The sequence below is a fragment of the Sinohyriopsis cumingii genome, chromosome 13 (genome assembly GCF_028554795.1).
Source record: "Sinohyriopsis cumingii isolate HCF-2022 chromosome 13, ASM2855479v2, whole genome shotgun sequence".
NCBI classification, from domain to species: domain Eukaryota; kingdom Metazoa; phylum Mollusca; class Bivalvia; order Unionida; family Unionidae; genus Sinohyriopsis; species Sinohyriopsis cumingii.
Genome location: NC_142973.1, coordinates 55,394,171 through 55,462,114, shown reverse-complemented (window position 1 = coordinate 55,462,114; position 67,944 = coordinate 55,394,171). Strand labels below are relative to the sequence as shown.

At 35.0% G+C, this 67,944-nt stretch overlaps 2 protein-coding genes across 8 annotated transcripts; one reads left to right on the top strand and one right to left on the bottom strand.

Annotated features, from left to right (window-relative positions):
* Positions 1-14,486: 14,486 nt before the first annotated feature.
* Positions 14,487-26,679, bottom strand: LOC149785602 (uncharacterized). The gene is made up of 3 exons (XM_089979410.1): positions 25,931-26,679; positions 23,806-24,087; positions 14,487-16,986 (listed from the first exon to the last, which is right to left on the bottom strand). Exons 1-3 carry the CDS (start codon positions 26,445-26,447, stop codon positions 16,313-16,315), a joined length of 1,473 nt encoding a protein of 490 aa, XP_089835536.1. The 5' UTR covers positions 26,448-26,679; the 3' UTR covers positions 14,487-16,312.
* Positions 26,502-56,948, top strand: LOC149785601 (uncharacterized). Of its 7 annotated transcripts, none has more exons than XM_089979418.1 (5): positions 26,502-26,631; positions 36,323-36,536; positions 44,900-45,130; positions 51,064-51,213; positions 56,213-56,948. In XM_089979418.1, exons 2-5 carry the CDS (start codon positions 36,353-36,355, stop codon positions 56,236-56,238), a joined length of 591 nt encoding a protein of 196 aa, XP_089835544.1. In that variant the 5' UTR covers positions 26,502-26,631; positions 36,323-36,352; the 3' UTR covers positions 56,239-56,948. The 7 variants fall into 7 exon arrangements, with proteins under 7 accessions (XP_089835544.1, XP_089835543.1, XP_089835538.1 ...); XM_089979417.1 differs by adding an exon at positions 44,809-44,850 and having other exon boundaries at positions 44,942-45,130; positions 51,064-56,948; XM_089979412.1 differs by having other exon boundaries at positions 51,064-56,948.
* Positions 56,949-67,944: the final 10,996 nt, after the last annotated feature.

Genomic DNA, 67,944 nt, shown 5'->3' with positions numbered 1-67,944 from the left:
ACAAAAAGGAAATGTGATTTCTACCTGTGCATGCTCAGTACAAAAAGGAAATGTGATTTCTACCTGTGCATGTGATTTCTACCTGTGCATGCTCAGTACAAAAAGGAAATGTGATTTCAAACTGCATGCTCAGTACAAAAAGGATATGTGATTCCTACCTGTGCATGCTCAGTACAAAAAGGAAATATGATTTCTACCTGTGCATGCTCAGCACAAAAAGGAAATGATTTCTACCTGTGCATGCTCAGTACAAAAAGGAAATGTGATTTCTACCTGTGCATAGTTACTGAGTTCAACAGCATGGATAGGTTTAAGTCAAGTAAGATGGATAAAACCAAAAAGAAAAGCTTTTTGAACTGGACAATGAGCATTAACCTGCAGTGAAATAATCAGTTTTAAAGCAGAAGTATCAAACAATGTATCAAGACAGTACTGTCTTGGACTGTCAAGAAAGTGAAACATTTTTGTACATTGTTCATTGCAGAATCTGACATTTCTTGTGCTTACTGTGGATGGTTTGACTAAGTGACATGGAGTCTAAGGTACACGTGGATTTTTTTCAGTGTTCATTGAGATATTTTATAGTGCTAATTTGCACCTTACAGATTACAGATTACAGACTGGAGTGTGCAAGAATTTGCTAGTCACAAGCAGTACATACTTTAGAGTCCTTAATATTACAAATTTCTACTCAAATCACATAGGGCTTGATCTCGTGTTTATAAAGTTAGGAACAACAGGAAAGCAATTTCAATAGCAGTTATACATTACCTACCAATATTGCTGACAATTTGGGACTCTGTCCCTTAAAGAGTTCCATGTCCAAGCTACAGATCATTCAAGTTTCCTTCCTTCTATTAGAATTGAGAAAAGCACCTGGTTCCAGGCTTATGCCTGTCTTAGTCCACATCCTGTTTACTTCCTCTTTTATCTTGGATGAGTATAGAAGATCAGAATTTTACAATTTCATCGAGGTTGTTGATTTTTTCAACATGTGTTTGGTAAGCCACTTACGAATTTTATTTGTTGTAGTTCTCCATAGTCCCATCTACGTTCTAGTGCTACTGTTAAATTAATTTATTATTTCATGTGGGGTTTAATATGCTTAGTTTAGCACCCTGATGGGTAAAGGCAGTGCTAATTGTACTATATACCCATTCTTAGTACAGAGGGCATAAAGGATAGCCTAGTGAGAATACTCCTTTTGCTTAGCTTGCATAATTTGCATATTTTGTTTTTTGTGGACTTGTATGATAGCTGGAAAAAGCTACAATATATGTATTGTACTGCTTTAATAGTACATATAATAAACTGTCAGGGAGTGAGTATTGCTACCCATTTTCAGTTCTGGAATTTTATTTCTTATCCCGATGGAAAAAGATTACGTTAATCATATAAGTACTATTTTTGGAAGTACATACATAAGTTGTCACTTAGGATATATATTGCTATAATTTTTGAATTTCTGTAAAAAAAATTCCCTTCCATTTGAGAAGAAGACTGCATTACAATATTTGTATAAACACCTGCTTTGGCTGTAGTTATATGTATAAATTTTTTGCAGAGGATGTATTGTCTAAAGTTGCATAATTTTATTCCTTTTTAATCCAGTTAGAAAAAGATAACATTACAATATATGTGTAAGTACTTTTAGGATTATATATAATTGTTGCATAAGGTAATGAATGCCCCCATTTGTAGATCTGGAATATTTATTTCATTTTTTCATTAGCTGAGAAGAGATATAACAATATTTGTGTCTGTTCTTCATCTGTTAGTACATATTCTAATTAGAATATTTTAATATTTTCATTTCAGGGAGTAAATGCAGTACATATTTTTCTATTAGGGAAGTGCTGAGCATTTCGTGGCAGGAATGTTCTAAGTAATATTGGTTCAAGGAGTGTATAGGAGGATCTTTCACTCCTTCATCCGGGGTGTATGTCACGTTTGCTAAGCCCAGGTTTTAAGACATGTATAATTGCCATGGCCATGTGTTTGATGTTTAAACATTGCCGCAGGCTAGAGTTAATCTCTTACGCAAGGTTATCATGACCAGCCAGAAGACCTGAATCTTAAATCTGCACAGGTGTTAGATCACACGACTTCTCACCTATGTGTTAAAGTTTAGTCCTAAGATCAGATGGAAGCCTGCAAGGGGTGGGGGGTGAATGAGGTGTGTTCTCATCTGTCCCCATGTTGACAGCGAGAGGGACATTGTCCTCTAAGTTCAATTGGATCGGTTCACAACGATTTCCAATTAGAATTGAGATAGAGGGTGTGATAACAGATTAAAAATACAACTTTCAGAACTCTGAGAAAAATTTAGTCTCACCTAGGAAGATTGCTGAGCAATATAGGGTTACTTTGAGGAAGCCACTTGTAATTTCGCAGTAAAACTTAGATTCTAAGGAAAGACTAAGCTTCGAAAATGCCAGTAAGTTATTTTCTTGATTTTTGCAGGATATTATGGCATTGTAATTTGTATATTTGGAGTATGTATACTTAATTACTAAGATCATTTAGTATGTGTAATTACCTTTGTAGCGTTTCATTTATGTGCATATTTTGAGAAATGGGCTTGGGTATTATGTAGATTGTTAGCTTGTGGTCAGAATTAATTTTGTAATTCACTAAGTGGTTACTTCATAATAAACCAAGGCATTTATTAATGAGTTATGTTAGAATTTACACAGGCCTGAATTGTGAATTTGGAAGCATGGATATTTGAATACTTGAGTACTTTGCGCAAGTTGTAAGGTAAAGAAATGCATCTGATTGTTGTGATATTGTTTAGTGTAACGGGATTAGGAATATGTACTGATGTGATGCAATTTATTGATGTATGTACGAGATATAATTAATACCGTACTTTTATTACGACATTGTTTTACCATATAAGAATGTATGAGTATTTCAATGTGAATGAATGCGTGACCAAAGAAATTTAATAGCTGTTATCTAATGATAGGCTGGGTGTAGTATTTGAAGAGTGGGCTAACGAAAAATATTGTACTGTCCTTGTGTTTTCACAGGAAGCTTTTTAAGGGACAGAACTTCCGGTTCAGTTGAATCCTGAGTCTCCATGAGGTGGAGACAGAAGTGAGATTAGCAGATCAGTCGGAGTCAACCAAAGTCTAGTTGGTGGAGAGAAGGTGTATAGAAAGTGGAGGAGGAGGAAAAGGAGTCAAGGAGGAGAAAGTGAAGGAGGAGTATAGAACGAGTATAAGAGAAGTCTAGGAGGAGAAGGAATTTGGAGAAAGTCAGGAGGAATAGAAGGAATTGGGAAGAATAGGAGAGAAGAATACACAGATGATTAGAAAATAAGGACAGGTGGAAATCTATCTCACTACTAATCAAGTGATACAATAGGCTATTACAAGGTTGAGCTGAAGGAGAGTACTTGGGAGATTTGAATCATTTGACTAATGAATTGTTATTAAATTGTTATTTGTTGAATTTCACTTTTTTGTATATTCAACCATATAACTGTCGGCATTGCTGACTGGGGACTCGGAGCTTTACATGTATGTTTCACTAATTTAAATTCCAACCAAAATCGAGCCTGGGTGGGACTTCTATAATAATTTAAATAAAATATTGGGAGCATCCCACCCAACCATAACATCCCTCACTGCGTATATGGGATCTGTCTATTGTTAAGTTGATGGATATAACGCATTGAAGAGTGACAGAACTTGATCAGGGTAGGTTTTCTTAAGATCCCAGGAGCATTTGGGATCTGTCACAAGTCTAGAGATGTAATGTTTCTTAAAAGTTTCAGACTCGGTAAAAGACTCTTTGACCCAGGAGGGTATGGGATCTTTCTTCCTTAATGAAGAGTATGTACTCCTTAATATCAGGAGGGTACAAGGTCTTTCACATTCGTAGAGAAGAGTTCTTATCCATACCAGGAGTGTATCGGATCCTACAGAAATCAGAAAAAGACCATTTGAGGAGACTAAGGGATCTTTTTCTTCATTCTTCCATCTCACGAGAATTTGTCATCAACAAATCCTCCAGGCTGCTACAATTCCTCGATCCCAGGAGGGTATGGGATTTCTCACTCTCTTTAGTAGAAAAGAAAAGAATGAAATAGATCCAGGATAGCTGCCTGATGCAGTCAGTGCCGGATAGGGTTCAATCCAAACTTACTACCAAGAGAAGAAAAAGAAAACCTTGTTGATTGGGATTGTATCTATATCCCTCATTTTTTCTACGTTCCTTTTCTATCACTTTTGGATGTGGGGTCATTCATTCCAGAAAAGAGAATTTTTCTTCCCCTTCAGAATGCCTAGTTCTTGTCCTCAAAATGTCATTCCCAGTGAGGATTTGACATAGAAGAAAAACTGGATTCTCTCCAGTGAGAGAAACTAATGATGACAGAATGGTGCCCAAACCTTCAGCTGCTCCAGCATTCCTGGGGTGGGGTGGGGGTGGGGGATGTCAGGAAATTTTCACCGAAGTTGTCCATGTGAAAACGAGTTCGCCAGACAGTGCAAGGGGTAAAATATAAGATTATATAACAATTGAAAATAAAAATGTGTAGAAAAAAAATCTAAATGGGGCCAGCATTTCGTTGTAAAGATCACTTTTATTGACTGCATGATAATTGTTTACAATGGCTACTGGAGACTATTCAAGCTTCATCAGGGTCAGCTATATACTCACATTTACACTCATTTATGGCATATTATTCTTGGATACTTCTCTTTTATTTCCACAAAGTTCCTCAACTCTAGGCCTAGCTGAGCAAATGTCAACAATTAGGACTGTCACAGAATTAGGCAAAGAAATAACTTGGTTTTGTCTTAAAACAATTCGACTATTTCTCGTTGTACATGTGTACAACGTTATCTAGGGTGAATGTGTTTTTCCAGGTAAGCGACTGTATTTACATGTACCTAGCCACAGATTACTTGTGACAGGTATCATGACTAACATGATATGCACGGGTATTCTACCCTGACTTGTACTCACTCTCCTATGGATTTAAGTAAGACCAATTTCTAAAAACCAGACTGGTCGTTTTTGGATCACGTCAAGGAGTATACACTCTCCATTGTTCTCCAGCCATAGGGGTAAGTGTTAAATTTACATTTTTATTTGATATGCGAAGCTTATTCGGTTTGTAATGTCTTATCGCGTAATAATGTGCTTATTACAACGCAGATTTAAAGTATTATCATATATCTAGAGATTATACAGAAACTATTATGTCCAATTTGGTTTTATTGTAGCTGATTTTGACTTGTGTTCGTAGCTGACTGTGTTTGTAGCTGACTGTTATGGTGGCTGACTGTTATGGTAGCTGACTGTGTTTGTAGCTGTGATTGTCTATGAAATGTGATTGTGAATATGACTAGAGCAGTCTGAAGCTGTCCAAAGCCGTCTAAAGTTGCTTGGAGCTATCTGGAGTTTCAAGAACAATTAATGCTACATGCTGTCGTTACGTATGTATGTCTGTGCCATGGACGTAGACGTAGCAAAATTGAGAAAGTGCTGTATGCTGTGTGTACGTGCAATGTATGACTGTACTCGTAGTGGATTCATAAAGGGTGCGAGCGGTCGATAAGAGTGTGGACCAACCCAAGGAATTGTGCGACTGTACAAGAGGTCTAGCAGCATACGATTGGATCAATTGTTGTTCCATTGCATTTTGTTGTTGTTGTTTATATTCATAAGATTATCATGAATCTTAGTTGTGATAAGATTATCATGAATCTTAGTTGTGGTAAGATTATTGTGAATCTTAGTTGTGTCAAGATTATTTTGAATCTTGTGAAAAGATTATTTTGAATCTTAATAGAATTTTTGTTCGAGATTATGTGAATCTCTTATTGTGTAAAAATACTGTTTGAGGTGTATGTGCAGTTCATGAGGGTTCTTGGATCTGTACTTCATTTTGATTTAATATTTGTTTTGTTTATTTTCAATGTGTGAATGTTGTGTAGAGTGATTTGAGTAAATCGTATGTTGAGAGCGTGAGAGAATCATTGTATTTTTTTATCATATATTTATCATTATTAATTCATTCATAAATTTCCATCTTTCTCACTTTGTGTTTGTCTTGTTCATTTAGTCCAAATACCCACTCATTTGCAATTCTGCGACAAGGACTGTCTGCAATGAGACATACCACATAAAAGCTCTTATTTATTTGCATACATTTGTATAAAAGACTAATACTTTTCCAAACAATTTGCATTTTACATTTGCAAGTTTCAATTCCATAAATTTAGAATAGTGTATTGCTTAGTGGAAGGATTTTACTAATGGTTAAAAGTCGTTCTATGGGCCAAAGAAACCTGAACAGTATAGATATTTTGTTGTTTTCAAGCCAAATGCCATCGTTGTGACAGGCATCAGTGTGTGCTTCTGGTTTCTAAACACTTCTAAAACCTGTTGTGTTCTTCAGATTTGGAAGAGAACACTCATTTGTGCATGCAAAAATCTCCATTATCTGTCAGCTTTGCATTTGATAGGGAATTCTGTCAAAATGGCAGTATGTTGTATTGTTGGGCCCTACATGCTGAATAGGTGCTGAAGATGGATGGAAAAAATGTCCATTCAGTGTAAGGACTGTCAAAATTTCTTTGGGAGGTGATATGTTTACCATCAGAATCACAGATGTGCTACCATTTTAATGCAATTAAATTTTGATACATTAATTATAGACCTTGCGAATTTGTCATACTAGGATATATCTGACATGTCCAATGTGACTGACCTTTTTTCTGACTCTACTGGATTGACCATATTAATTTCATCAGGGCCTGGGATTGTCGAACCAGTATATTATTTTAATCCTTTTACCTCAAGATAATTTTTTTCTCCAAATAAAATAAATTGGATAATTATATTAGTCTGTTTCTTTCTTTTCATCAGAAAAAGCTGTATTCAGTCTCATTAAGGGCTGGACATTTTTTATCTTCAAAATATTCCAAAGCACCCCACTACACACAGAAAAATAAACAGTTGGTTTCTAAAACGACCAATTAATAGTTTTAAATGAAACACATACACAGGTACTGACCTCATCTTGTATGTAAAAACTGCACTGCAACAGATGTGAGAATATTTTTTGCTTGTGCAGACATTATAATGACATGTACCTGGGAACTAGTTCCCCTGAGTCACCAAAGTAATAGAATTGAGCATTTAGTTTCATAGGTGTAAGGATACAATTTTTTTGTCGACCTATGAAGAACGCATTAACTTGGGGCCAGAGAAAATTAATTAGATTTATGGCGACAGGTTGTGTCGTGAGAGGAAGTAGTGATTCTTAATTAAGCCTTCGGTTACTTAGCCGTTAGAAGACTAGAAAGGGGACGTTTAACTTTGATTTTATATCAGAACTGTCAGATTTGAATTTTCCAGATCTGTTGTTTGGAATTCTACAAGTCGGGCTGACCGCAATTTTGGCGCCTAGTTATAAAAGGCGGTAAAAATATTTAACCCTGATTGGTTACTCTAAATAAGGGGTGAGTTTCCCACATGAAATTCCTTGGGCTTATAAAAGCTTCATCGAAAGAAATCTAGTCAGTCTGCAATTTTCTTGCAAGACTGAAAATTTAAGGGACTTGGAAACTGAATTTGGATGAAATTCTCTCATAAAATATTGGTCAAAGGGACCGGATGTCTGAAAAGTCAACAGACACAATGCTGGCGGTAGAAGTGAACAAAGCCTGAAGCACATGGTATTTGCATCAATATCATTGATACCAATATTATGATTTGCTTGAATTGTTTATATTTTCATGAATTTAGTTGTTTAAATCCGTAGATCATTTCTCTTGAAACGAGTGTTACTGTTTGAGTTAATCTATCTGAATCTGTACAATGATTTTCTTTATATAAGTTTGACGAATTGTTGGAATTTGTCGTCTTGATTGTTATAGGAATCTCAGAATTTCATGCATTACTTTAGACTTTGATCGTTCACTCGATTATATGATGAACTAATTCTATCATTTAAAATAGATAGACTATTTATATAAATATATTTGTGTTTGAAATTCAGTGAAAGATTTATTCTAAAAAGATATGTATCTTTCTAATGTAATGTATTATCCCAGTTGTTTATGTAATTTATTAAATTTTTGTTTTTCCATGAATGGGGGCTCGTGTCATTCTGTTCTGTATATCTGCTCAGATCTCTATTTATTCCATCTATAATTTCACAGTTTATTTTAATATATATTCAATCCGGGCAAAAACAATACTGAGAGCTATCACCATCAAGATAACAATAGCTAAATAAAGCAGACATCTTGTAAGAAGGTACAACATCATAATACCACACCACCAGTAGCATACCACTAAGATAGGTAACAAAGGGTCCCCAACAAACAGTTAAGTCACTGGAAAGAACGTCTGAAATGAGCAATGCAATAATGTATGCTGATAACTAGCACTGTACTAAATAAATTAAATGTACAGCATAAATGGAATTCCGAGCTTTTGTTGCAAAAAAAACATTTTGATTGCTAGTGCTTAAATGACCATTCCAAAGTCATCTCAATAGGTACATATTAGTATTACAAAGTTAACAAACGCTTTAATGCTTTACTGGCTTCTAAGAAATTGAAGACAAGCCCCATTCCACTCCCTTAGATCCCTGACTGAATGTAACATTGTATCTGAGACTTACATACCTACATGTTCCTCTCACCAAATATGCATAATAAATTTGGTCAGCAATCCTCTCAAGACAGGCGCTCTGATGCATTATTTATCATGGTAGATACAATTATACAGACACCTGGATGTTTTTCTACCACCTTATGTAAGGCTACTGACAAGAATGATCAGACACATTTGCACATTATATATTTTTATTTGTTCTGATTCAGGCAATGGCCAGATTTTGTAAATATACCATTTTTCCTCTGGCCTTTCATTCAGTGTTACAAACTCACACAAAATATTGCACTCTTGCCTGAACCAGTATCCTTCAATCGAACACCCCCCATCCCCAGATTTTTGTCATACCCTAAAGCATTTTTCTTTCCTCTCTATCGCTCATCCTCCCACCCCCAATTTTAACATTTAACAATTTTTCCATGAATGTTTGTTCATTTCAAAGATGATAAATCTGGTTGAAAAAGATGCATCAGAAATTGGAAAAATAAAGGCTACATGTAGTTTTAACGATGTGGAATAAGTCCTTCTTTTGGCCATGAGAAGGGTTGCTTAGACCCTGTAAGTATATGGGGAATTGGGGTTGTTGAAAAAAGGAGAGTACCCAATTGATGTTGGAGTGAGAAAAAAATGAAGATAGTGCAAATGAAATTTCCAGGGTGAATTTTTTTACGTATACATTTAATCTTTTCAGGTATGTACATGTATATTTGATTGTAGAATGATAATGGGATTAACAAGAATCAGAGATCAGTGGAAAGTCTCCCGAATGCTACAAATGCATGTTTTTCGAGCTGATACATATGTTCATCAAGCACTGCTGAGCAGTGCAACCCCCATGGTGTTGGTAAAAACAAAGTATTGAATGGTTTTCTAATGTGGAAACTAAACATAATAAACCATACGGAAACTACTGTTCTGTATACTTATTACTTTGTTCATGACTGAGAACAGTGTAGTCAGATGTAGCTGAATTACTAGAGAAGACCCGTATATGCTGACGCATAAAAAATACACAGATCAGGCATGAGCAGGCACACCCACCACTCTCATGTCCTGGAAAAACTTCCTGTGGACTCCCATTGGATCAGGGTCTATTTTGGTCGCATTTACATGCTACATGTAGTTAGGATGAGATGTACTGCATTTCCAGAACTCAAAATCCACCTATTTGTTGAAACATCGCTGAATTAGTGAGGTTTCTAATTCTCTTAGCTCTATAACTGAATGAATGCCCATTCTTATTCATTTATTGAGGTCTCCAATTGAATCTGAGAGATCTACAATTATAGAAGTGAACAACTATTGAGGGTAATCATCTAGTTGGAGAGTCTCGAATTGATTTATTTATAGAACTGTCTAACTGATAAATCTGTGTACACAGCTCTCCAAAAATGTGAGCTATATATTTAACTGAATATATGCAGAAACTGCAGGACCTTAGTGTATACTTCAGAATGGCACTTAGCTGCCATTTCCTTGGAATACATCTGAATAATATAAAATACTGAATTTAGTGCCACAAAAGGCAAGAAACCAACTTGTGCAGTATGAATAAACATAAAATGTGTGTTTATATCAAGTGCTTGTAGAGATTTGTCAATAATAATGAAGTAATCTTGTATCTGATTGGCTAAGCTTGTTACCAATCTGGAGTATGTTAAGATTTTGATAATTTGCGACTATAGGTTTAAACCACGAAGATCTTGCACAAGATGGGCAATGAACAAGATCACACATAATCGAGTCAATCTTGGGTCCTGTTGTTTCAGTTCTTTGGCACTAATGAATCTGGTATGAAGAAAACATAGCAAATACTTGAAATAGGCAGTTTTGAGATCCATACGCAGTAATAATTTGATCTTACATCTGATTGGCTGAACCTGTCTACACTTTAGCTACTCTCTTGCTTATCCGATTGAAAAATATGCATTATAAATTGGAAAAATAAAGGCTACATATAGTTTAATAATGTGGAATAGGTCCTTCTTTTGGCCATGAGAAGGGTTGCTTAGACCATGTAAGTATATGAGGAATTGGGGTTGTTGAAAAAAAAAGAATACCCAATTGACTTTGAAGTGAAAAAACATGAAGATAGAGCAAATAAAGATAGAACAGTACCTGGAGGTTCAAATATACCAGCATTGACAACAAACAGTACCTGAAGGTTCAAATATACCAGCACTGACAACAAACAGTACCTGGAAGTTCAAATATACCAGCATTGACAACAAACAGGAGGTTTCAACATAACACTACTGACAAAAACTACCCTTTAAAAATAAAAAATCACTTCAACATTTATTCATGAGTTTCAGAATGTGTGAAAATAAGAAATGGAAGGAACTCTAGTTGAAATTATTGGCATACAAAATATGGTTAAAAATATTTCAAACAACTGAAAATAGGATTCTGACCTGATGGAAAATCAAAGTCATGTATTTCATTCATGACTGACTTTGACTTGTATAGTATGAGTAAACGTGGGTAAAAAAAACTATGCAATACTGTGTGGAGAAAGAAATGTTAAGATTTTGATAGCCTAAAACTTCCACCACCCACAAAAAAAGCAAATAGAAAAACAAAACAAAGGCAAAAAAATGGTCAAGGTAAATCACACTGTAATCAAGGGCCTTATAATAACAATATTGTAATGAAGGACTTTATAGCAAGGATTGTAATGAAAGACCTTATAGCAAAGATTGTAATGAAGGACCTTATAGCAAGTCTTGTAATGAAGGACCTTATAGCAATGATTGTAATGAAGGACCCTATAGTAAGTGTTGTAACGAAGGACCTTATAGCAAGTGTTGTAATGAAGGACCTTATAGCAAGGATTGTAATGAAGGACCTTATAGCAAGGATTGTAATGAAGGACCTTATAGCAAGTGTTGTAATGAAGGACCTTATAGCAAGTGTTGTAATGAAGGACCTTATAGCAAGGATTGTAATGAAGGAACTTATAACAAGTGTTGTAATGAAGGACCTTATAGCCTTAGAATTGTAATGAAGGACCTTATAGCAAGTGTTGTAATGAAGGACCTTATAGCCTTAGAATTGTAATGAAGGACCTTATAGCAAGGATTGTAATAAAGGACCTTATAGCAACTGTTGTAATGAAGGACCTTATAGCAAGGATTGTAATGAAGGACCTTATAGCAAGGATTGTAATGAAGGACCTTATAGCAAGGATTGTAATGAAGGACCTTATAGCAAGGATTGTAATGAAGGACCTTATAGCAAGGATTGTAATGAAGGACCTTATTGCAAGTGTTGTAGTGAAGGACCTTATAGCAAGGATTGTAATGAAGGACCTTACTGCAAGGATTGTAATGAAGGACCTTACTGCAAGTATTGTAGTGAAGGACCTTATTGCAAGTATTGTAGTGAAGGACCTTATAGCAAGTGTTATAATGAAGGACCTTATAGCAAGGATTGTAATAAAAGACATTATTGCAATAACTGTAATGAGGACCTTATAGCAAAGATTGTAATGAAGGAACTTATAACAAGTGTTGTAATGAAGGAACTTATAACAAGGATTGTAATAAAGGACCTTATAGCAAGTGTTGTAATGAAGGACCTTATAGCAAGGATTGTACTGAAGGACCTTATAGCAAGGATTGTAATGAAGGACCTTATTGCAAGTGTTGTAGTGAAGGACCTTATAGCAAGGATTGTAATGAAGGACCTTATAGCAAGTGTTGTAATGAAGGACCTTATAGCAAGTGTTGTAATGAAGGACCTTATAGCAAGTGTTGTAATGAAGGACCTTATAGCAAGGATTGTAATAAAAGACATTATTGCAATAACTGTAATGAGGACCTTATAGCAAAGATTGTAATGAAGGAACTTATAACAAGTGTTGTAATGAAGGAACTTATAACAAGGATTGTAATAAAGGACCTTATAGCAAGTGTTGTAATGAAGGACCTTATAGCAAGGATTGTACTGAAGGACCTTATAGCAAGGATTGTAATGAAGGACCTTATTGCAAGTGTTGTAGTGAAGGACCTTATAGCAAGGATTGTAATGAAGGACCTTATAGCAAGTGTTGCAATGAAGGACCTTATAGCAAGGATTGTAATGAAGGACCTTATAGCAAGGATTGTAATGAAGGACCTTAGAGCAAGGATTGTAATGAAGGACCTTAGAGCAAAGATTGTAATGAAGGACTTTATAGCAAAAGGATTGTAATGAAGGACCTTATAGTAAGTGTTGTAATAAAGGACCTTATAGCAAGTGTTGTAATAAAGGACCTTATAGCAAAAATTGTAATAAAGGACTTTATAGCAAGGATTGTAATGATGGACCTTATAGCAAGTGTTGTAATGAAGGACCTTGAAGCAAGTGTTGTAATGAAGGACCTTATAGGAAAAATTTTAATAAAGGACGTTATAGCAAGGATTGTAATGAAGGACCTTATAGCAAGTGTTGTAATGAATGACCTTATAGCAAGGATTGTAATGAAGGACCTTATAGCAAGGATTGTAATGAAGGACCTTGAAGCAAGTGTTGTAATGAAGGACCTTATAGCAAGTGTTGTAATGAAAGGCCTTATAGCAAGGATTGTAATAAAGGACCTTATAGCAAGTGTTGTAATGAAGGACCTATTAACAAGGATTGTAATAAAGGACCTTATAGCAAGGATTGCAATGAAGGACCTTATAGCAAGTGTTGTAATGAAGGACCTTATAGCAAGTGTTGTAATGAAGGACCTTATAGCAAGGATTGTAATGAAGGCCCTTACAGCAAGTGTTGTAATGAAGGACCTTATAGCAAGGATTGTAATGAAGCACCTTTTGGCAAGTGTTGTAATGAATCACCTTATAGCAAGTGTTGTAATGAAGGACCTTTTGGCAAGTGTTGTAATGAATCACCTTATAGCAAGTGTTGTAATGAAGGACCTTATAGCAAGGATTGTAATGAAGGACCTTATAGCAAGTGTTGTAATAAAGGACCTTATAGCAAAAATTGTAATAAAGGACCTTATAGCAAGGATTGTAATGATGGACCTTATAGCAAGTGTTGTAATGAAGGACCTTGAAGCAAGTGTTGTAATGAAGGACCTTATAGGAAAAATTGTAATAAAGGATGTTATAGCAAGGATTGTAATGAAGGACCTTATAGCAAGTGTTGTAATGAAGGACCTTATAGCAAGTGTTGTAATGAAGGACCTTATAACAAGGATTGTAATAAAGGACCATATAGCAAGTGTTGTAATAAATGACCTTATAGCAAGCGTTGTAATAAAGGACCTTATAGCAAGGATTGTAATGAAGGACCTTATAGCAAGGATTGTAATGAAGCACCTTATAGCAAGTGTTGTAATGAAGCACCTTATAGCAAGTGTTGTAATGAAGGATCTTGAAGCAAGTGTTGTAATGAAGGACCTTATTGCAAAAATTGTAATAAAGGACCTTATAGCAAGTGTTGTAATGATGGGCCTATTAAAAACAATGTGTTGTAATGAAGGGCCTTGCAGCAAATGAGTTTGTACAAGTATACAAAAAAAAGAAAGAAATATAGCCTGACCCGAAAATCTACAGTAAAAGCATATAGCACTGCAAATCACAAGATTTAGCATTACGACGAATAAACTTAAAGCAACTTGTAAATTTTCAAGTGTATTCTCTGTCTTTTGTTGTAAAACTTTTCTGAATCGATCATTGTTTCATTATATGTCTTAATAATTTTATGCCATATTCTGAAAATTGCCCACAATCATTTCTTAAGAACCTGCCATGCTAATGCAATTTTTCAATGGTGCAGCAATATAAATTTGTTTAAATCAACGATTGCACAGCATGACAACTTGTGGAAAACTAAGGAATAGAAAAATAAAGATTTTCCTGTTCTTTATTCAGACATGCTCACTTGGCTACCAACAGTGTTGACGAGAAATGCTGTCACGTAATGTACTGACAGATTAGAGCTTTCCTTGCTGACATGAAATAACAAGCATAATGCACTGACAGAGCTTTCCTTGTTGACATGAAATGACAAGCATAATGCACTGACAGAGCTTTCCTTGTTGACATGAAATAACAAGCACAATGCACTGACAGAGCTTTCCTTGTTGACATGAAATAACAAGCATAATGCACTGACAGAGTTTACTGTAAAGACTTTTTATAAGCTCCATAAGCATTTATGTTTCCTTCACAAGTTTACTGCCTGGTGCCCACTGATGAAATTCACTGTGAGTATTAAGTTTCACACATAACAGGTTCTCACTAGTTTTCTGGTCCAGACTTACCCTATGTGATGTTGTCTGCATATGTCTGGTGATATCTTTTCTTCCCCCATATACTATCTTAAAATCCACTTTGCACGAAACACACAATACAAACTCCGGGTCATTGATAGTCACCTGCACTGACTTGAGCTCTGCTTTCTAAGTATTGTTGGACTTGCAATATTTTTTTACCAGTTCTTTTATAAGATGGGGAGAAAGCACATCTTTCTGCATTTTACACGAGTTGATCACAATAAGATATCGAGCTTCCTTTCATTATTCCTCTTAAAACATCTTCAAAACAACACAACACAATTTTCAAAAGATGAAAAGATCCAAATGCTTATACCAATGTTTCTGCCAAAATTATTTTTGAGCTGATCTCCTTATTATCTCACCTCCGCCCAAAAAAGGCTGGGCAATTTAAATTCAAAGACTTGTATGCCATGATGGATCATCCTTGATCCCTTTACCACTTAAAACACCTTGATAAATATCCTGCCTTTGGTTTAAACTCTTCAAATTACAACAGTAAAGCAATCTGTTTACAGCTTGCTGCACATATATGTCAGTCACTGTGTAACAATTCTTAATTAGTAATCACTCAGAATGTATCTCTTCACCGGTTGTTGTACAGGAGGAGCACATCTGATCCCCATTGGACTGGTAATGATTGGTTTCTTTAGATAAAATATCATTTTTTTGTTCTAAATTTTAACTATCTTCTAACTTTCAAAAGCAGTAGATTTCAAATGTTATGTGCAGCTGATCACCTTTAAACAGCATTCTTGTCCTACAGATCATAGAATCACATGCATTTCAGTGATGGTTGAAATGTCGTAAAATTCTGCTTCCAAAGTCTGTCATTTTATGAGGATCAAAGCAAAGTATCTGGCTGATAAAAGCATTCCAGTATGGGAAGTATCACAAAGATTACCATATAATCTCACTCATAAGTCGAGTTAAACTGCAAAAAGCAAAGATCCTGATTTTCCATACCATAATGTGTCTGCAGATCAGGGTCTATGTTGTTTGTTCTACTGATTACTCCTAAGAAAGTGCACAGACCCAGATATTCCGGTGCATTATGTGCTGGTAGATCTGAGTCTGTGTAGTTTGAAGTTGGACTTCACTTAGAAATGAGTATATATGGTACCTCTGATTTTCTTTCAGAGACTTAAAGTTATTTGAATCGCATCAGGAAGAGATGTGAGGATTTCCAAATGAAGGCAGCTCTTGATCCATCCATCACTGCACTATACACAAGAAATAAGTATTTGTAAATTTCATTCCCTTTAGATATCTGAAGCACAGTAATAAATTTGATGTTGAATTCATTCATCACAGTACACAATTCCTATGATATAATTATTAGTGTAACAGCAAAAGTACTGTTACTCCGCACACAATATATATTATCTAATTTTCTACTTAAAACCGAGTAGTAGGTAACCTCGAAGGGTTCTGAGCCACATTTTTGCTATCCCGGAGATCCTTCCCAGCTGTCTCTGTAGAAAATCCAAAAGTACAGAGAAACTGGAGCACAAAGCAACAAGCCCAGACGATCGGGTACAACCATGAAATGTTGGATGAGAGAATTGATGCACCAACAAAAGGAGTTATAAGTCCTGGTACAGAAATTACACTTTTGACCCAAGCCATAGCAATGCTACGAATATCAGTTGGATATACCTCTGAAGTATATGTATTTAGTATTGAGTAAATTGGCACCATGAAAAAGTATACTACTATAACACAAACAGCTTTCAAAAAGTCCAGGTTTATAAATGCAAAAAGAACAAGTGTGATTATGGTTCCAATGGAGAAAAAGCGTAAACATTTAATTCTGCCTAGCATGTGGGGTTCTATAAGAATCATCGCAAGGCATAGACCTGGGAGTTCTCCAATAAACACTGTAAACATATTGAAATATGGACTGATGCCAAGAGAACCCATATACTCTGGCAAATATATTGTAACACCCCAATACCCTGCTGACTGGAAAAACCACACTAGGGAGGAAAATATAGTCCTCTTCAGCACAGGCGCCTTGAATAATTCCTGTAATTTTCCTCTCTCCTGGCTTGGTGGGCAAATTATCTCCCCTGAATAATGGAACAAAAATGATTAGAAGCAAATAGCATAAATATTGTATATGACTACTGACAAAGACACACAAATAAACTGATTTTTCTGCAGACAAATATAACTTTATACAGCCAAGCATATTTTACTATATGTAATAGTGACCTGCTTTCACATTTTAATATATGTAATACTGAATTGACTTAAGTTTACTGTATGTAATACTGACTCGTCTTCACAGTTTATTATATGTAATACTGAATTGACTTCAGTTTACTGTATGTAATACTGACTTGTCTTCACAGTTTATTATATGTAATACTAACTTGACTTCAGTTTATGTAATACTGACTTGTCTTCAGTTTATTATATGTAATACTGACTTGACTTCAGTTTACTGTATGTAATAATGACTCATCTTCAGTTTATTATCTGTAATATTGACTTGACTTCAGTTTATTATAAATAATACTGCCTCATGCTCCATTTTACAATATGTAATACTAAGTCATCTTTACATTTACTATTATAATGACTCATCTTCACATTATATATAATACTGACTCATCTTCACATTTTATTAATGTAATACTATAATACTGACTCATCTTCACATTTTATTATATATAATACTATAATACTGATTCATCTTCACATTTTACATGTAATACGGATTTGAATTCAGTTTACTTTTTGCAACATTGACTCCTACTCACATTTTATTAAAGTAATACTGACTTGTCTTTGCATTTTACTGTCTGTAATACTAATTCATTTTCACATTTATTTGTAATAATGATTCCTCTTCCCATTTTACTACATTTTGTTATGTATATTTAATTTATATTGTGTGCTTCACCTTTGTTCCTTGAATGAAGGTATTATTTTGGCCTACCCGACTTTTGTCATTTTAAAAAAAAGATATTTACTTCAATTGGAGTTCAAAGTCTAACCTATTGACAAACTTAGAATGTTGTGGAAGTGAACTTGTTTGCAATTCGATGGAATTTTCCATTTAAAATGACTCACATCCTGGACATTCTATTATGTCTTAGATCTAGTGAAATTAGTATATATTGGATGAGGTAAACAATAATTCATTCCTGTTTAATGATCAGTTTGTGGAATCACTTATAGTTGTTTCAGATATAATTTGAGAGGAATCATAAAATGCTCATTGACATTTTGGACTAAAACACTACTTTTGGGTTGTTGTGAACTCATTTAAAGACATTTTGAACTATATACTTGAGATATCATTAAGAAGTTTGAGACTACTGGAATTCATTTGGAACATTCTATACTTTTTGACTTGTGGGACTTGTGATAGGACATTATGATTATTTGGGATTTAAAATTCACAAAACTGTAAGTGTCTTTAGAATTTTCACTTTGTATTCCAGGGAAATAAATTTTTGTAGAATTTTACTAAACTTGATGGTTTTGCTTCTTTCTGTTACTTAGTTTAAGACCATTTGAGCTGTATCAATGTAATAATAAATCTTGATGTTTTACAGTGTATAATATGGACTATGTTTGCATTTTAGTGTATGTAATATAATATTGACTTGAGTTGACTTTCTATTACAACCTTGGTCTAGCAACTGAAAATTTTAAAAATAATTTTTCATTAGCACCTTAAATCATCTTTCATACTTGAAAAGGAATACTTAAGAATGGACCAATATGTGAATAAGAAATTAAAATGATAAACTTGGCTACTTTTGTTTTTCCTAATCAGTATTGTTCCCAGAAACTAGTCAGTGCAAGGTGCTTGCAGCCTGTCAGGGCATTTTCAGCTGGGTACAGTCACTTTTGCAGGACAGCTCTTTATAAAGGGGACATCTGTATGCACTCAACTAATTCTTTTAAGAGAAAAGGGTCTAGGATGTAATGAATGAATAGGTGAAAATATCAAAGTCACTCATGCTCAAAGAATGGGTTAAACTGACCTAATTTTGGTATTGTTGTGTTACATTTCATGAGATGCACTCACATACCAGTTTCCATGAGTTTAGGTGAATTAGAGTCCAAGATATTAAATACAAAGTGACTGTCATAAAAAGTGGGTCATACTGATCCAGGTTTGGAAATAAGTTGCTCCTAACGAGACGCATCCAATGGTCAATGTGTTTAAGATATTATGGGTGTAACAATCATCGAGCTGCAAATAAAAAAGCTAACATGTAAAAATGGGTCACACTGACCAAGTTTTGTTTTGCTTGAGTAACTTTTGCTGAGATGTATCTGCATTACCAATATTTAGTTTTTAAGTGTAAGAATCTATAACAAACTGCTGCAATTATAAAAGCAATTTGAGCATGAAGTCAGTGACCAAATTCAGATATGGTCAAGTTACTCTTTTTAGATTGATCCACATATCGATTTTTGGAGAAGGATCCAAGAAACTTAGGGCATATTAAAACAATAAACAAAGAAATGTTCAAAGTATTGCATCCCCTTCCAACTTTGTGGGCAAAGGAATAACTAGGGATAAATGATTCCAAACTTATGCCCCGATGACACATGTAGACTGTTACCATATGCAAAATCTTAAACATCTGGAGCATATCTGGAGTACAGACAATATACAGGATAGTTAAGTGGAAAATACCAAAATCACTCAAGCAAGAAAATTACATCGCAGTGACTTAATTTTGCTATGGCTGATATAATTTCCTAGAGATCCATCCAGTGTAAATGTTCAGGGGATACCAGGTCCAAGATAGTAAGGAGGTAGTGAACGAATTACTTAAGTATGAAAATTGTTACGCTGACCTAGTTTTGGTGTGGTTTAGTTACCTTCTTTAAGATGATTCCACATGCCAAGTTTCATGAGTGTAGACAAAAATGGTTTCATGATATTGAAGGCTGCAAGCAAAAAAGTTGCCCAAGCATTAAAAAAAAGATCACACTGGCCCAGATTGCCATGACCTACATGTGCGCATGGTTGAGTTACTTTCATTTAGATGTATCTATATACCAATTTTCATAAGTGGGGGTGAAATATTGCCCAAAATATTAGTGGTGTCAAGAATATGAAGCAAAATATACAAAAGTCATTCAAGCATGCAAATTAGGTCACATTTTTCTAGTTTTTATACAGCTGAGCTCCTTTTCCCATGGGCCATCCACAACCAAATTTTCATAAGTATAGAAGAAGAAAAAAAGGTCAAAGATCTTGTGATGACAACAAAATACTCTAAGGGCAACAAAGAAATGAATGATTGGGCAAGAGCTTTATGGGCAAGGGGGTAAAAAGCAATAACTATTCCTTTATATAATCCAGTGTAAATAAAAAGAAATACTCTAGAGTTTATTATCACATTTAAATGTTTTCAGAGCTAATTTATGCTGCAATTTTTAGTTTCCGTTTTTATAATGGCTGGCCCAACTCTTGAGCAGACATCAATTTGATAAGAGGTCAGTTTTACTCATCCCACACTATACAGAATACTGAAAGAATCTGCTTAAGATGCCACTTGTCCATGAGAATGAGCATCTTAAAAAGTGACTTGCCCTTCTTCGATAACCACTTGTGGCTGACTGGAACGTTTTAGCAATGTGTACTATTTCCTCCCAGCAAAAAATGGCTATCCCTCTGGTATTGCCACCTTTCTATGGTAGAAGGCATGGCCATAAAAGAGGAAGACCAATTTACCAGGCCTCTCATCACCCATTAAAGCAGTCTAAAAAATTACATGACTAAGTTAATATATTTATGACTCTATGGTCTTAAATACAAAAGAGGAAAAAAAACCAACAGATTTTTTCAAATTCATCAAATAGTTTACTTCCCTAGAATACAGATTTAAAATTTTAAAAGAATTTTACAGTAATACGCAAAAAAATCCCAAATAGACCAAAATGTTGCATCACAAGTCCTAATGAATAAAGTTCAATTTAATTCCAGTGGTGTTTGATTTAAGATCCAGGGCTGAAGGCATCAAACATGTCTGTAGTCTTGAATGTATTAATTTACAGGTGCCCTGAAGTGTGGTGATGTGCTAACAGTCTCCCAATTAATCGCAATAATATAATTGAAAATGATCTTTCTGAATTCACAATAATTCTTAATGCTTCTATCCAAGAACATTATTTAAGAGCACTTTGTATTTCCTGAGAATAAATTGCTACCAAATGAAATAATAAATACAACAACAAGACTGATTTCTGCTTTAGATGTTATCGCAGGAATTAATAATTTTTGAGTAAACAAGATTATATAAAAAAAACTAAGAGACCAAAGAAGAGCCAGGATGTAGGACAAAAGTTCATGTTTAGAACAATCTAAGTTATTATCAGACATTAGGTCTATTACTAAATTATAATAAAAACATGGTAAACATAATGTTCTTGACTCAGACTAAGATAAGGATCCTAATATTAAAACCCACACTCTTATAAAAATATTACCTATGTGTTATTTGTTTACCAAAATAAAAACATCATCTAGTCAGGAACAACATGAGCTTGATTTTGGACAAGGTCAAGTCAACATTTTATCCATAGCAGACAATTAATTAAAAATATAATAAACAAAGCAAACTATATATATATATATATATATATATATATATATATATATATATATATATATATATATATATATATATATATATAACAAATGCAGCAATATAACCTTTTTAAGTACAGTATTGTAAAAACTGATGGCTCAGCTGCAAAAGCAGATGGTAATTTAGCTTTCAGCCAGTTGATAATGTGTAGGCTGCTATAACATAAAATTTTATGGCAATTTAGCTGTCAGCCAGTTGATAATATGTAGGCTGCTATAACATAACATTTTTATGGTAATTTAGCAGTCATCCAGTTGAAGAGAAAGCTGATATACCATGCCAATTTTATTGCACTTTAGCTGACATCAAACTGAAAATGAGTAAGCTGCTATGCCATATAAATCTGATCGTAACTTACCTGTTAGCCATTTGAAAATGAATAGGCTGCTATATGAGTGAGTGAATTGTTTCTGTCAGAAGGCTGTTATACTATATAAATTTGGTGGTAATTTATCAGTCAGTGAATTGTTACTGTCAGAAGGCTGCTATACCATATAAATTTGGTGGCAATTTATCAGTCAGTGAATTGTTAATAGAAGTAGGCTGATATATCATATAAATTTGGCAGTAATTTGGCATTCAGTCAATTGATAATGGATAGGTTGCTATCGATAATTCACACCCTGAACACTCGTGAACCCGCTTACAACGCTGGGTCAGGCATGGATCCCATTTTTTTAAAGCCAGAAAATACCACCAACAAAAATTGATCAGTGATTCCTACTTCTTGAACTTGAAAAAAAATTGTGATCAAAATTGGTAACTGAAACATTGATATATCACTAGTTTTATGGTCCGAAACAGAAGCTATGACCTAGAAACTTTAATTAACATTTTGAAATTATCAACTTTTAATAAGAAGTCATATATTTGGTTACATTTTCTCTCCCAAGACGACATTTTTAATACAATATAATTAAAGATATTTAAGGAAATTGTGATTAAAGAAAATGTCACTTACACCTAGTATAGGCAGTACATTAATATTTAAATTCAAATTAAATAATTTTTATTAAGTGAAATTTGTGTTTTGATAAGGTCTCTTAGTTCCACTTAAGCGTCATCATCATAAATGCAATGTGTATTTAAACGTAAAATGTGTCAATCTACCGTGACAGCTATGTCCGCAAGCGTTTCTCTGAAAACCTAATTAATTGCTGACCGCGTTTTGATAACTGACTTGCGGAAGTATTTGTTGTTTTGTTGCAATGTATTATCATGTTATTTGTGTCTTTTGAATCAAATAAAGTAGGTGGAATAATTAAAAAAAAGTTAAAAGGCACGCAAATCCTACATATTTAAAATTTAGCGACCCTGGTCATATGTCAGGTTAACTCATTTCAGTTGATCAATCAAACAGTGTTATAAATTTATTGTGTATATAACATAAACTACCTTAAATTAACAAACTCTTTCAAAACTGTGATCATAAATGTGATCAAAGATAGCAAGGCAACCAAGCGAAACTGGTACTTCGTAAAATAAAGAGCTAGGTTTCAGATACGGATCATTATAGGCAAGCGATTTTCAGAGAATTTCTGAACTGGCACTTAGAGATATCCTCAAGGATGATAAGAAATTTCACTCTTACTTTCAGTGAAATCAAGACATCAATATTGTACTAATTGAACAATACAAAATTGAGTTTTGACGTAGGCAATTTTCTCATGAAACAAATGTTGCTAGTTTTAAAAAAAAAAAGGAATCTTGTCTGGTGGTATATCAACAGATGGTCTAGTTTCAGGCTAGATTGACCTCCGACTTGCCATTATACTAATTAATTCCAATCCGGAACCAGACTAATCAACAAAACAAAAAGCAGTGATGTAATACATGTTTTTGTGTGCACGTGATGATTGTTCAAACCAGATGGAATGATCTTTCATGTTGGAAATTTTGAAAATAAATGTTATTTATACAGACCAAACAACTTCATTAAAAAAGTGTGTTATTAACAATTATCAATGTGATTGTAAAAGAAGGATTTAGTCATTAAACAACCCAGTTCCCTACCCCATGGTTGTCTCGATGTATAAGTGGATTTTTTCCCTTAAATTTGTGGAGGTTTATCGATAACTTGCGCCCTTGCTTATAGTGCAGTCTATATTTGTGGACTCCATTGTGCGTGAGTTATTGAGGGAGAGGTGTACAATTATTTTGACCTAAAGAATTAACATGTTAACATTTTAAACAATCCAAGGGTTCAAGTCTAAAATGTTCTGGTACTGACATAAAAATATCAAATGAATGTAAACATATTACCTCTGGGCATGCTTGTTTTATTTTGCTGAGCAATAGTTGCCAGTACATGTAATGCCTCCTTCTTCCTTCCGCTGACAAAAAGATATCGAGGAGACTCGTAACTGATAAAGAATCTGCAGATGAATACAAGAAAAGATGGGATTGAGCATGCCCCAACAAAGGTCCGCCATCCATAAGTGGGCAGAAGCCACCATGCTAAACCGCCAGCCAATACAGCACCAAGAGCACCACAGAATGTTATAACAACCATAAAGCTCCCACGGTTCCTTCGAGGTAGGCATTCTACAAAAAAGGAATGAACAGAAAAGTTAATGGCTTTAAACATTTAGCACAGACTGCAAGTACTAAACAACAGCCATTTTAATTACTGTAGTTTTGCTCTGTTTTGAATTATATTTATGAGTGAGACTTCATATTATTTCATTATTGACCCCAATTAAGTTTTAGGTCTTCTTACAAACTTCAATGTACTATAGCTGCAGTATCATCCCATCAAGAATATGTTCAATGAACAAGGATGCCCTCCCATAATGCCTGGAAATGTACCTAAATCAACAAAGATAATAAATGTACTGACTCTGACAGTGCAATAGGAATTTACCACTGTAGTGGTGGACACATTTTGGGTTATTATGACCATCAGTGTGTCTGCTTTAGGCTAGTGTATATCCACAGATTGTCTTTATGCATGTATCCTGCTTGGCATTCTTCCACATTTTTCAACCCAAGCTGCTAGTCAAAGTTTTTGAACTTGCCACCCAGCAACTGCACTGTGTTCATTTGATGAACTCTCATAAACACAGCAGGCACGTCTGGGGGTCTTTTAACCACTGAATTATATCATTGTAAATATCAGCATAGGATGGCTGAAAAGATCAATTAATCAATATGTCCTCCCACTCAGTAAAAGGATGAAGTAGAACTGGCAGGTCTTTGAATTTGCTGCCCAGCTATTTGCATGGGTATGGAGGACTCCTGCATGAGTGATTTTTAGTGTCCCAGATCCAAAATTTGCATCCAAATAGGTGTAATTAAGAGTTTCTGAAACCTCTGTCAACTTGTGTGGAATAATCAATGGCTTGCCAGTCCAGCTTCAACCAATGGCTGAGTGAGAGGCAGAAAGACCCAGAAATGTACATGTGGTCATTAATAAGAGTACATCAAGGGGGGAACAACTTTAGCATTCCTTATCTTGTTCATTTCCTAGTGTAGCTGAATAAGTAGTGCATATGACCTCAAAATCAGGACATGTCAAGACTTATGTACATTGTTTTGATATAGTTACATATGTACATTGTTTTGGTATAGTTACATATGTACATTGTTTTGGTATAGTTACATATGTACATTGTTTTGGTATAGTTACATATGTACATTGTTTTGGTATAGTTACTTAAGTCTTATGCAGCGTTTTAGCTACACATGTGTCATGCATCAAATACAGACTTTTCAGATTTGATGCACAAAAATCATCACCAGTACGTAAATTTACTATATGTTCAGGTAAAGATTTTTAAGATGGCCATCTTTAAATCTTATCACAACTCAACCAGAACTCATGGGACTGTCTGTTGTCCATCATCCATTTGTCTGTTAGCACATTTGTTTCTGCAACTTCTAAACTACTTGGAGGATTGTCATGAATCAATCTTTACACACATTCATATTATGTGTGTGTATATGCATATACCCACACAGTAGCATCATCAGACACCACATTATAATTGTGACTATAATGATGCCAAACAAATATAAAGTTAGAGAATAGTAAATACATCTATTAATGATACAAAACGTTAGGAAGAACCCTTCCAAAATAATGGACTGCCTTTTTCGTTTGGCAAGGGTGAACGGAGAGTTTGTTCATATAATTACTAATGTTTGTGTGTGCTTCTGCCATCTATTATGCGGACTCCGGTTATGTTAAAGCCTATTTGCCCAGCTGAGCCATCAAATTTAATAACACTGATATTTTTTTTTTTTATAATGTTGCGCTGACAAAGTCTTGTACTTTTAATTTTTGAACCGGTTACTTCAAATGACAATGAGAAGGATGTTGATTTGTGTTCAGTATGTTGATGTCACTATTTATGATCAATTTAGATAAATATGTCAGGGTACAAACCTAAAAGCAATACAAAGTCGACAGCTTCTAGTCCACCATTTCCAAGCGACACCAGTGACCGTATTAGGACAAGGAACCAAAACGTTGGTGAGAATGCCGAAATAAGCCCAAACACTGCTACAATGGCTGTGGCAATAATGAAGGGTTTCTGTCGCCCAAATCGGTCACTTATTATCCCAAAAGTAAAGCTACCAATTATACCAGTAATTCCACTGACAAAGGGAAGCATAGCAAATGTCATGCGCATCAAACTCCATTCCTTGGTAACTGGTTCGCTAAGAAAAACGAACACCATTATCTCAGAACAGACGGCGAGATAGCCCCCGCCAGCAAGCAGCAACATTTTCCATTGAAAAGGGCCGACTTTAAGTTGAGCAAGAACATCGTCCAGGTGTATTTCTTCAGAATCTGTGCCAAGGAGAGGTGCTCGTCCGTTCTGCATTGTTTCTTGAGTCTCCATGTTGTTGTTAGTGTTATCTAAAGAATCGCCGGCTGTAGCAGCACGAGAACAGACCATGCTTGATTGTTTACAGGTGTAACTGTAGACTGGTGACGAATAATTGGCTTATCATATCATGTTACAAGTTTACAAACCGAGAATCACTCACTTTACATCTACACACGTGTCTCCTATAGTGGAAAATGCACGGATTCTATCCATTTGGAGGAAAATGTACGTCTTCACCAAAGGTGTTAAGAATGTAAGTAATACTAGACACATAAAAGCATTCTTTGACCACGCTTTTTGCTCTGACCTTGAAATGACTGAACGTGTCCGAGGACGAAAGGACATTGTTGGTAGACTGCCGTGAACTCCGGATGGTAGTAAAATTGTGCTGAGCAGTAACGATTCTCTGTTTAGTTTAAGTACTGTAATAACTTAAGTAAAAGTCAGATTGTAATGTAAATTGGTTCTCTGCAAACTCCCAGTAAGATATGAAAACAAACGCGGGTATTGTCGAGAGATCCATCATTGTTTACAATTCATAGTTAATGTTTATGTAATATTGCCTAATTAAGGGACCATTCATTATTTCGGTCTGAGTTTCCTATGCCCCTCGCCCCCCCGCATTTTAGGTATTTTGACATTTATCAAGTGTCATAATATAACATATGGGGTGGTAAAGGTCAGAATAAACTCAAACAAATTCATATGTGAACAAATACTGATCATGCAGAACTTTTTGTACAAGTATAAGGTCATATAGGCAGTTAGCATCAACAATTTCAGTAAAGGGTATTATTATTTTTTAAAGAATTTATTTTGATCTTCATACATCCATATTCTTTGGAAGGTTATTATTTATATGCCCATAGAGTATAGTAGCATCAGTGTTAAAGTGTATGGACATTTGTGGACAAACCAAATTGAATGACGTGCTGTGGTGTCATAATGATACATGTGTCTGTTACAAAAATTCATACACTCCTGTTATTTGTATTTCTTCACCATGTTTAGTACCAGGCCACCACTGGAAAAGTCCATAAGCAATCAACAGTTTTCTTGCTGGAAATTGTTGGCTGACATTTAAGGCACAGACCATTCAGAACTGAAATGACCTTGGTTAACCAATGTTAGTATTACATTTTGGAAGAACAATTAATATTTTAATTTAATTTGAGTAAATGCACCTATATGACTGTACTGAAATACACTTGTCAAGTATATCCAGGCACTTGTCAAGTATTTCCAGGCACTTTTCAAGTATATCTGGGCACCTATCAAGTATTTCCAGGCACTTATCTTCAGGTCTTTCCAGGCACTTATCAAATATATCCAAGCACTTACCTGATTAGCCATGTTAATTTCACCTTTATGACTATATCAAAATACACTTATCAAGTATATACAGGCACTTGTCAAGTATTTCCAGGAACATGTCAAGTATATCCAGGCACTTGTCAAGTATATCTGGGCACCTATCAAGTATTTCCAGACACTTATGAAGTATTTCTAGGCACTTGTAAAGTATATCCAGGCACTTGTCAAGTATTTCCAGGCTCTTGTCAAGTATTTCCAGGCACTTACCTAATTAGCCATATTCATTTCATTAGAGAAAATGAACTTGTAAGTTACCCTACTTAAGCATTCATTAGCTAGCAGTGCTTTTCAACAACTTGTTCTTGGATGTACTTGAATCAGTAAAAGGGCATTACCATCAGTATTATATGACGTAGGCGATTAGACTTTACTTTGAGCAATGGTCTCGATATAAGCTGCCAACAGTGTGAGGTATTTTTGACATTTGGCCTCGACTACAAGGGTTGCCTGACCCTGGGTCACACTAAACAGCACAACAAGCTCAAGCAGCAAGACGTTGTACCCACCCACACACACACCATTATGCACATCAGGGTCAACGTCTGAAATTGCAAAACTAGGAACCAGGTGTTAAATTGTTGATACAATCTATTTCATTTATTGAAACAAGCAATGACTTTTCATTTGCTTAATCGACTTACATTTATCAATGTATTCGGGTAGGATATGGGCATTTGCCATATATATATTCATTTTGCAGAATCACTATATTTTCCAGACCAATTGAATATACTAGAATAATAAATGGCCTTCACAGTTCACTTGAATGCCAGGACAGTCAGTAAAGGTCAACCTAGATTACACTTTGTACAAGTACCCAACGATAAAACACTGATAATGCCTAACACTGACTGTAACCCTCGGGATAGTGACTGTTGGAATAGAAAATCCTGTGACACTCAAGAAAACAAAAATGGCAATAGTCTGACAGAACTTTGCATCAACAGTCAATTAAAAATTTTGATTGGGAATATCTAGGTGGCTACTTGGGAATTGGCTTATCCCAAGTGGCTATTCAGGAATGGGCATTTCCCAGGTGGCTGCTCAAGAATGGTCATATCCAGGGCTACTCAGGAAAATATAAATACCATATATACTCATTTACAAACAACAAAGATCCTGATCTGTCATTGCATAATGTGCCTGCAAGTCAGGGTCTCTGTAGTTTATTTTTTTACAGTTGTGTTGGTCTTATAAGCGAGTATATATGGTACTAGCATTATAATTGTTCCAGTACAGTTGTATACATACAGGGTAGTCATGAGTGAACAGTTTGTCAAATTTCTAAGTGTGCTTAGAGGAAATATGCATTCTACTCATTACCTCTTGACTAGCTTTCTAAAATTTAGAATGAAGGTTAGGATGAGAAACACTATTAATCCGATACAGGTTCCTCTAGAAATAAAGATACCATATATACTCGTGTATAAGATGACTGTTGCATAATGTGCTTGCAGATCTTGGTCAATGCAGTTTGTTAGAAGTAATCAGTAGAATAAACAGCCAAAACCCTGATCTGCAGACAAATTAGGCCAAAAGAAACCCTGAGTGGTCAACCAGCTGTGACAGTTCCTGTTTTTCACTACTGATCCTTACACTTTTTTCACCCATGTTTAAAAAAAAAAAAAATCACATTAAATATATAATGTCTTTTTAAAAAGAAAGAACAAAACTACCTTTCTAGACTAATTTTAAAACCAGTGCAATACAAAACACACAATGTTTGGGGCATTATGCCTAGGAATATCAGAATCTTTGTTGTTTGCAGTTTGACTCTACATATAAATGAGTAGAGACAGTGAACAGGTACTTACCACGTTAACCCCTGAAGCTTTTTCTCATTTTTGCCAGAAAATCAAGTAGGAAACACATTTTGAAAGCTATTTCTGAATAGACTCGAAAACACCAAATCCCCAGTCATTTTTCAATAACATGCTGCCTGGTTGTGTTAGAAACATCGTTTTTTATCGGCTATTTGAGTCGCGCATGAGCAGAAGGGTAAAAGTTGGAGTTATGTTTTTTAACATTTTTAAAATATTTTTATTGCTAAACGGAGCCATTATTTTTGTATGGAGACCACTCTTTATTCCAAATGCCCATCTTATCCTACTTTTTGTAAAGGCTCATCTGTCTGTTTGCAGTTCATACTGGTTTGCCTTAGATCTGAGACCAAAAAGTCTAAAATCCGGACACAAAATTGGATTCAGACCATGGGTGAATTTTGGGTTAAAAAAAGTCGGGTCCAAAAAGTGAGTTTTTTTATCTGTATTTTGTAGTACAACTAGAAATTCCAGATATTTGGTATCATTGTAGAGCTACATCTACCTTTCTATATTGCCACCCACTTTAGTGTAACATACATGACCATGACGCTACAGAGCTCAGCAGTAGGCTACTACCTCCTGCCCCGTTAAGTCGTCGCTAGGGGTTAATGTGTTAATAATGATTTTCATTTTGTCATTACATTAGTGGTAGCTTCCTCGCCTTCATCATCACATTGGCAGCAACAAAGTCTTCCTCATGTTCACCATCACACAGGAGAATACATAAAAAATTACTAAAAACAAAATCCATAAATGCAATCAAAAACACTAAGCCCCCACCTTCAGATGTGTGATTCCAGTAAAGCAACCTTACCCTATTTTAATGCTCCCCACCAGACTTAGGTTAAATTACAACATAATTGGTATAATTCAGTAATTAATTACAATTATATTGTAATTGTTATTGAACAGTACTGCTATTATGTAAATGTAATCGTAATTGAATATGACCTCTATGATGTAATTGCAGTTGTAATCGAACATCATCACAATGGTGTAATTGTAATTGTAATCGAACATCACCACTATGATGTAATTGTAATCTAACATCACCACTATGGTGTAATTGTAATTGTAATCGAACATCACCACTATGATGTAATTGTAATCTAACATCACCACTATGATGTAATTGTAATCGTAATCGAACATTACCACTATGATGTAATTGTAATCGTAATCTAACATCACCACTATGATGTAATTGTAATTGTAATTGAACATTACCACTATGATGTAATTGTAATCTAACATCACCACTATGATGTAATTGTAATCGTAATCGAACATCACTACTATGATGTAATTGTAATCGTAATCTAACATCACCACTATGATGTAATTGTAATTGTAATCGAACATCACCACTATGATGTAATTGTAATTGTAATCGAACATCACCACTATGATGTAATTGTAGGTAGTTGTAATCTAACATCACCACTATGATGTAATTGTAATTGTAATCGAACATCACCACTATGATGTAATTGTAATTGTAATCGAACATCACCACTATGATGTAATTGTAATTGTAATCGAACATCACCACTATGATGTAATTGTAATCGTAATCTAACATCACCACTATGATGTAATTGTAATTGTAATCGAACATCACCACTATGATGTAATTGTAATTGTAATCGAACATCACCATTATGATGTAATTGTAATCGTAATCTAACATCACCACTATGATGTAATTGTAATTGTAATCGAACATCACCACTATGATGTAATTGTAATTGTAATCAAACATCACCATTATGATGTAATTGTAATTGTAATCTAACATCACCACTATGATGTAATTGTAATTGTAATCTAACATCACCACTATGATGTAATTGTAATTGTAATCAAACATCACCACTATGATGTAATTGTAATTGTAATCTAACATCACCACTATGATGTAATTGTAATTGTAATCTAACATCACCACTATGATGTAATTGTAATTGTAATCTAACATCACCACTATGATGTAATTGTAATTGTAATCTAACATCACCACTATGATGTAATTGTAATCGTAATCTAACATCACCACTATGATGTAATTGTAATTGTAATCTAACATCACCACTATGATGTAATTGTAATTGTAATCTAACATCACCACTATGATGTAATTGTAATTGTAATCTAACATCACCACTATGATGTAATTGTAATCTAACATCACCACTATGATGTAATTGTAATCGTAATCTAACATCACCACTATGATGTAATTGTAATTGTAATCGAACATCACCACTATGATGTAATTGTAATTGTAATCTAACATCACCGCTATGATGTAATTGTAATCGTAATCTAACATCACCGCTATGATGTAATTGTAATCGTAATCTAACATCACCACTATGATGTAATTGTAATTGTAATCTAACATCACCATTATGATGTAATTGTAATTGAAGATCCAGGTTTGCATAATTGATCAATTACTAGTCAATTACAAAAGCAATGATAAATGCTTTTTCTTCGTTCCAAACAAATTATAAAAATTGAGAAAATATGCAAATATTTGTCTTAACCTGTGGTGTTATTAGGCTATAAATATAGGCATTAATATAGAGCAAGCGCTGTATTAATGACTATAAAATTATTTATATAAGTAAACTTTTATATAAATGATTTTACTTTGTATATAAATGATTTTATATGTGGACAAGTATTTCTGTTGCAATTGACAAAAATAATTGTAATTGCAATTGAACAGTCATAAATGAAATAATTGTAATTGACATCTGCAAGTGCATCATAATTGTAATTTTTGTAATTGACACAAATAATTGAACCTGTGTCTGGTCCCGACCATAAAACATTTTATAATGTGGGGGAAAAAAATCTGACCATGCCGGGTTTTTCACCTACAGACCAACAACTTTATCTTTATTCTTAGAAACTGCGACATGAACTCATGCAAGTTGGATTTAAACAAATAATACAAAAAGATTAGCAGTGATCTTCATACATGAAATAATAAGCATGCTATGATTTATCATTTTTATGGCAAAAGAATCACCCAGTTGTATACATTATATTACTGGGAAAAAATTACCACGAGGTAAAAGAACAAAATATCCCAAACACACTACACACCCTCTGTCAGGGTTTAATGGTAGACCTCTTGTATGTGTATTTTTTACTGGGCAACAAATCTCTTTGCACAGATTTATCCATGACTCTTAACGGGTCAATGGTCATGTGTGCTACTTCTTAACGCATTGGATATCCTAAGCTGCATGTACATTGCTATATATTGTGATCAGGTACCATTCAAAGTGACTTTAATTGCCCAAGCAACCGCTGTGGTGACCTAATTGGTTAGAACATCTGCCCATGTTTGAACTCCATCAGTGTCATACTAAAGACCTTAAAAAAATGGTGCTAGCAGCTGCCTCACTTGGCACTTAGCATTAAGAGGTTAGTGTTAGGACTGGTCTGCCTGGTGTCACAATAATGTGACTGGGTGAGACATCATGCTACATGTCTGAGGCATGATGCCTCATTGCTAGACATCACTATAAACTGCCACACTGCAGACTTCATAGGGATATGACTGAAAAATTGTTAAAGCTATGTTAAAATATCAAATTACACAAGCACACAATTGCCCAAGCCAGACTCTTGTTCAATTAATACACTTGATAAAGGTAAAGCATTTGTGCTTGGAAGGACACAAAAACAGTAATGAAACATGCCTTGATTTATGATTCTGTAGACATCCCTTGAAAAATGATTCACTACAACAGCACTTTGCTTGATTTCAGCATTAACAATTGGTGTCTTTGTATTACAATGAGTTAAATAAAAATATGCTAGATGTATACAACAAGCAGCACTTTACTAAGTTTAGGTTATATAAGAACAGAGACCAGCAAGTTGTTTTCTCTCTTTAATTTCAATTTTCTGTCATTAGTGGCCTGGATCGCCATGACCAGTAATGCTAGAAAATGACAAACATTGGAAGAGATCATCTTATTAGTCTAGCAAGGACAATTCACATGTCTTTGTGTAGCTGTAATGCAAGGGACGTGACTGTTTATATCTTGAATAAGATTTTTGCAGTTGTTTCCCTTTATATTTTCATTGTGGGTGTTCGAGATATTCAGAGATAATTTCTGATGCAGTGATAATGATGATGATGATGATGAGGTCAGTCAGTGTGTCTCAGAAACAAAGATCTTTTATTTTTGTTTCTTACATTTGAATTGAATCTTGTCCAAGTTCTTGTTTGGTTTAGTGATGATGTTGTGTGCATTCTTCCAGTTTGTGCAATTTGCAAACCATAATGTGGGATCTTCCAATGAAAATCTTGCACTATCTAATAGTTTTTAAAGATTTTGATTTGTGATCTTCCCATCTCAACCCTGTGTTAGATTTCTCTTTGCAGTTTTCAGTGTAAACCTTGTGTTATATACAAGGTTTCAAAGTTTAGCATGATCAAACTTTGCAATCCTCCATTGTATGCCTTGTGTTGTATACCATTATTGGGAGAGTGTTTTATGTGATCATGAATATAAATTGTGTTATATGCCATTATTGGGAGAGTGTTTTGTGTGATCATGAATATATATTGTGCTATATGCCATTATTGGGAGAGTTTTGTGTGATCATGAATATAAATTGTGCTATATGCCATTATTGGGAGAGTGTTTTGTGTGATCATGAATATAAATTGTGTTATATGCCATTATTGTTATATGCCATTATTGGGAGAGTGTTTTGTGTGATCATGAATATAAATTGTGTTATATGCCATTATTGGGAGAGTGTTTTGTGTGATCATGAATATAAATTGTGTTATATGCCATTATTGGGAGAGTGTTTTGTGTGATCATGAATATAAATTATGTTATATGCCATTATTGGGAGAGTGTTTTGTGTGATCATAAATATAAATTGTGTTATATGCCATTATTGGGAGAGTGTTTTGTGTGATCATGAATATAAATTGTGTTATATGCCATTATTGGGAGAGTGTTTTGTGTGATCATGAATATAAATTGTGTTATATGTCATTATTGGGAGAGTGTTTTGTGTGATCATAAATATAAATTGTGTTATATGTCATTATTGGGAGAGTGTTTTATGTGATCATGAATATAAATTGTGTTATATGTCATTATTGGGAGAGTGTTTTATGTGATCATGAATATAAATTGTGTTATATGCCATTATTGGGAGAGTGTTTTGTGTGATCATGAATATAAATTGTGTTATATGCCATTATTGGGAGAGTGTTTTATGTGATCATGAATATAAATTGTGTTATATGCCATTATTAAAAGACTGCACTTTGCGATCTTCCAATGTAAACACCATCCCAAGATTCGATTTGAAGATTGGAAAATGGAGTGTTCTGATATATGGTGGGGATCTCAATAGTTTCCAAGTTTTGATGCAGGGAAAACAAAGTCTATTAGAATAAGAGTGGGATAAGTTTTTTTTTTAGGGTGAGGATAGACCCTGGGCTGTCACCTCATGTATTATTTGGATATAGCACAGTTTATGATTTGAAGTTTGTAAAGCATTCTTCCGATATTTTCTTTTTATTATTCCAATAGGTTGACCACTGAGTCCCACGGCCACTTTACAATCCGACATTTATGGCAGGGGTCGGCAGTCTATGGCACATCAAGAGGTTTTGTGTGGCATGCGAAGGGCAGCCAAAACTCTCGATTTTAACAGTGTTACTCTCCTACTGGTGGCACATGCTCGTCCATTTTGTAATTAAACTGTGAAATAGTGACATGCTATGTAAAATAGGTTAATGACCCCTGATTTATAGTTATCAAATAATCTAAGGACAATAAATATAATGTGAAGAAAAAAGAATACTCACACACATGTATATAGCACACAGTGTCGTTAGATAGTACCAACACAAGTATACAGCATCTAGCATGGTATGTATCGCAGGGTTAAGATTTGAAGATTGTAAGGGCAGTCTTCCAATATTGGTATTTCACACAAGGTTTGTTTTGGAAGATCGCACATCACAGTTCACAAACTTTTGTATGATTTAAACAACATTACAGTAATATGATAGAATGTGATATGGACAGTCTAGGATTATGAGATACAAGTCCAGTAGAACCTGTCTTGAAAAAAACCACCCCTTCTGCAAAAAACTTGTTCTCTCAAGACAGGTGGTCTCTCATAACAGGTCATGACACTATATAATCAATAAATCTGTGAACTGAGAATAAGGTCTATCAGAACAGGTGGTCTCACATTACAGGTCTTTCAAGACAGGTTTTATTGTATATTCATACTAATTTTGACATTTTTGTAGCTTGCAGTTTGAATGGTTGTAAACTTTTTAGTTTGAAAATGGTTGTAATAAATTACTTTGTTTTACTTTAAATAGGTGGTTTTTCAAGATGTCAACAGCTATTGCTTTCTTGTCATATTTACAAGGACGACTTTATTCAAAGCTGTGAATGGTCTGTATACATACCATGATTTTGACAGAAATTTCATTTCACCTTCATTACTGGTAATGAAATTTGTAAGAAAATGTTTTTATTAATTTCTTGATAACATGTAAGCATATAATACTATTTGTACCGCAAAATTTAAGTTCGTAAATTGATAACTGATCGAGGAATAAAGACCCAGTTTTCATCTTGGCCAAATGGCAGATCATTTCACGGTACAAGGATTAAAAACTTCATTATCTGCTGTGATGGGATATATGACTTAGCTGGTTGTTTTTTACTTTAGGATGAAACGCCACATGAACAACACTTATGAATGAAGAATCTGTTGAGGATGTTCGGTCAGAAAATTAGCCAGATATCAAGGACCTGGGTGTATGTTTACAGAGGGGAGGGAGCTGATGATGAGGCAGCTGAAATTTTGCTTCATGGACTCAGTCATTATCTTGATCCGATAGCATACAGATTTGGTTATATTACACCAGAATCAATCAGAGAAGGTTTGTACTTAGAACAGGTCTATATCTTTTATAGCAAGATAAAAGAGTTAAGAATTATAAAAGAAACATTAGGATGGAATTTTGATGTTCCATAAATCTAGAAATTTTCAGGAACATAATTTGAGACAACAAATTACCTTATATAGTCGCTTTTAGGTCAAAATCCAGCTGCAAATAACATGGCCACTTTTTGGCTGTTGTATTGTGCTGGCAGATCAGATAGAGGTGAAACGTTACACATGTACCGCATATCAATACAGTTCACGATACACAGCCTGTGATATGACACATATCGATACACATATGAACTTGATGGTCTTTCCATCTTTGGAGGTGGTGCCCTTTCATGTATGTTGATAGGCTGGTTTTATTTCCATTATGCAGATTACAGATATACATATAGTTGTCATTTATTTATATGTAATTCTCTTCCATGACAGGATAACAAAAATAATTTCAAACAGACTGCCTAGTGGTTGTCAGTGGGTTTTATACATTGTTTTAGTCAATTTAATGGTGACTCCATGGTTTTGCACCACCTGAACGCTTTGAAAACATCTTATTACCAGTTTCATGTCTCACTTATACTTGGATGACATTACAATGTTATCTTCAAAACAGAAGAAATGATGCAGTTCCCTTATGCAAAGAAAATCTCATCTAGAACAAATCTGGGCAAGGGAATGAGAATGAAAACCAGCAAAATCAATCACATTGTACTTACTGCAGATGCAAAAGACTGTTGCAGCCACAGTTGCTTGTATTTGTTAGTGAAGAAGGACAACTATTGACAACACCCAGTCCTTTTCTATAATTCATTTTTTTTTTTACACATGGTTATAAACTTGAGCGGTTTGAAATCTGCCCCCTTGCTGGTTCTGTGCTAATTTTATATATTCTGTCAGCACCTTAATTCACAGGTTAAATATCTCTGCACAAAAAGAGAAATTCAGAATTTTGTTCCCCACGTACAATTTAGGGAGAGATGCTGCCAGGATTCTATCTTAAGGGGAACCTCACTCTTTGTCACTGAAATAAGTAGCCAAGGGGAGTAGAGAAGGAGGGGAAGGAGGAAACAGCCATAGTTCATTATTTATCTAACACTTCAGTATATGTCACTCTTTCTTCCTGTTTCACTTTCTTAGAGGCTACATCTCTAATGAAATCAAAATCTTTAAAAGATGTCACTTCTGATTGTATTAGCTTGAATCTGTTAATTACTCTGTTTCTTATCTGTGTATGAATATTGTTCTGTGCTTTTACATAGCTAGCTTTGTCAGCTTGAATATGTTGGAAAATTGATCTTTATGGCTGTTATGTACAATTTTCCACAGCTTACATATACTGTATTATCTTTTGGATTCCTCCGCTCCAAAATAGGATTTTCCACTTGCATAAACTTACTTTATTGAATCAGTAGTTTACTGACTACTATGTCAGGTTTCTTATCTGTTCCATAATGTTGTATTAGGGTTTTATTCTCTCAATGCCGTAGTCTGCTTGTGCAGAGAGAGGATTTAAAATAAATATCTTTACTTCTTAATTTCATTGTTTCATCCATATTTATTCATTTTATCTTGACCCTGATATGGATATATGGTTTTGTTGTATATGATTGGCAGGGCTAAACTGATTAATTAAAAAAATGAAAATTTCATTCTACTTTTAAATTGTCTATTTTAAGTATGCTCAGTATTCTGCCCTTTCTACATTTAATTTTGAAATACCACTGAAAGGGAAACTGACTGTCATGTCGTCTAGTTTGTTCATCTGACTTGTATTTAACACCATCTTTGGGCTAAAATCTAACTGGTAACTCCATGAACACTTTCCCAGCTCCAATAATCCAATATACTTCTAACTTAAAAAATTATTGTTATCATCAGCCAGTATTTGCCGTAGGAAAACGTAATGAACCATCATTGGAATCAGACATTTTGGGTTTTCTAGGTAGCCAGTATTTTAAATACACATTAATTTCTTTGACAGAAGGTTCAGACTTTGCCATAATGCTTATTCCAGGGCAGAATGTGCTAGTCAACGTTACTTTAACAACCTTTCATGTCATGCTTGAAGAACCCAGATGTATAAACAGTTCCTACCTGAAAAATATAGGTGCCATAACAAGAACGGTTAAATAAAACTTATTTATTGTTCTCTGAGCACATAATTATATGCTGGACTTTCAACTAATTTGTAGGAGTTTTCGTGCATCATTGTTTTCCATGTGTAAAACTTCATACAAATTTTGCACGATTCACGCAATCGCACCCTGACGGCATCACTGTTTAAGTACTTTACATATAAGTTAATGACTTTTGCATGAAATTTCTCTGGTGCTTTGCCGATACTTCCTGTTTATCATGCAGGGAATAAGCTACATTAATTTCTGGTTGGTGGTTATTGTTTAACTTGGACTGGAACAAGCAGTAACCACCAATGAGAATTCAGTATAATAATATTTCACCATTTGAGACACACTGGTAGACTAAAGTGTAGCTTTCAAATCGACTAAAATAGACAAGATACAATTCAAGGTGGAAACCTAAAAGTGATTATTAAATGACGAGTAAAGTATCTCACTATACACATGGAACAGATCCAGGTATTGCTTGAACGTACTGCTGGGTTAAGATAATCATCGTTGAATATGAGGGGGGATTTTTACAAACCTTGCCACTTTGTGTTAATTTGTAGATGGCAAGCGAATATTCTCAATAGTCTTTTTTTTTTACTATTAAAAATGACTTCCTGTGACAGCAAATGCTGTTTCAGGTGAATTCTATTATTAAAGAATAACAAAGCAAACTAATAATTACTCATGACTGCTGAAAACTAAGCATGCACTATTATTTTGTATTGATTCTCCATCTCTTGTATCGATGCGTGTATCATAACAGCAAAAGTATTGATGCATCGATATATCAGTGAATCGTTTCACCCCTAAGATCATGGTCTATTTTGTTTATTCCACTGATTACTTCTAACAGACTGCATGAACCAAGATCTGCCCATGCATTATGTGATGGCAGATCAGGGTCTGTGCAGCTTACAGTTGGAATCAACTTGTAAGAGAGTATAGAAATTATGTGAATAATTCAGTAATACTAAAAGTGATGTGATACTGTTCCTGGTGTGTCCTATAGAGTAAAATTCCATTGACCCTCAAGTGTAAAATCCCATTGAACCCCAAGAATAAAATCCCAGTGAACCCCAAGAGTAGAATAATATTGAGTCCCAAGAGTAACAATTTTAAATGTAAATTCGCAAGAATTTAATGGTAACAGTTTGTGCCTCAAAGATTTCTTTGTTTCCTATTGCTTTGCTCATCAAATTAGCATAGGTAGGTATTTTTATTACTCTGAGAGAAAACAGTGCTAGGGTCTGCAATGAAAAATGGGGATGGTTGGCCAACCAGAAATAAAAATATTTTTGTTGGCCATGTGATGTTTGCCATTGATGTAGAGAAAGAAGTATATATTGTTTATTGGACTGAGTTTTGATATCATAATAAGGTTTTTATTACCATTAGTCTGTAAAAAGCAAACTTAACATTGTGTTTAATTTTTTTCTGTGTCATTTATTTGTATCATTGTTGCCTCTTAACTCATTCAGCCCTGGAGGTTTTTGTCGTTTTTGCCAGGAATGCGAGTAGGAAACGCATTTTGGGGGCTATTTCTGAATACATTCTAATACATCCACTTCCAAGAGATTTTCGAGTAGCCTAATGCTTAGTTAAATTAGAAACATCATTTTCCAATGGTTATTTTGCTCGTGCATGAGCAGAAGGGTAAAAGTTGGATTTGTTTTGTTTAAATTTAATTTTTATTGCTTAATGGACCCATCATTTTCATATCAAGACCACTCTTTATTCCTAATGCCCACCTTATCCTACTTTTTGCAAAGGTTCACGTGTCTTTGTGCAGTTCAGACTGGTCTGTCTTAGATCTGAGGCCAAAAGGTCTAAAATTCGGACACAAAATAGGATTCTGACCACAGGTGAATTTTGGGTTTTAAAAAAACGGGTCCAAAAAATTAGGTTTTTCCCAATGTATTTTATAGTGCAACTAGAACATCCAGATTGTTTGGTATCATTGGAGAGTTATATCTGTCTGCTTTTTTTTGTAATACCACCCACTTTGGTGTATCTTAAATGACCTTGATGCTGCAGAGCTCGGGAAGTAGGGTACAGCCTCATCACGCCTACAGGCGGGATTGGGGCTGAATGAGTTAAGATGCATACTATTTTAAATCTAAACTGCCATGTCAGGATGTGTTTTCTTTTTATTAAATGTTAATGTTTAAAATATTTTCATTTATGTTTGTGTATTTGTGCTTTTAATGATTTCTTTTTGTCGCAAAATAGAGGACAAAATTAAACCAACATCAATTTTGACTTTTTCTTATCAAATGTGAAATTGAAATGCTACACACTTTACTTCTATATAAGCAGAGAGTTTTTGAGTTTTTGTTGCTTTCTCTGCAAAATGATAGAATTAGTCGAACTTTCAGACTTCTATTATTTGAAAAGTGCATATCTAAGAGGCATGATTAAAAATAATAACCAATAATGATTTAGCTAGGATAATAGTACATAATTGATTTTTGCTTCAAGCCTAGCAGCCATTAAAAAAAATGCGCTGCAGTGGAAGGAGAAGAAAGTATGATTATGGTAATTTAGTTTCAAAAAGATTATTGATTTAGGCATTTACTCATATGGACAAATTGTTTCCTGCCATTGAAGAAAAGCAGCAGACATCATATCCATATTTTCCTGTCTATCCATCCTCATAATTCACATAAAACAATTTTTAATTGGGAGTGGGCCCAAGAATTTAGTTGGAAGGGGAAGGTGGGCAAATAATTTCTTGCTATACCACAACCAGAAAGTGTGTCACATACCACATTGGGGGTCCAATCTTCAGGGTCAAGGTCACTGCTCAATTGCTTAAGTTTTCATCACACTTTCCCTATAGCTCTATACTTTTAATCTGTGCAAGATTTTTAAGATTAAGGATGAACCGTGGTATAATTTTAGTTCATCAGTAGATCTTGCATAGGACATTGGGGGTCCTATTTTGAAGATCAAGGTCCCTGCTTTATATTTTAAGTTTTCATCACCCTTTCCCAGTAACTCTATAATTGCAAGTCATTCATTATCTTGGATGATACTTAGTATAGTCATGGTTTCCTTTAACCCACATTTGTGCATCGTATTTTAGTTTGACCCACAGTTTTTACACCAAGTTTTGGGGTTTTGTTTTACTCAGTCTGAATCCACCCCCAGCAGTTCTGACACCAAGGGGATCTTTTGTACTCTCAAACTTGCATCCCTAGGGGATACAATATTATAATCTTACAGACGATATGTTGAGTACCACATTAGGGACTTTACTGGCTCAAGGTCATGGCTTATTATTGTATGCTTTTATCACACTTTTCCTTTTACTTTTTAATTTTAAAACCTGTAGGTCATGTACATTTTACCAACACAAACCTAGTTGAATTTAACGGTGGTTTATTCAGGTCAGTTTTTACTGTTTCCAATTTTGAGGGGCCCTTGGTGGCTGAATGGTCTAGTGTGTTGCCTTTAGATATGACAGACATCTCACCTCTCAAGTCTTAGGCATCACTAGTGTGGGTATGTGAGAAAGCTTGCCTGTACATTCCCATGGGTCACTGGTTTTTCCAGGGATTTTTAAAAAAACTCTCCACCAGTTTTACTAACCATCATGTATAGCCTATCATGTATTGAAAAATGGTGTTGAGCCAACAACAACAAAATTTTGAGGACATTCTTATTGGAACAACAGGCAAAATATGAAACCACTCTTTTTGTTAAATGCTGTATAAAATGGACTTCTGTACTTTAACAAATAAATTTCCACAGAAATATGTGTGTGTGTGTGTGTGTGTGTGTGTGTGTGATTTGGATTTTAATGTAGCTTTAAAAAAAGATTCAGTCATATCACTACAATGTCTGCAGTGTGGCATTTTATAGTGATGTCTAGCATATGGCATCATGCAGAAGACATATAGATAGCATCATGTCCCACCCGGTCACATTATCCTGACATCAGGCCAACCAGTCCTAGCATTAACCTCTTAATGCTGAGTGCCAAGAAGTAAATTGAATGACTACCACATTAGACATCCCCAGGGCACCACAACAGGCACATGTAAAAATCAAGTCAAACTTAGTACTAATCAGGACATAGTGTTCACTTTTCTGCTGGTGACATTGCAGTATATGTATGATTATCAACAATCTTACAACTTCATGCTAACGTTTGTAAATAGTATAACATAGAACATTTTTCTATTTTTAGGTGAGACCCATGGAAACATTGCTTTATAAGCATCTGTAATGTTCTAGTCCACTTTATTCATATACCCATCATAATATAAAGTGTGTTGTGTCATTACATTTTCCATACATCTGTCTGTTCTTGTGTTAATTTCCATACATTATATCAAGATGTCCACCATCAACCTTTAACATCTAATGTTTCGGGATCAAAGTGTTAACATTCAACATTGGTGGTTTCTGTGCAATAAAATTAGGGCCATACTTTGATGAAGGCTTGAACTTGGAACGAGGAAAGAGACTATCAATTTTGGAGCCGTAAGGTCCAAGGTTCAAGGAAATTGGCTGAAATTTGAAAAATGGTTTCTATAGAAAAGTTCAGCTGTCTGTAATGTACTTTAACCAAAGTTTGTGGATGGCATAAACTTTGGATAAGAAAGAACCTGTTGATACTGGTGCTAGAAGGTCAGAGCTCGGCAAGTGAAAGAAGAAAAGTGGTTTCTGCATAATAACTATGCACATTGTGGAGGACTTGCACAAAATGTATAGAAGAGGCCAATTGATTTGAGGGGAGTCAAAAAGTCAAAGGTTAAGTTCACTGTGTCTCAAAGAAAAATGGGTTTCACATTGTTCCAGAGTAAGTTCCCAGGTTGATCAAACATGGTGCATGGCTTGCATTTATGACAGGAAGAAAATCTAATGAAAAAGGTGAAAGTAGTCAGAGGTCATGGTAATGGAAATTTTAAAAAAGAAAATAAGTGTAATTCAATAACACATACCTTAACCAGAGGTTAAAATCATTGAGACCAATAATGTTGTACTAGTGACTGCATAGGAGACTATTAAAAACCAGGTCAGGTGGGTGTGTAACATACAGTTCAGGGTACACTTGTCAAGCTAATATGATGTGACTGAGCAAATATTAATTAAAATAATTAATGGATTTCATTTAGCTAATATAGTAAGTGGTCTGTTACAGTAACTGTAAAAACAAACTCAGTATACGACTGTCACTTCTATAATGTAGGTATGGTCAGGGATCCTATTAAATTGGTTCATTACTATAAATCCCCTCACTATACTGATTCCCTCTTATAATGCAAGACTTGTCATGGATCCTATTAAAATAGTTCCTCACTATAAATCCCCTCACTATACTGCTTCCCTCTTGTAATTATGGTCAGGGATCCAGCTAGTTCCTCACTATACATCCCTCTTATAATGCTGGTTCATAATAATGCTTTCCTCTTATGATGCAGATGTGGTCATGGATCTCATTGAATTAGTTCCTCACACTAAATCCCCTCACTATACTGTTTCTCTTTTATAATGCAGAAATTGTCATAGATCCCTTTAAGTTAGTTCCTCACTATAAATCCCTTCATTATACTGTTTCCCTCTTATGATGCAGGTATGGTCATGGATCCTATTAAATTAGTTCCTCACTATAAATCCCCTCATTATACTGCTTCCCTCTTATGATGCAGGTATGGTTATAGATCCCATTAAATTGGTAAGATTTTTAAAAAAATAATCAGTACTTAATATTTTAATTTATTGTAGTTCTTGGCACATGAGAAATAATTAAAATGTGATTTTAGAGCATTAAATACTATTGTTCTTTATACTTAATGTACTATCAGGACATAACGTTGGAACATCTCTGGGTATACGGTTCCCTAGCTTTAAATCCAGGTCACTAGTATGTTCCCATGACAGCATTATTAAGAGGGATCATTATGTTTCCATCTAAGGGCCACACTTACCTTTTCTCTATGCATTAGGTTCCTTGAAGATTCAGGCAGCCCATCTGGCATTATGTGGAGGTTATATTTCTAACTAAGGGTTTCAGTTACCTTTTTTCAATGCTTCAGGTTCCTTGGAAATTCAGGCAGCCCCACTGGCATTGGGTGGAGGCTCTTTTTCTTTACTAACAGCGCATTTATTGTTTTTTCTTTGCTTCAGGTTCTTGGAAGAATCAAACAGCCCTGCTGGCATTGGGTGGAGGTTATGTTTCTTTACTAACAGCACATATATCTTTTTTTCTTTGCTTCAGGTTCTTGGAAAAATCAAACAGCCCTGCTGGCATTGGGTGGAGGTTATGACCTTGGTTTTATCAATGCTCTTGGGAATGATGGGATGAAACATATTAAGGATTATGTGACATATACTGGAGGGGCATACCTCGGGATATGTGCAGGGGCATATTTTGCCTGTGATCACATTGAGTTTGACAAGGGAGGTCCACTAGAAGTTGTAGGAGAAAGGCAGTTTAAATTCTTTCCAGGTAATGACATTCTGCATTCATTATTTTCCTCGTAAGTAGTTCACACATTTAATTCATTTTTGAACACAAAGAGGTAATTGTTGTTTCCATTGTAGTTGTTGATCTGGTACTTTCTCTTTTTCTTGACCTATTTATTATTCATGTGATGTTTATAAAACCTAGCTACTTGCACATTCATTGTGACTACACAGCTTTTGGGTGTCGCATTACTTCTTTTGGGGGAGCCTGGGTAGTTCATTTGGTAGAGTATCCACCTTGTAATCCAAGGGTTGCAGGGTTGATACCTACCATGTGTTAAAATTGTCATTAAAATCAACAATTATGCATAGGTCCGTTTAGCTATCAACATGCTGTGTATTCTAGGGAAGTTAACTGTAAATTATACTTGATGAGAAAACATTTCAGTTTGTTCAGGGCAGTCAGATGAGTGACCTTTTAATCTCTTCACTCTCCATGCAGGTTGTACAGGTTTAGAGTTACCCCCCCAAAAATATCTTTGTAGCCCAAAAGACAAGTAGAATGAGAAATTTACTAGTCCTGCTGAATCGTCACACGTCCTGCCTACAAAACAATATCACACGTATATCTAGATTAACAATTTTATTTCATAAGTAGCACAATTAAAGGTACATATCTTGCTATAGAAAACCTCCATGGTTACTTGAAAATAAGTAGCACAATTAGAGGTACATATCTTGCTGTAGAAAACCTCCATGGTTACTTGAAAATAAGTAGCACAATTAGAGGTACATATCTTGCAGTAGAAAACCTCCATGGTTACTTGAAAATAAGTAGCACAATTAGAGGTACATATCTTGCTGTAGAAAACCTCCATGATTACTTGAAAATAAGTAGCACAATTAGAGGTACATATCTTGCTGTAGAAAACCTCCATGATTACTTGAAAATAAGTAGCACAATTAGAGGTACATATCTTGCTATAGAAAACCTCCATGGTTACTTGAAAATAAGTAGCACAATTAGAGGTACATATCTTGCTGTAGAAAACCTCCATGATTACTTGAAAATACCCACTGCAATTTCACAAAAAAACAATGGTTTATTCTCCAGGAGTTAAATGTATTAAATTGGACAACTAGGTAAACATATCTTCGAGGCTTGTCATCTAGGAAAAACACTTAACCATTGAAAAAGACAACTGGTAATTACAAATCATAAGTCCACAAACAGACATTTTAAGACAGTAGCCTTTGTGATGCAGTGCAAGCATGGTGAGATCTCATTGCAGTATAAGCATTATACAGGTTTTCACAATTAGATGCATACTTAAATGAAATGTGTCTCTGTGATGCTGATCCTTTCAAGACAGAATGGTTAATTATGATAGGGATTTGGATGACTATAGCACTACAGTGGTGGTGTGACAAGTTCATTAGCTCCAGTCCTTTAGTCTCTGACTTTACCTACCCCATGTTAGATATTCTGATGATTATATTGGGGTGTGTTATCAGAGTCCATTTCTTTGAGAAAATTGGTTTCCACTAAAACTGTACTGTCTGCATAGTGTAGCCATTTACTACTGGGCCTAGCATTTTAAAACAACCTTACCTGTATGAAATAAATAGGAAGATAATTCATCTGCTCAGAAATTGCGAGTATAAGGTTTGTTATTTTAATTCATTATCAGATTCATCTGGCAGATAGTACATCAGTTAATTGAAATATTCAATAGCAGACCTTTGCACCCTCTGTTTTCTTCTGTATTTTGCATGGAAAATAATAGCAAATGTGGAAATATGACTTTCAAGTGCCAAATCCGATCTTGTGCAAGTTGAAAATATGAAGTTTCTAGTAGCAAGTTAGTATGACTGTGCATTAAATAGAAGGGTTGTGTGCAAAATGCTCTGCACCGCGCATGTGTAGGATATCTTTGTCTTACGTCTTTAGTGTAAAGAGCATCATGGTTTAGCTGGATTTGAAATACATTTATGAGGAAGAGAGTGGCTGAAGAAGAATCAGCTTAAGCGAAAGACCTGAAGACACAAGTACAGCAGTTTATCTCCTCATACAGTTAGAGAGAATGATGTCTCTCCTATAAGCATAAAGAGACAAGGCTGGAAAAATGACTAAAATTTCATTGTTTTCAATTACAAATCATTTGACCGACTATGGCAAACTCTGCCTGCTCATGACTCGTGCTGAAGTGATGAACTGGCGATGTGTGAAGTTGAAAAGTGCTTGCGATGAAATTGTTATGTATATTTCATTCAATTTATATTTGATTTGATTTAATCATTTGTTTATCAGTTTTAAATTTTTTTTTATTCCATTACATGTTATTGTAATGTAATTTTTTTTACTGGAATTTGACATTTTCCAGATTTTAGTTTGACCTGTTTTTTTGTAAACACCTAATATTAGAACTTTGTATCTTAATGCTGACCTAGTTCCTGACCTTGATACAGAATTAGTAAGGGTAGAAGTAAACAGCTCTATATTTTTTTTATTGTGGGATTTTATAGAGTGAAATCGAGGCTGTACTTGGGAGTATGTGACTTTAAACATGTGAATAGCCTCTATTTCAAAATTCTGGTTTTACCGTAATTGCACAATAGTCAGCTTTAGTAGTGATGTATTGAGGAATAATTTTAGTTAGGCTTTTAAACACTTAGACGTCAAGGTGTTCATTTTTGTTGTGACCAGTTGAATTAAATTTTAATTTTTCTTATAATTATTTGGATTCTAAGAGATTAATTCTTTTCCCTGGGAATATTTAAATGCTTATAACAGAATTCTTGGACAAAGACATTTCTGGAAATCTTATTCAGAATTCAAACACTGGAATATTATTTTCTTTGGTTCAACAAAGAACTGTAGACACATCAGTACTATACTGGGTACAGTATATGTCATTGCCTTCTATTTTGGATTTTTGTCTGGACTCAAACTCAAATTCATTAGAACATTTTATTACTAGGACTTCAACTTTTTAATTCTTGGATTATTCTTGGATTACTTTTTGATTTGATTCTTAAAACCATAAGTTCTGTTTTTCATTTTTACCTTGTTTTTCTCGTGAAATAAATTATTTGTTAAATTTTACAAAGCTTGTTGTCTTCACTTTTTCCTTGTCACTGTTTATGAGAGCCTAAACATGTAACAAAGAGAATAAACCAAGTCTCTTATCCACATGTAAGATACAGGTAGCAGTAAACTTGATAATGTTTTGCCATAACCATCACTATCCAAGCTCAACACCGATGATCATTAATATATTTTTTCAACTGTTACTTGTTTAAAAATTGTACAGTTTTGCATAATTTTTTAAGTATGGTTCATTCCTCTCTTTGATAATATGGTAACCGTTACAAGATGGAATAAAGATGCAAAAGTAACTTCGTGTGTTACTAATGGTGTGCGCTTGTTAAGAATACTGAAAGATGACATGAAATATTGAGAATGTCCCTGAAAATACTGAAAAGCATGTTGTGGGAGTGCACTCATCTGCTATTGGCATTTATTCAGTGTGGGTTTTGTTTTCACTTTTTTATTACTGCATTGACACGTTCTTTATGTGATGACTCTGGTTTTATTCAGGTTGAAGTGACAGCAACAGATTTGTTCTCAGAATAATTATGTATGTCATATTTTTTTTAAAACATGTGGTTTTCCTTTTATATTTTCAAATTTGTGCAAAAATATTGAAAAATTTTTTTTATTGGCATCGTGCTACTATTGGCCCTCTGATGTCATGGATATTTAGGCTGCAAGATTTGGGTGGTTATGTCAGTAGCAATGCAAATCGAGAGAACCAGGTCAGATTTTGTCAGCATAGTTGTTTTGTCTTGTATGTCAACAAAGCAAAGGCATAACAAGTGTTATACTTGAAATTTCTGAAAAGATAAATTATCTTATCAATTTCGTGTGGGTAGGGCTTGATGCACTCCTCTTTATATTCGCTATGCCCAATGCCAACAATGCATGGTTTCCGCAAATTCCAACTTTTCAATAGGCAGGGTGCTCTGACAACAGCAGCATATATATATACATATATATAATGGGGTAGGAACGGTCAGTGGAAACTCGAAATAAAAGTCTTTGACATATACCTTTGCCTTATAAATCTAATAAAACTAGTTTATACAGACTCATTTTGAAATAAAATTTGTAAAATTCTCATTTGTTCTAAGTTCTAACCCTCAATGGGAGGGATTGAAACTCAGATTTACACAATTAACTCAAGCTTCATTTGAGTTTTAGGGAGAAGTGACTTCTCCTTTTGGACGGAACAGGGAGAAATTAGAGCTGAACAGGGAGAAGTGGGAACAAAGCAAAACATGTTATGCCCTCTATTTCCTAGTATGCATATTTGCATTTAGCATTGGTTTTAAGCAATAATTTATTTTCAAGTAGAAAATCTTCTGAGTTCTATCTATATTATAAACATATCTGGTGCATGTTTTAAAACTATCCTATTCATATGCATTCATAAACATTTTTGAAACTTACATATGATACTGTACTTGCTGACTGGTGACAACTCAAACGGCACTTTCTAGCCTCAGGCTAACGGACTACCACTAATTTTAAACCCTCACTTTAGCTCACCTTGCCTTAACGCCAAAGTTTGCTTATGGCATGGTCCTTTGATTGTTTTGCATCATCCATCGTCTGTTTGCAGCTTTCCAAAATCATTCATCAGACTTTTGACAAAATTTTACAGAGAATACCGTGGCATGAAGTTCTTTCAAATCTTTTACCATCAGATATGGCCACTGTTACTAAAAATGAAAAATCATTAAATGAAATCTTCTCAAAACTACCAAACAGAATTTACCGAAATTTGAAAGAAAGCATACTGGTATGAAGTTGTTTCAGGTCTGTTGATATTGATCTGCAGTCAAGTATGTCTGCCATTACTAAAAATATAAAATCCTTTAATCAACTTATTCTCAAAAGTCACAAAGCAGAATTTGACCAAAATTAACTAATAACATCCTGGCATGAAAAATAATGTCTATAAAAATGCACTCATGTCTGCTAGACAGCAGTACATTAACAATCGGTACATTAACAGTCATGATAAGTTTGTGCATTTTATACCACCATCATATAAGTGTTTGTTAAAGTTTTGATTAAATTTATTAAATCTTATTTCTTAAATTTATTAAATCTTATTTCTTAAATTTATTAAATCTTATTTCTTTAACCCCATCTTGGATTTACTTCATATTTCAGGCGAATCATTATGAAGCTAAGACAGTTCATTCTGTGACATGCTAATTTGCCCCATGTATAGCCTATCGTGTGCTGAAAAATGGTGTTAAACCCTACAACAACAACAACAACAACAATGACGTGCTAATTTGCCCCATTTAACTTGGGCTAAGGTCAGAGTCATAAAGTTTTTGACTAAAGTTCATTTGTATATATTTCCCAAACCCATTTCATTATACTTGGGTTGAATCATTATTATGATGTTCAAACAATTCATTCTGTGACATGCTCACAAACACCTCAGAAATTGGTGTCAAAGTCACAGAAGAAAAGAAACAGCATTAAGGTTTTCCATAAATTTTTTCATTTAGATTTATTTCCTCAACCTCTTCATGGAGTTTGATGAATCGTTATGATTCTAAGACAATTTATTATGCAATACATTTTAGACTCTTTATCTTTTGAATCAAGGTCACAATTTCTCAGTAATTCTATAATCATGGGCTTAGCATGCCCATCCTATCTTTCTTCTTTATACTTTTGTTTAAAAATGGATGGACTTGATATCAGAAACATCAACACTTATCATGGAAGTTAATGCTTTATTTTTATTTTCTGAAATATACAACTGGTAATGATTTAATCTATGGAAGATTGTCAATGACTTTTGATTTTGAAAAAATCCTCCTGCATTTGTTACCACAATGTAGACAGTACTGTTTGCTCACAATTTTATGTAATTTTTCAACATTCAGGTTGCTGTCGAGGTCCAACATTTCCAGGGTTTGACTACGAATCGAGTCAAGGAGCAGTTGCCTCCAAAGTTATGTACCAGAGCTCACCAGGGGAAAGCGTTATGCAGCTCAACTTATATTTCAATGGTGGCGGGACATTTATCCCTCCATGTACCAGTTTTTCTCCTTTGAAAAATGGATTTATACATGATTCTATTTCTAGCACACTGCCACAAGTAGCAGGCACCAATATTTGTCACAAAATCTCTTCAGCAGACGACACTGTTGCAGAGCCAGATAGAATGGAATTTACACAGAATCTAATTAATTTAAACATACATAATAATTTTCAACCACATCAATTAGAAGATCAGGATCAAATACACGAACACAGGAAATTAAGTAGCTCTACTGTTCAGCTTTATCATGACATTATACAGAAAAATCATGAATCGCATGGCAGCCATAACTGTTCTGACTCAGGTTTATGCTGTGATGAAATTGATACATTGAAGGAGAAGCCAGGTCTTGAAAACAAACACAATACGGTCATTTTTGGTGAAGAAAAAAATGTGAAACCTGCGTCAGTAGGACAAGAATCGCCTAGTTCAGTTAGACAGGATCTTGACCTTGAATTACTTTGTAGGGAAAATGATGAAAGCCATCATAAATTAACAGCATTGACAAGAAATTATGAGATATTAGGATGCTATGCAGAATTAGCACAGCTACCAGCCTGTATTGTCAAATGTGTTGTAGGTAAGGGTACTGCACTTCTCAGTAGTGTCCATTTTGAATACAGTTTTTGCAACTTGGATCCTGAGGACAGGTATCTTGTGGATATTATCCCAAAGTTAAAGAAAAGTGAGACACAGAGGCAGGCCTTATTCTTATCTGTGTTGAAAAATTTATCTCTAAGGACTATTACAAATAAAATATGTCTCTAAGGACTATTACAAATAAAAATTGCCTCTAAGGACTATTACAAATAAAATTTGCCTCTAAATACTAACATAAATAAAATTTATCTCTTAAGGACTATTACAAATAAAATTTATCTGTAAGGACTAATACAAATAAAAATTATCACTAAGGACAATTACAAAAAAAAATTAAATTTATCTGTAAGGATTAATACAGATTTATCTGTAAGGACTATTACAAATAAAATTTATCTGTAAGGACTATTACAAATAAAATGTATCTCTAAGGACTATTACAAATATAATGTATCTCTAAGGACTATTACAAATAAAATTTGCCTCTTGATACTAATACAAATAAAATTTATCTGTAAGGACTATTACAAATAAAATGTATCTCTAAGGACTATTACAAACATAATTTATCTCTAAGGACTGTTACAGATAAAATTTTCCTCTAAATACTATTACAGATGTGATTTTGGGGGGCCCTGAGTGGCCAGGTGGTCTAAAGTGCTCTTTGTTACGGATCACGGCCATTTCACCTCTGTCTGTGTGGGATCAAGTCTCGGATTCAGCCAATGTGGGTATGTGAGAAAGCTTGCCAGTAGCTTCTCATGGGTTGGTGGTTCTTTCCGGGGTTTTCATGGGTTCTTCCTCTACCATTAATACTGGTTGCCATGTATATCCTATCGAGTGCTGAAAAATGGCGTTAAACACTACAACAACAACAACAACAACAACAAAAACAGATGTGATTTTGTCTCTAAATACTATTACAGATGTAATTCATCGCTAAGTACTATTACAGAGATGCAGTTTGTCTCTTAGTATTGTTAAAGATGCAGTTTGTCTCTAAGTACTATTACAGATAAAATTTGTTTTTAAGTACTATTAAAGATTCAATTTTTATCTAAATACAATTACAGATAAAAATTTTAACAGAGATGCAGTTTGTCTCTAAGTATTGTTAAAGATGCAGTTTGTCTCTAAGTACTTTTACAGATAAAATTTGTTTCTAAGTACTATTAAAGATTCAATTTTTATCTAAATACTGTTATAGAATAAAAATTTTATCTAAGTAATATTACAGATGCAATTGTCTCTACAATTAAAAATAAATTGTCTCTAAGTACTATAAAAGATACAGCTATTTATTTGCTTCATTCTAAACTTAATTTAGCCATCAGAATTAACATAATGATAAAGTGGGTGATGTGTTTAGAAGGAATTTGGCCATAATCAACACGGAATTCACCGAAATATCAACAAACATGATCATCAGACTTAACATAATGATAATGTGGGTGATGTGTTTAGAGGGAATTTGGCCATAATCAACATGGAATTCACCAAAATATCAACAAACGATGATCATCAGACTTAACTTTGTGACCGAAAAAAAATCCTATCTTCACTTTTTTAGTTGTGCTTCTGTATCATCTTCATGATTTGTTCAAATTGTTGGACACTTTGGTAGAAATCCATTAAAATGTCATGGTAGTTTCAGGCAGAAGTTTGTTCCGAGCAGAGTGATGGAAACATCATACAAGAATGTAATTTTGTCCACTTTGATGTCATTACTTAGAATCTGTGAGCAAAATATCAGTAACGTGTAAAGCTGCCCAGGCTCTCTCCCCCACCCCCATAACATAAGGATTGATATCTCAAGAACAGAAAAGGCAGGAAAAGAGAAAATAGTAGGTAATTTCAACTGAAGGATAATAACTTGCCTCTCAGCTTACCACATTAAAGTAGAGGAGAGCTTTGGTACCTGTGCAACCTTATTATAAATGCAGATCACATTGACCTATATTTTATGCTTCAATGAAATCACTGAAATTAATTCTTGTGTTATCATAATAACTTGACAGTACTATAGATCTCTATTATTATTTAGTACATATTGCATTCATACAAAAAAAGGTCACTGAGACATACATTTTACCATACACTGTCTTTTATTTAAGTTTTTGCATTAGGCTTATGACATCTGGGGTTTGCTTTGCATGTTATACACATCCTGTCATATCTAGAATGATGAAACATGGTGAGGGAATGCATCTTTATACAAACTACAACCTTATTGCAAATGTGGGTCAGTCTGACACATTTTATGCTTGTACTGATAAAAAATTTTAGTTTCAATTTCGTTTTTCATGCATTGTTCAAGCTGGAAATATGAAAAATGATTAGGTATGCATCTTAATTAGCACCAAACTTTTACAACAAAAGGTCACTGTGACCTTTGTAGTTTTCACATTAAGTTCATGGCCAGCTAGTTTTTTTTTCATGCTATATACGCATTATCCTACCTAGGATCATGAAATTGTGAGAGAGTATGCAGATTTAAAAATACTACATCCTTGAGGGGCCCCGAGTGGCCGAGTGGTCTAAAGCGTTCACCGTTCCGGATCATTGCCATCTCATCTCTGTCTGCATGGGTTCAAGTCCAAGGCTCAACTAGCGTGGGTATGTGGGAAAGCCTGCCAGTAGCTTTTCGTGGGTCGGTGGTTCTTCCCTGGGTTTTCCAGGGTTCTTCCTCCACCAGTTATACTGGCTGCCATGTATAGTCTATCTTGTGCTGAGAAATGGCGTTAAACCCTACAACAACAACAACAACTACATCCTTTTTTTAAAAAAATGTCTCAGTAGACTTTATTCACAATTATGTGACTTTGTTGAAAATTTAGTTTGAGGTTCATTTCTGGGTCATTATTCAAGGTATAGACATAAAACTTACTCTATTATTACTACACCCTCATCTGTAGTAACGGTCACTGTGACTGATATTTCCTGTTTTACTGACTTTGTTTACAGTTTTCTGGTTAGATTGCTTGTGCATATAATACAGTCCAGCTCATTACTCACAAAACTTGGTGGTGATGCATCTTTACAAGTACTACACTTTCACACATAAGTAGATCTCTTTGACCTATATCTTGTGCTTTGTGTAGTAAAAGTTTGAATTTTAGTTCATTTCTCGGAAACTGTTCATATTATAGTCATGAAACTTGATAATTGGATGCATTTCTGTTAGTACTACAACCTTACAGCAGATGGTCATTGTCAACTGATTTGGATTAATAGCACTTGTCTGTAGCTCATGTTGGAACACAAGCTGATTTGGGTTAATAGCACTTGTATGTAGCTCATGTTGGACCGCTCTGGTGGCCAAGTGTTTGGAGTGACCGCCTCAGATGCAGGAGGACATGGCTTTTAACCCTGGCTGAGTGATACCAAAGACATAAAAATGGTCCTAGCAGCTGCCTTGCTTGATGCTCAGCATTAAGAGGTTAGTGTTAGGATTTGTCAGCCTGGTGTCAGGATAATGTGACTGGGTGGGACATGGTGCTACATGTCCTCAGTACTAGACATCACTGTAAATGGTTACACTGCAGACACCGTAGCGATATGACTGAAAAATTGTTAAAGCTATGTGAAAAATGAAAAACACACTCTAGCTCCTGACCACTTAGAGTTTTGCATCCTATATTACAGTAAAAGAATATAAAGATTGTTATTCAATGGTTATCTGCCTGTATTAATGGCTATGCATTTTACATTGTGACTGGTTATTTTCAAGGAGTTTGCTATTTATTGTACATGTGCATGGTTGACAGTAGAGTGGCAGGTTTGGCATTTTATTTCACACCAGTAACAATGGCTCATTACTCACTGTGCACTTTTGCCAAAATGCACACAGAGAACTACACCATAATGCACATAATTGCCTTTAAATCAGTACCAATTATGCATAAATCTAACACCTGTATCTTAACCAAAATGAGAGTGGAAGAATTGGCTGGGACTGTATTCATTGATTCTGACCTGGAAGTAATAATTGTGACAATAGTCCTATCAGGCCAAATTGTTTATAGTCAGTTATAGTCAACCTCTTATGTAGCATGTCTCACCTATTACAACTTTACTCACAAAGTCTTTGTTATTTTCATGGCAAATAAGACATGTGACAGCTGTCAGAAGTGTGTAGTGTTGGTGTTCCACAGGGTGCAAGTATTGGACCAATCAATTTTGAGATTCCAAAACTAAATTTGCAATATCTTAATTATAGGAATTTTTCAATGCAGTAAAATCCTAATTGTTACACAAGATAATGTCTCTCTGAAAATTTGTTTGAATATAAAAGCATTTATAAAATTTTTAGTAGAATTTGAAATAAACTTTAAATTGAGAAAAGTAAATTTCAACATGAAATTAAATTTATCAATTTTTTTTTTAAAAAGGGACAAATTTTCAAGAGAAATGTTGACCAGTATATGGTACTTGAACCAGGTGGTAGTATGGGTCTATGCAATTCATACCATTTTGTCCAGGGATGGTGAAGCAAGACAGCCCAAAGTGATACAGTGATGTCCAATATGATGTACTGAATGTTAAATCCTGATCCTGAACATTATAAAATACATGGACATATGCTCATGTGGGACATACAACAATGTTAAAATCAGTTGTACAGAGTTAATTCAGATGATCTGGTAGTACTTTTGGAGTGTCAGTTAATTATTATTAGTAATTAAATAATTCCTGAAGTAGAATGGTATGGTTCATTAGAATGTAATATCAGCTTATCCTGTCACACATAGTCTTCAGCATAATTATCTATAAAAAGGAGTGCATTTTGTGTTAGGTTTGCTTACTTTTGCTGTTTTCCTACATCCAAGGTAAAAAGGAGAGAGAGAGAGTACATTTTATCCATTTGACCTTTAATTCTTCTGTGTTTTCTTTCTTTGATAGTTTAAAATGGCTCTGTAGACAATCTGAGCATGTGTTACTATAGTTTATATCTCCATTCTCATATTGGGTACCATATAACCATGTTTATAAACATTATGGAAAGCCGTACAAACAGATACATGTTATTCATATAATCACCCTGTTGTAAACAGATAAGTTAACTGTACAGATACAGAATTGTATAAATGATGTCTTCCTGTGTTTTGAATAAAGGCCTCATTCTGATATTGAAATATATTTTTTTTAACATAATTTGAACATTATCCACAGTTTGAACTTCAATATATACATGATTATCATAATGAACATCTGCCCCTTAGGGACTATAAATATAAACATATTTACAAACTTTTAAATATATTGTTAATTTGATCTTTTTTTAAAGTTAATATACACAAACTGTCAAAATATTTTGTGACTGCCTTTAATAATAAACTTGGAATTTCAATTTGAACTTGTATGGTCAGGTCACTAACAGGACTCAAATCACAGTTATTTTTCTATATAGTCTTTACATTTGTTTTGTAAGTACTGAATCCCAATCCGAATCCTAATAAAGTTTGTCAAGGGTTTATCTTTGAAGATATTTTATAACATAGGTTATAAAGTATCTTCAGAGATAAACTCTTGACAAACTTCTTGTCATAGGTTAATTGGCATTTTTTGAGAGACTGGACAAAACAAAACTTGTAGTGAGTCACAGAATTTACTTCTGGACCAGCAACACTGCCTATTTGCCAAAATACACACTGGCCACTATACAATAATGACCATATGACCATATTCCGTAGAATGAAATATTTCCTTTAAATCAATACCAAGAATGCTTAATTATAACTCCTGTATGATGACCAAACTGAGAGAGGAAAAATAGACAAGGACTGCATTAATGGGTACCGATCTAGAAGTAATAATAAGCCCAGTCCATGTGGCCTTGATCATATTGATAATCAAGGTGATAACTCATGCAATGCCCATGTTATTATGAGTCTGTTCCTATGCCTCACACTATTGCGTTAGCAGTTAATTATTTTGCATGATTCCACAGGCCCAGCTGTTACTCAGCCATTAAAGTACACAGCTGGACTTCTATGTGCATCCTCTGCTATTAGAGACATTTACATTGAGTTTTAGTACAAACTTGTATGGTTAAATCGTTGTGATGTCATCAGTTCCAATGCTTCTTTGGTTTGGAATACGAAATTTGTTTGTTCATTGCTTGTGCAAGCAGGAAACATTTTAATAAATATCTCAGCCTGGTACAACTTTTTTTTATTGCGAGTAGTCCCAAAGTTTTTGAAGGCTGGCTATGAAACTTGTTAAGTATTATAGTCACCACCTAAAGATGTGCATTTCAAGAGATCACTTTGCTGTCAACATATTTGTTAGAATTATTGCTATTTTGCTATGTAGCTTAATGTGGTGTTTATGATAATGTCATAAACGCATCTAGCCCAGCATGTTGTAGCTCTACTGGTCATAGACCAGAAGATGGGGCATTATGTTCGTTATCCGTTGTATGTCTATTGATTAGCACAAATTTGTTATTGCCACTCATCTTAAACTACTTGGAGGATTGCCATGAAAACTTACACACACACATTCATCCCATGGTCTGGTTGGTCCTAAATGAAAATTGATAGCTCAGACTATATATGCTACAGTGACCATTGCTACTCTTCCTGAATAGATTGGTCATATCAATATGGAGTCTCCACTAAGAGGCTTGTTATGATGTCTAGTTGGTCCTAAATGCAAATCGGGCTGATCTAATGTCCAATATGGCCACCACAGTGGCCAACTTGAAAATATTGCCTCTTCTAAACGGAAAGCCATAATGACATGGGTTTTTTAGCAGAAGATTTTTTTTTTAGTTGTCTGTTTGATCCTAGATGAATATGGTACCAGTCTGATGTCAAATATGGCAGCCACGCTGGGTCTTTGTAAATTGTGTTACTGTATTTCCTCTGGATTAGCAGTTCATACTGACATAGGGTTTTCAACAAAAGACATGATGTCTAGCTGGTCCTAAATGAAAATGGTGCCAATCTAATTTCCAGTATGGCTGCAACAGCTACCATCTTTAAAATCTTGTTATCACTGCTACTCCTGAATGGATGGCCACTTTTCACTAAGAGACTTCATATCAAAGTTTCTTAGTCCTAAATGATGCAGATCTGGTGTCCAATATGGCATGGCACCAAGGTGGCCATCCTGAAAATCTTGCTGTTGCTACTTCTCCTGAATGGATGATCATATCAGCATTACGAGTTCACTGAAATCTAGTTGGCCCTAGATGAAAATGGTGTTTGACATCAAATATAGCTGTCACAGTAATGGTCATCTTGAAAATCATATAGCTACTTTTCTTGAATGAAATGTAATACATATTGTCATTGGATTTTCACCAGAAGACATTTTATGATGTCCACTCTGTCCAATATGAAAATGGCACCAGTCAGATGACCAATATGACTGCCAATGCGGTTACCTTAAAAATATTAATATTGCAAATCCACTTGAAGGAAAAAGAAATGAAAAGTAAAATTGCCATGGACTTTGCAACAGAAGACTTTTTATGATGTCTGGGTGGTACAAAATGAAAAGTAATATTGCCATGGACTTTGCAACAAGACTTCTTATGATGTCTAGGGTGGTACCCCAAAAAATATCGATCTAATTTTCAATATGACCATTGCTGGATGGATGGTTGTATCTACACGAGGTTTGTACTAAACAAATTTGTATAACCCCTACTGGATGGATGGGCATATCTACACGAGGTTTGTACTAAACAAATTTGTATCACCACTACTGGATGGATGGGCGTATCTACATGAGGTTTGTACTAAACAAATTTGTATGTCCTGTTGGTCCTAGTGGTGTTATTCATACATTCGATTTGCTCGCCATATTGAAAATCTTGTTATTACTATATCTCCTGAGTGAATGGTCGTATTGGCATGGGGTTGTCACTGAAAGACTTCGTATGATGTCTGCTCGGTACTAATTAGAAATGGTGTGAATCTGATATTGAGTATGACCACCATGGTATCCATCGTGAAAATCTTATTGTTTCTTCTCCAAAGCGGAAATTCATGCCAAGCTTGGCACTGAGCATCATGACATAAAGACCTTTCATGCCAAGCTTGGCACTGAGCATCATGACATAAAGGCCTGTCATGCCAAGCTTGGCACTGAGCATCATGACATAAAGGCCTTTCCTGCCAAGCTTGGCACTGAGCATCATGACATAAAGACCTTTCATGCCAAGCTTGGCACTAAGCATCGTGACATAAAGGCCTTTCATGCCAAGCTTGGCACTGAGCATCATGACATAAAGGCCTTTCATGCCAAGCTTGGCACTGAGCGTCATGACATAAAGGCCTGTCATGCCAAGCTTGGCACTGAGCATCATGACATAAAGGCCTTTCCTGCCAAGGTTGGCACTGAGCATCGTGACATAAAGGCCTGTCATGCCAAGCTTGGCACTGAGCATCATGACATAAAGGCTTTTCAGGCCAATCTTGACACTGAGCATCATGAAATAAAGGCCCTACATATTTGTACAAACATTGCCGATCCACCATCAAATATGACCAGCATTACTAAAAAAGACAAACAAAAGAAAAACGCAAACAACAAATCCCCAGACACTTAAACGACTTTTTCTCCAAACTGCTTAAAATATTTTGATCAAATTTGACAAAAAGCGTCATGGCAAGAAGACCCTTCCAGTTGTACAACGATGCCGATCAGCTATCAAGCATGAACATAGAGAAAATAGGAGAAAAAATTATGTCCATTTTCCATCAACAATCCTTACTTTTAACTTCTCAAAAAGATCGTTACCAGTTTCAACCAAACTTGACACAGGTAATCCTGATATAAAGGTCCTTCAAGTTTGTACAAAGGATACCGATGAACTGTTGGATATGGCCTCCACTACTAACAATAGATCAACTTCTAAATGACTTCCCAAAACTGCTGAACAGAATTTACAAAAATAAAAAAATGATCAGGCATCCTGACATTAAGACCTTTAGAATGTTTTTTCAAAAAAAAAAGAAAATGCCAATCTGCCATCAAATACAGCTGCCGTTGCTTAAACTAGAACAATCTTCAAAGCCACTGAATATAATTTGAACAAAGTTCACAAAAGTATCCCGGCATAAAGCTCTTTCATGTTTATACAAATTATGCGGATCTGCCATCAAATAATGCCACTATTACTAAGATTTGTAAAACCTTGAAATGTTTTATGTGTACAAAATGATGCCGCTCTATTATCAAATGTCTTGTTTCTAAAATGGAAAAGTCTTGAAAACCGCTGAATATAATGAAACCAAACTTGACCAAAAGCGTCCTAATATGAAGACCTTTCAAGTTCACGCAAATGATTCAGGTCCACCATAAAAAGGTATCTGTTCCTAAACATAAAAAACCAATAAAGGACTTTTAAACCACTGATTAGTATTTGACCAAACTTGACAAAGCGTTCTGGCATGAAGACCTTTCACATTTATGCAGATGGCAGCAGTTTCGAAACAGAAGAACATTTAAACATTTCTTCTAAAGAACTGCTCACCAGATTTGACCAAACCTGACCGAAGTGACCTTTTTCGAATTACTTTTCAAATTTAGATAAATGCTGTTCCACCGTCAAATATGGCTGCCATTACTAAAAGTAGAAACACATTTACACAATTATATCCACTGAAAAGGAAGAAACAAAGGGTGAACAGAATTTGACACGAAGCATCATGTCATAGGGGTCTTTTAGTATTACACACATGATATTGAAGTGGCATCAAAACTATGTACGAAGATACAAAAGCTAGAGAAACCATGAAATATTTGTTTTCATAACATTTAGGAACCAGCAGCATTGGTGAAATTTCAACAGAAATCATTCTACTGACAGATTTATTAACCAACTGTTCTTGCCGTTGGCTGTTGGGCTGAGTAATAATTGAATTAACACATGCTCTCTCCTAGTGATTGAGTGGTCTAAGGCACTCGCCTTTACAGATCACTGACATATCACCTCTGTCGGCGTGGGTTCGTGTGGTACTTCCTCCACCAAACATACACTCTCAAATGCCTAATATGCGCGCACGGTCCAGCTGAGTTGCATTCATCCTTTTAAAACTAGATATGTGTCTCTCCACTCTGACACAGATGAAAACCCACCCACCCCATATGGACGCTCCGGTGGCCTAGTGGTTAGAGCTGCCGCATCGGATGCAGGATGTCGTGGGTTCGATTCCCGGTCGAGTCATACTAAAAGTCTTAAAAACATGGTACTAACAGCTGCCTCGCTTGGCGCTCAGCATTAAGAGGTTTGTGTTAGGACTGGTCGGCCTGGTGTCAGGATAATGTGACTGGGTGGGAAATGATGCTACGTGTCTGCGTCATGATGCCCCAGTGCTAGACATCAATATAAACTGTCACACTGCAAACATCGTAGCGATATGACTGAAAAATTGTTAAAGTTACGTTAAGAAAAAATAATCCAAAATATCCAAATCCTCTCTCTCACATGGCCATATTTCACCACGAGTTCCATCCTTGTACCATTAGGTCTAGCATCACTTTTAAAATGGGAGAAAACAATTTATCATCCAAAGGCAACAGAACAGGTTAAGAATTCCCCTTGTTGCTATAAATAGAATTTTCCCCACTTGCACTGTTAATGTTATATTGCATACGGACAAAACAGAACATAACTAAGAATACACAGTGTGATGATAATATGTTCTGTGAACTATTTTGCTCTGCTCATAGCAATATGTGCAGAAAAAACCCAGCCGTAAGGTAATTTTACCCGAGAAAACATGGGGCTATTTTTTAAGCGTATGAGGTCAGTACATTTGGCGTCAGATCCGCGTATTATTCATAACCTGGACTATATCGGTGCTATTTAATACAGAAAAAGAAGATTAGTTCCTAAACGTCATGTGTAACATTGACAAAGCATTTGTAAGCTCGATATTTTATGTGCTTGAGAATCATTTCTGGTGTTTCAGGAGTCATTCTAAATACACGAAATCTGGCCCCCCCCCCAAAATCATCATATAAATGAATGATTTCTTGTCATTGAAAATTGGTGCAATCACGAGCTTGCTTGGCACCTCGCTGGTTTTGGGTAAAAACCCCGATCCGGCACGTGCATGAATCGGTGTTCCCCTTTCTAACGTCAGATGTTTCATTTGGATTTAATAATATCATGCTCATCGAAGACCACCTCTCAGAACATCAGAGCTCACCAAAATGAACATTCTAACGGTTGTTAGAACTTGTCAGTGTACAATCGATGTAAACGATATCAATTTATAGAACAAAATATTAAAATTTTCTTAAATACACGTACACTAATTATTGACGTGTTGCAGATGCACAAAATCGATAGAATTTCACGTATTCTTAACGTTCAATATTTTTTAAAATGTTGGTTTAAGTACCATTAAAATATTGTAAAATAATCTGGTAGGATCCGTTTTCACTAGGTAGACAAATTCTTTTGTTTTTGAAATTACATTAATTTTTTTATGAAAACAAAAGTGAAGCCAGCCTTTAAAGTTAATTACACTGGATACTGTGCATGGAAGTAGTATGGAAGGTAATAGTTCTGGCACATTTTTTTTTTTCTTCATCTTTCTGTTTTCTTTCCCTTCAAATTTCAAAATAATTACACAATAGAGTTGCTACTACCCTTTAAATCTGAATTCCAAACTAAAAGTCCTGTGTGCCAGAAGCTCTCAACTTATGTAAATGACAAGCAGGCATGAGTCAAATGGTCTTGACGTAAGTGGTCTATGAAAGATTTATGACGTAAGATAGAATGATACACACGCAAATGTTTCATCGATTTAACAGTGATCGATTTTGGTATATGTACGCTTTTGCGCATCAAATCAGTTTTAATATAGTGTGCTATTAATCTATACTTTTAGTTTTGCTATAATCATGAAATATCTGTTTTCCATTACAACGATATTATATGATCATTTTGTTTTCTATATCTACCCTAAAATTTATTTGAAAAAATAGCAAGGCAAGTAATATAATAAAATACTTTGACGACTTTTGACTAGTGAAGCTGTGTCTGATATAGCTACTATACAAATAAATGTAAAATGTCTTCAACATATATTTTCTATGGTAACATAATAATTTCCCATTAGCAAGCTATACCTAACAATTAACCATGTCTTTAATGTTGACCATTAATTAAATTGGTGATATTGTTTCTCATTGACAGTATGCTGTCAGTTTAAATGGCAGAAATGTGAACATCATGCTACAGGTTCGAAGTTCTCATATATACCTTAACCATCCAGGCATGTCATTATTATATTGTGTTCGAAAATGGTATGCTGTCCGGTCCGACTTCGTATGCATTTTGGCACGTTATGTGAAAATTCCGCCGTTGTGATTAACAGCCTTAGTAGTTGTACAGCAAGCTACCCTTGTTCCGAGTCAATGGCTTCGATTTAGTGCTATGCACTGGCTCGACCGTTGTACGCTTTGATTTTGTACAGGTTTAGATGTCGTGCAATATGCACTGGCTAGATAGTTGTGCACTTTGCAACTTGATTTCGTACAAGCTTAGATGTGCCATATACACTGACCAGACGGTTGTACTCTTTGCAACTTTTTTTGTACAGGCTTAGATGTGCTATTTGCACCGGCTAGATCGTTGCACGCTTTGCAACTTGATTTTGTACAGGATTAGATGTGATATATCTGTAATGTATAGACCGTTGTTTACCTTGAAACTTGATTTTGTACAGGCTTAAATGTGCTAAATGCACTGTCTAGACAGTTGCACGCTTTGCAATCTGATTCTGTTCAGGCATAGATGTGCTATATGCACTGGCTAGACCATTGCACGCTTTGTAACTTGATTTTGTACAGGATTAGATGTGCTAAATGCACTGTCTATACCGTTGCACGCTTTGCAACCTGATTCTGTTCAGGCATAGATGTGCTATATGCACTGGCTAGACCGATGATTGCTTTACAACCTGATTTTGCACAGGCTTAGATGTGCTATATGCACTGTCTAGACCGTTGCATGCTTTGCAACCTGATTATGTACAGGCTTAGATGTGCTATATGTACTGGCTAGACCATTGCACGCTTTGCAACTTGATTTTGTACTGGCTTAGATGTGCTAAATGCACTGTCTATACCGTTGCACGTTTTGCTAATTCATTTTGTACAGGCTTAGATGTGCTATATGCACTGTCTAGACCGTTGCACGCTTTGGAACTTAATTTTGCACAGGCTTAGATGTGCTATATGCACTGTCTATACCGTTGCATGCTTTGCAACTTGATTTTGTACAGGCTTAGATGTATGCACTGTCTAGACCGTTGTATGCTTTGCAATTTGATTGTGTACAGGCTTCGATGTGCTCTTTGCACTGGCTAAACCGTTGTACGCTGTGCAGCCTGATTTTGTACAGGCTTAGATGTCATGCCATATTCACTGTCTAGACCGTTGTGCGCTTTACAACTAGATATCATGGTATTCGCACTTGCTTGAATGTTGTACGCTTTGCAACTTGAGTGTGTACAGGCTTAGATGTGATATATGTACTGTCTAGACCGTTGCATGCTTTGCAACTTGATTTTATTCAGACTTAGATGTGCTATATGCACTGGCTAAACCGTTGTAGGCTGTACAACCTGATTTTGTACAGGCTTAGATGTCGTGCCATATGCACCGTCTGGACCGTTATAGGCCTTGTAACTCGATTTTGTACAGGCTTAGATGCTATGCACTGTCTAGACCATTGCACGCTTTGCAACTTGATTTTGTACAGGCGTAAATGTGCTGTACCGTTGCAGGCTTTGCAAGTTGTCTCCGTACAGGCCTAGCTGTGATATATGCACTGTGTCGATCGTTGCACTCATTGTAACTTGATTTTTTACAGGCTTAGCTGTGCTATCTGTACCAGCTAGACTGTTGCACGCTTTGCAACTTGAGATTTTGTGCAGTCTTATATGTGCTTTATGCACTGTCTAGACCGTCGTACGCTTTGCAACCTGATGTTTTACAGGCTTAGCTGTGATATATGCACTGTCTAGACCATTGGACGCTTTGCAACTTGATTTTGTACAGGCTTACATTTTCAATATGCACTGTTTAGACCATTGTACGCTTTGCAGCTTTATTTCGCACATGCTTAGATGTTCTATATGCATTGTCTAGACCCTTGCACGCTTTGCAACTCGATTTTGTAGGTGCATAGATGTGCGATATGCACTGTATTGACCGTTGCATGCTGTGCAACTTGATTTTGTACAGGCTTAGCTGTGATATATACACTGTCTAGACAGTTGTACACTTTGCAATTTGATTTTGTACAGGCTTCTATTTGGTATCTGCACTGGCTTGATTGTTGTTCATTTTCAACTTGATTGTGTACAGGCTTAGATGTGTTTTATTCACTGGCTAGATCGTTGTACGCTTTGCGAGTTGATCTTTGTACAGGCTTAGATGTGCTACATGCACTGGCTAGATTGTTGTGCGCTTTGCAACATGATTATGTACAGGCTTAGATATGCTATCTGCACTGGCTAGACCGTGACTTCACGGAGTCAATGTAAACATATTGTTGTGCTATAGAGCACTTGAAGGGATCATGAAAACATATTGACCATGGTATCCACAGCCATTTTTTTTAAAAGAAAGCCCCCCCCCCCTTAACAAATCTTGATATGTAATTTTGTGAGATTCAATGAAACTTTAAAAAAAGTTTATTTAGTGAATGTTTATTAAATACCCTCCTGATAGTGATTTGTGACACGTTTTGAATAAAGATGCAAGCTGTTAATCTGCTGAGTACAAAACATCTATACCCGGCGTATATCTGACAATTGGTTCTTTTAATGGCTTACCAAACGTCGTTGTTCAAACACGTGTATAACGTTTTGGGAGATGATCTGCTAAACGTAATGACTGGATTGGTTTTGTGGGGTTTAACGTATGGGCAGCCGTCGCCGCCAAAATTACATTAATCAAATGATCTAGTATGAAATCAAATGATTTAACCTAGGAAATGAAATGATAAATCCAGATTCCAAATGATGTGGTGTAACATGAAATGATTTAACGAACAAAACCGAATGATGCATTTAAATTTCAAATGACGTGGTATTAAATGAAATGATGTAGAGTGAAATGAAATGATTTAACCCATCAAACGGAATGATGAATTCAGATTCCAAATGATGTTGTGTGATATTAAATGATATAGCATGAAATGAAATGATTGAACCCCAAAAATGAAATAATGAATTCAGATTTAAAATGATGTGGCGTTAAATGAAATGATCTGGTATTAAACACAATGATTTAAAGAACAAAACGGAATGATGATATATGCTTCTAAATGACGTGCTATTAAATAAAATGATGTAGTCTAAAATGAAATGATTTAACTCAACAAATGAAATCATGAATTTAAATTCCAAATGATCTGGTATTAAATAAAATGATAACGCCGTTTTTCTTAGCACATGATAGGCTATATATGGCGGCCAGTATATTTGATGGAAGAATAACCCAAGAAGAGCAACCTAGCGATGGGAAGCTACTGGTAAGCATTCTCATATAATCACTTCGTTGGAGCAAAGAATCGAACTCACGCGGATAGAGGTGAGATGTTTGAGTTATCTGTAAAGATGAGTGCTCAAGACTACTAGGTCATTTAGGGCACCGCTAAACTTAATGAAAACTTAATGAATGAAGTTAAAATTCTCGAAGATGAGTTAAGCGGCAACAATTAAACGATCAAGTCATTCGACAACAACATCGTTTAATACAACAACAAAGTACAGAAGAAGCAATTAACAACAGATGGTATGAAACAATTATTGTATACACCGAATCAAATCATTATTAAATAGATGAAAACAGTTGTACATGTGTATTAGTCTGTCTTTTATTTAACAAATGTTCAAAATATTATCTCTGTTATCATTTTTCAGCCCAGGAGTGCTTATTATGTAGGTGATGAAGGAGCTGAAAGTTTCGGACACAATGGAGTTTTACTTTGAAAGTATATTTTAAAAGGTAGTAGCAACTCTCCGCTGATATGTTTAATTTGTTTTCTTTTTGTAAACTGGAAGAAAAATAATTCCCAATTTCCTAACACTTGTTTCTATGCATCTTGTGATGCGTTATGTACATGGTCAACAGCTGTTCA

What these genes read in the sequence shown, in the direction of transcription:
- LOC149785601 (XM_089979412.1), top strand. Translation starts at nt 36,353, where the DNA reads ATGAAGAATCTGTTGAGGATGTTCGGTCAGAAAATTAGCCAGATATCA. An exon ending in ACCAGAATCAATCAGAGAAG is followed by an intron (nt 36,537 to 44,899) that starts GTTTGTACTTAG and finishes TCTTTGCTTCAG; the next exon opens with GTTCTTGGAAAAATCAAACA. An exon ending in GCAGTTTAAATTCTTTCCAG is followed by an intron (nt 45,131 to 51,063) that starts GTAATGACATTC and finishes TTCAACATTCAG; the next exon opens with GTTGCTGTCGAGGTCCAACA.
- LOC149785602 (XM_089979410.1), bottom strand. Translation starts at nt 26,447, where the DNA reads ATGGTCTGTTCTCGTGCTGCTACAGCCGGCGATTCTTTAGATAACACT. An exon ending in CGACTTTGTATTGCTTTTAG is followed by an intron (nt 24,088 to 25,930) that starts GTTTGTACCCTG and finishes CCTTTTTTGTAG; the next exon opens with AATGCCTACCTCGAAGGAAC. An exon ending in TAAAACAAGCATGCCCAGAG is followed by an intron (nt 16,987 to 23,805) that starts GTAATATGTTTA and finishes TCCATTATTCAG; the next exon opens with GGGAGATAATTTGCCCACCA.